This window comes from Musa acuminata, chromosome BXJ2-9, assembly GCF_036884655.1.
Source record: "Musa acuminata AAA Group cultivar baxijiao chromosome BXJ2-9, Cavendish_Baxijiao_AAA, whole genome shotgun sequence".
Lineage (NCBI taxonomy): Eukaryota > Viridiplantae > Streptophyta > Magnoliopsida > Zingiberales > Musaceae > Musa > Musa acuminata.
In genome coordinates, this window is record NC_088346.1 from 21,768,529 (window position 1) to 21,840,617 (window position 72,089).

Sequence of the window (72,089 nt, forward strand, 5' to 3'; positions counted from 1 at the left end):
ACAATTTATTATATGTATTATTTCTTAGTGACATGATAGAATAATTTAGGTTGATTTATTAACTTTTTGGTTCAATTACTAATTTTTTTCTTTTCTTTTCTTCAGTTTAACATAAGATTGCATTTTAAGTATTGGTATGCTTTTGCTAACAGATATAGTTTGGATGTCGTAAGACTTAGACAAACTAGTTAATTTCGCAATAAATTATATGAGAATGGGTCAAAATCAAATCAAGTCCGGTCAAAATTGATTGGAAAATCCTGGTTGCATTCGCGACAAACTTGTGTTCGCAATTCCAAACTCGGATCAGATCCAGATATATTATAACGATATAGGCAGTTGACTCGATTGACTCGATCTAAATTGGGGAATGGGAACGAACGCCCGCCACCATCCGCCGCCGCCTCCTCCGACGCGGTGCGGCCGGCGAGTGCGCCGCCGGAGCCTGCGCGCTCTGCGTCTGCTGCTCCCTGATGCTGCTCTGGCACTGCGTCAAGCTCCCACTCGCCGCAGCCTGGCGGGAGACGCGTCCTCCTCGACGCCTTCTCATCCTTCATTGACATGGAACTCGACGCCGCCGGCGATCTCCTGTGGCTGCCGCCCTCCAAGCGGAGTCTTCTTCGGAGATGAGGATAGAGAGGAGGGACGAAGCTTCCATCGTTGGCCTTCCTCTGCTTCTGTTCCGTTCTAATTCTTCCTTTCTTGTATTATTGATGTACACCCTCATCCTTGTATTCTTGCTCATTGTAACCACAGCAGATTCAGCTGAATGATCGTTTCTTTGTATATTTAGCTGATGCATGAGATCTGTCTGATTTACATCAGAGTTCCTTCCATGGTGCACCTACATTGGCTAGCTTGCTTGCTTGATGGGTACTGCCTACAGAATCTCTTATTGACAACGGGAAGAGTCCATCGATGGGGGGCCCAAATGATGCCAACCGGTTTCACCCCCTCCACTGCAACTCTCCGAACCCTGGACTGTACTGCGCTGTCCTCTGCTCCACGGCATGGGCTCCCCCATCGGTGCAATGATACGTCACATGCATAGCACAGGACACAGGAGGAAGCGTTTAGGTTATCATGTCACATCATTTCTACCGACGTCCTCTCAAATTGTGTCCTGCAACTCGCATCCAAAGCACTCAGCACATCCGATATAAACCGACTACAGCGCCGTTTCACTGCGACGGCAACGTGGAGATAGTGTGTTTAAGCAATGTCCTGATCTTATGGTCTTCTGCAAATAGTAGATGCACACCGTAATCACGGCTGCTGGATCTAATGCAGATACGGAAATACGCAGAAGCTGTAAAGCATGGCGAAGAGTTTCTAGGGTGCACAGGGCCATGATTGAGTCCCCCATGCTGGTGTACCTTTTCACGCAGTATGACATCTTTTCATCTATGCAACAAAAGTCGTCTAAAAGACTAAATTCAAGAGCTTCACTGTTCTTGTGCAGACTCCACAGGACTATGACAATGACCCATGTGAGAGGGCCATATCATTCCTCTAGATTGCCCTAATCATTCCACTATGTGTTCTTTCCGAGTGCTGCCACCTTTGTTACCCTCCTCCACATGCCATTGTTGCCTATAAATAGTGTCCTTCTCCCTTCCCCCTTTGCCTCCAATCCTCCATCAGCCAAATACTTGCCTGCAAGTTCTCCAGTGTCATCATGAAGGCCTCAATCTTCGTCCCCTTCATCACTGCGCTTCTACTCTGCCGAGCTCCGACGGCATTGTCGGTGACATGCAACCCAGTGGAGCTGAGCTCATGCGCCGGCGCCATACTGACCGCGGCGCCACCCACTGCTGGTTGCTGCGCGAAGCTGAAGGAGCAGCGGCCCTGCTTTTGCCAGTACAAGCAGAACCCCAACTTGAAAGGCTACATCAACTCGGATAACAGCAAGAAGGTGGCCAAATCTTGCGGCGTTCCGATCCCCACCTGCTGAAAAGTGTTAACGTGGCCTCTTGTCTTCATGAATTCAAGTTTGCCATCCCCCGGTTTGGAGGAGAAGCTGAGCTCCTTCTAGTATGCAGTCTTGTACGTACAAGGTATTGTTTGTAGCGTGCTGCGGGCTTCTAATCGCTTGCCTGGTGTTTCTCTTTTGTCCTTGATCTCAAGTGTCGAAGATGACCTTGTACGGGTCTTCAATAATGTAATTCCAGTGTTCAAGAGTCTCTCTCAGTCACTATGTGCTAGGAAGGAAAGGCCATACCATCAGAAGACTTCAACGTCGTAGATATACTACTATGAGCTTGAATGTCATTCTTGATCCAAACACTATGACTGAACATAGATCGACCGTGAGCTGAAGATTCAGGTTATGAAGAGAAATCGAAATTAATGATAATAATAATAATCTGCCAGAAGTTTTGGATGAACACTAACTGCTGTATGAAGAGAAAGGATGTTCTTCAAAAGGGGAAAGAAAAAGACCGCTGACATCAAAGGACAGCTAGATGATGTCAAAATAATTAATCCTAAGCACAGAAAACATGCATTCTGGGGCATCCAAACCAATAAATCTACTGCAAGTGTTACAGCAGTACGTAGTGACCTATTTCTTGATCTCAAGAAAATAACCAAACCATTAACCCTAGAGAATAAATCTATTGCAAGCATTACGGCAGTTGCAGTGACCTGTTTCTTGCTTTTAATAAAATAGCCAAACTATTAACTCTAGAGTTTTTCTTTTCCTATTCTGAAGGAAAATATACAATGATGTACTAGAAAATCAAAAGAAATCAACAAAAATCTTCTTAAGCCTGATGCTAAATTACATTACTACACATAATTGTTATCCTCACCAAAAAGAAATACACCGCCTACCTTTGCGTGAGCAAAAATGTATGCAAGCACATGTAGATTTTCAAAAAAACAGAAATTGTAGATTATTAATGAGAAAAAGCAGATAATATTTTTTTAAAGCAGATAATGCATTAAACTTCTTTCGGCATTCCTCGGTTTCCCTTCTTACTTTTACCCTCGATGAGACTTCGAACCTGATGAAATTATTAGTGTTGATGAGGTAAATCCGTGTGGTCAGCATAATATAGCAACCAAGAAAAAGAGATGCAACAATCAATGATAACAAGTTGATTTCCAGAAGAATTTAATGCTTATTAAGCTTGACATGTACGAGATTGGAAGGAGGGCATGCAAATGTCAGAGCTTCTCAAGGAAGAAAGCAAAACATTTAATGTATGTAGAAGCTATTCAACATCTTCTGCTAAAGTATTATCGTTCTACCGCTGGGCTTGGCTTTCTTCATGCCTGGCCGTGAGCTAAGTCGCCGGCGCAATCGAGACGCCGAGCAGAATACGTGGAGGAATGCGCTTATTACCATATTGTTGGCCTACCCAATTTCCATGTTGTTGAGAAGAATATGCGGGGCCTCGCAACTGGGAGGTCTGAATTCTCCGGTCACAAAACGGGTATGAAGAGTGGTGAACAGAGTTATCTTTGATTTAGATAAGCAAAACGCCCATGGTAGCGTTCCCCGCATGGCATCACACGTGGCCGATAATGGGTAGTTTGGGAAGAGTCAAGGATCTTCTCCAATCACAACTAAAGTTGAAAGCTCTTACTTCAGATCATGACCGTCGAAACACCCAACCGGATCCACGTTCTTTACATATGAACAGTCAGATCAGGACGAGACTTACAAATAAATTGCACAGGATCCGACAATTCGACAAGCCTCTGCTAAACTCCGCCGCTGTCCTCGCCACCGCCTGTCTAGTCTGCCCTCTCGCGCCGCTGGATCGATTGCTCATCGACCCTACGACTGCCTTCTTACCCTCCACGCCACCCGCTGCCTTCTTTTGGTATGTGAGAGAAAGCTTCGAAGATTTCAGCGGTCAATCGTGATCGGAAGAAGACTTGTTCCAAAGTGACGGGATCGAGCGTAGAAGGTGAGGACTTTGCATTCAGTCCATTCCATTTCGATCACCGCAATATGTTGAGTACTGGACTTCTTTGCTTCTAAAGCGCTTTCTTGGCAAACAAATCGGCATCTTTTTCTCAAATTTTGGTTCTTGTGGGAGAGGGTTTGATCCGAGCGAATCCGGTCCTGCTTGAACCCGTTAATTGCTTATGGTTTTCTCGAATTAGCATCTTTTTCAGTGCATACTTTAAAATTCAGCCTCAAATCATGCATTGCATCACTACTATTCAAAAGACGCAGTTTGATATGAACTCAATCGTAAAAGACAGGACTTGTAGTTTTTTGTTTGTGCAATTCCAGTGATAACTGATTAGAATTCAGTTACTTGGATGAAATTGAAGTTATTTATTATAACTAACATGACTTTGGGTGGGACTTTTATGAAATTTGATTCCTTTTTACTTAACTTCAAAGCAACCCTGTGCCGCGATGAACAATCTTGCACTTCTTTCTTTTGACATATGTCGTAGTTTTTCTCTCTTATTTAACACCGAACTTGCACCCGACTCAAAGGGTATCCATGGGTAGGTTTAGGTATAGTATGTTTGTTGTCATATATGCAAGCCACATTAGCGAATTCATTGAGTTGGACGTGTTCAAGACAATCTAAACTATTTTTTTAATCTAATTAATTCTAAAATAAGGGTTCATTTTTGGGACTGATAAGTAAAGAATTGGCCAGTCCTATTGTGCCTAGTTGCATGAAGTACAAACTTATGGAAAGATTTTTCCTGGTAAAGTCATTGCATATTCAAATGTTTTAAGAAATTGAGCAACAAAATGCTTCATTTAATTGGTGGCTCTTCCTGAGGGTGGGACAATATCAAATTCCTACAATGAAGCAATGGAGGTTTCTTGGAGATTCAAGTGTCATTTACCTAACTATAGACGCATCATGCTTATTATACTGTATTCAGCAAGGAGTATGCCTACATTAAGATTCATTCTAGAATAATCCGTAAGATTGTTCTACTTGATCTTTGAACCTTTAAAACTTCTAAAATTTATCTTTGTGATGTTGGATGCCTATCCATAATATGATAATTCTGTACAACCCATGAGTATGATGTTGACAATCCAATCTGAAACCAACTCAATTGAAAGGACACTTTTGTGACAGAGATTTAATTTTATTACTCAGAGCTGGCCTCACAATAGCCACAAATTGTCCTATATGAGGATTCTTAGTGGATACAAATTCAGGCCCATAGGTATAGAGGAATTTTAGCTGGCCTCTGTTGTTTCACTTTTGATATATATCACGAGTGACATAATGTTGGTCCTATGAGCACATGAGTTTGGTGCTCCAATAGATAAAATCACAGAAGCAACGAGACAAGGGGTTTCATGTCATGGCTGTGGCATGTGATGCTATATACCCTGTTGTGGGCAAGTGACTTACTGCAGAAGAGCATCCATGCTCCTCCACTATTTCAAGCTCAAGCAAACATCTTTAGCTTAAAATGGACTTTAATATTCTAAAAGATTCTGTAACTCTCAAAACTTTCTTAGTTTATACTACTCAGGACTCGTAATTTTTATTAAACCAGCAGTTGCTACAATTACGGACCGACTATCCTGACAAACATTGAACTCTTCTAATATTTATAGAGGGAATCTAACCAGTTAAAGTCAACTTGCACTTTACCCTAAAAATTGCACAATTCCAAAAATAATCCATAGATGAGTTTATCACTAGATGATGAGCGCAGTTAAGGTTGAACTTTTAAGCCTTAAAAAGATGATACTTAGTTTTTGATTCTATGTGTGACTTCAAAGGCTCAGGGAGACCTGGCATCGAAGAGCACGAGTTTTGATATATATCATGAGTGACATAATGTTGGTCTGTGTATAAAAATAATGTTGGTATGTGTAAGAGAACTAAGATTCAATGTTTTAGTATGCCTTTCTGAAGAAATTTGGTCTGTGTATGAGATTTATTTGACCTCTGCAAAAAGGCATAGTAGCCATATTTTGTTTCCCCCATTTACCTTTATTGATGATCTTTCTTTTGAAGCTGATTATTTTTATACATGCATTCTCCCAGTCATTATCTTGATTCTGCTCTTAATCTTAAATTTAGATCAGAGTGATAAGGAGTTCTTATGGCTGGTTTAGAGGAGCTGAAAAAGAAGTTGGAGCCCTTATTTGATTCGGAAAATGACCCATCATTTGGAATGTCTATGGATCCTTGTGATTCATATATGGTAAGTGTAAATTTGATTGGTTATTTCTTGAGTCTCTTTGAGAAGCAAAATTTTATGATAGAATGTCAAGTTAACCAGAATTAACGATAATTTAACTTATTATTCTTTTTATTGGATTTCGATTGATGTCTCTCATCTTGACTTAGAGCATTTGAGTGGGTATACATTGAGTCTTACATTGATTAAATTTACAAATGTTCTTACATGAGTATGTAGTTCCATAGGTACATGTTCATACTCCTAATTGTAAGTATTTGAAAAGAAAACCTTAATGCCAATCTAATGAAATATGTTCCACGGGACACAGTTTATCAAGGCTTTTAAAAGACTATAGTCTTAAATCTCCAAGTAAAAGAAAGAATAAGGATGCTAGAAATTGAAATTTGACAGCAACGTGCAAAGTTAGATTGAAAAGCTTTTGTTATAAAATATTGGGTTGAACTGGGACGTCAGCAGTGCAACTGGAGGCTTTTTGTAAAGAATTAGGCTTATCATGTAAAGTTCAACGGCAGGAAAGAGATTTTTATAAACTCTATATCGAATGTTATAGTTAATTTGCTAAAATTTTGATAAGTAAAGGGGAATTGCACTTTCTCCACCTGTATTTTGTCTGCCTGCTTTTTTGTTTGCATATCATAATAAGGAAAAAAAATGTTGGCAAATGATGGAATCTGTTTATTATTAGAATTCACCTCTTCCCAAGGATGCTTCCATCTTTTTCAAATGTGAAGTGCTAACAGAAAGGTAAAACCAGGGAACTGAATAAATCCAAATGTAGGTGAGGAATGTGCAAATATCCTTGAACAGAGGTGGGCAAAATGCAACTTATAAGTTTTAAGTGATTGGAAAGACTAAAGATATAGGGACTAGACATGCTCTAAATTGATAAATTTCATGCATCTAAGAAAATACTGAATGGCCTCAAACCTTATGGAAATAAGAAAACCCTCCTTCAATACTTCTTGTAAATATTAGTCAAAGTCTATATTACATCTGAAGGGACAACTTTTTCTGTAGTCTACAGGATCTTAATATCATTGAAAGTTCCAAAAAATAAAAAAGAATTCTTAAGCCCTTCAGAAATATGCAAGGAGATATATGTGCCCTCTAAGACTTGATTCTTAAGTACTTGGGAACTTTTCCAACCAAAACTATTCCAGAATGAGGACTTCAAAATAAGTCTACAACTTTTACGTGGAACTAAATGCTCTGTGAAGCAATAAATATAATAAGGATGAAACTTTGATAAAAAGATAAAATAAGAATCATGACTTTAACTCAACCTAAAAAGCTTTGATCAACCTAGGCCCAAAGGACAGCTTTAATTTGCATTTAATATGATACATTCCTGAGGTGGTTAGTGCTGAAAGTTCATATTGCAATGCATCATGACGGGCTACTGTAGTTACAAGGAGATTTCAATAGATCTTCAAAAACAACATGTTACTTGTATTAGATGACAAGGACAACTTGGTGAGGTTCTTTTGAATTGTTGTCTCTCCTTGTCAACAACAAAAATAAATAATTTTCAGGACCTAGAAATAACGTTCCCAAGGTAGGGTGATCTTTAAGATTAAAAAGCATGGAAAGCAGTTCTTGATCCCTTAGCCAAAGTTCTTGATTCTCAGCCACATGCTACATTATATTTCTAGTATGAATTGAAGCGTTAATGGTTTTGGGTTCCTAGTTGTAGCTATAACCTTTGTGGATTTTTTTTCTCATTGACTTTTTTAATGGTAGCTTTCGATGCTTTCTCGTATGTGTTTAAATAACTTGCTTCTGTTTTATGGAAAAAAGCACACAATAAGCTTATCCTTTATACGTAGTCCATCAACCACATAGATAAGTCTCTTTATATTCTTGGAATTGCAAAATTTTACTAGTTAGTTTTCCATAGGAAAGTTCTTCTTACTTAGAACCAAGGTTTGTCATACCATGACGTATCGTCCGATATGGGTGGTACATATTGATCCGATGGAGGACCGGTACATACATACCGGTTTGTTGTTATGTCTCATCATACCATGTGTTAGTACGTCGCTATGGTATGGTATGTACCATACCAATGATTGATTGGTACACCGGTGTGGATCAGTAAGGCAAATCATGCTTAGAACACCAATTTTGTCTTACTTTTTTGTGATCTATATCTACTGGTCTTCATAGTCTGTTTGTGTTGACATGGAATGATATAAGGTATTACTGAGCTCTTGTAAAAAAAAAATTTAGGAGCTATAGAGTTCTGAGACTTAGACAGCAGATGAACTTATACCATGACTTAATGCCTACAGATAGCTACTTATCTATGGAGTTATTCATCACCATTTACTCTTGTGTCCCCCACGTTCTATAGGTTGCTTCATTATCGAATTCTTTTCTAGATCTTGATCTTTGTTGAGGTTTTCAGTTGTTAATGTATTGGGAGTTCATCTGAGTGTTGCTTTAGAAGTTCAAGCTGGTAACCTACAGATGACTTCCATTCATGTATGTATTATGTCTTTTATGTGGTGATGGACTTGTTGGGATTGTCAGTTTTTCCTTCGTCAAGTTTGTTAGCTATTACATTTCATTTATGAAGCTTCTTACGCATGATTAAAATGAAGGATTGTTCATTGTTATATCGTGTCATGATGTTATGTGGATATCTTCCTAGAATGCTACCAATCAATGTTGGGCCAGTCAACACTCCCATGTGGAGGTCAGCATAGGCTAAAATATGCCTAGCCATATCTACCTATGACAAAGTTGAAATTGTATGTTTTGACCCATGAAGACATGTACGATTAGAGCAAAAATCCTTGTATGAAATTACATATTCAGGTTTTGTATGGCTTACTTTTATGTTTGCATTGAAGACTATATTGACTTTCAGTTTTTTGAAGGTTTCAGATGGTGGAACTGTTAACTTATTGAGCAGATCTTATGGAGTGTACAATATTAATGAGCTTGGATTGCAAAAACATCCAGCTGTGATAGGAGATGAAGCTGAAATTGGTGAAAAGACATACTGTTGTGCTTCACATGAAATGCATGTTTTTGGAACCATAGGTTGCGGAGCAAGCAGTGTGGTCCAAAGAGCTGTTAAAATACCAATTCATCGGATTATGGCGTTGAAGAAGATAAATGTATTTGAAAAGGTTTACCTCCATGCTTATTTTGCTTCCTAATGCTTGATGGTGATACAAATCATACGACAACATTATTTTTTGCATTTGATAAATGTGTAGATTGCAAAATCCTAGCCCTGAACAATTGTTTAGGGGCTATGTCTCTATTGCTAATCAACAGGGAACCCCTTGCTTGTTTTGTTTTAAGTGGAATTGCTTTTTCATTATCCAATATAAACTATTTACTTCCAGTTCCATTTTTCATTGAACAAATTTTTCATGATACATGAGGTACCAATTTGATTTTGTGGGTACTGGTACAAACTACAAAGTTTTACCACATATATTTAGTTTAAATAAATTTCTTTTTTCTTGTTGAGGTGTACTCATGATTGTTCAGACAAGTATATACCATCTGATCCTTAGGTTTTTGTTCTCTCCTGATGTTATTTAATAGGTCCAATGGATTATTTTCTTCTCCTAGGCATAAATGTATTTATTCATCCATCCTATCACAATAACGGAAAGTTTAAATCAGTGTAACATGATATTGGAACCTTTGTGGGTAATAGTGATTAATCTTTTACCCTTCTTCAGTTTAAATGCTATGATGTAGGATAAGAGCTAGAGGGGACTCTTAGAGCTAAAACAATTTTTTTTTTAATTTGATAAGGGTGTAAGAGTAAAAAGGGAGAGAGAAGATATTGCTCAAACTGTACTTTGACTCCTAGGCCTTCACGCCATATGATCCATGCATGGACAATGGAATCACATTCTAGGAAAAGAACGTGATCTCACACCACTCACTCATGAAGAAGAAAATAGGGAAATATAAATAAAAAGGTTCTAAATTTTTTAATCAGGATTATTTAGATCAATCATCTCATGTTATTTTTGGAGTCTTTCACTTTTATTTTTGCCTATTATTTACAAGTTCTTTTTCTGAGATTAGTTTTCTTAATCATCTTCAATCAAACACATTTGCCGAATCCATCCTTTTTTAGCTTCATTCCCTTTTCTTCTCTTTAGACAATCATGGTGGATGATGTGGAATTGTATATGATATTGGCATGTGATAAGGTATATATTTCCAAAAAGAAACTTAAACAAACAAATTATTACAAAGCCTAAAATAGGACAGAATGACTTCTGCTTCATTTTGCATTATGTTGTCACACTGTTCTTGCTGCAATAGGTTCATCTGTGCTCTCTTTACACATAAATATCTAATCTAAAGTAATCCAACAGATGATTTATATGAGAAAGTGATGTTGCAGTTTGTTGAATGGACTCCACTAGGTAGTTGTGAAGACCTAAGGATCAAGTGAAGCTTTGGTTAGTTTCTAACTTGTTAGATTAGATTTCAATTTCTGATGCAGATTTAGGATCAAGGCTTACTGTTCTATTTGTAATTCTATAGACATGAACTTCTTATTGATAATACTAGAAATATCGACCAGATGGTCTGCTTCTTTTCCTGGTAAAATCCTTCCAAAGTCGATGCCCTAAAATGGATTTTTGGCAGAGGAATAAGTGTGCTGTGGCCAGTTTATCTTACTGTTCTAAGTGTAGGAATTATAGTATTATTCAGTTACAATCTAGCCATTGATTACTTGTTGGTCTAAAAATAGAAAAAAAACAGAGATTATTGTACATGATTACCTGAGGACTTCAACTTATCCCTGTTGCTCGCTGTATGTCTCAATTTTCTACCATCCAATCATTCTAGCAACAGATAATTTTCTCACTGTAGTCTTAAGTCAATACTGTATTATTAAAGATGTGGCCAACTTATTTGTCTCCTCAGAAAAACGTCAGAGCAAACTCTCAAAGTTAAAGCATTCATGCAGTCATACTATCACTCGTTAGTTAGATTGAGGTTATCTGGGACTTGTACAAGAACAATTCTCTTATGATGGGTATGTAACTTCCTATATATATGTTGTGATAAACCATCATGATCAGTTCTCTATGGTGTGAAAAAACTGGACTTTGGATGTTCACTGTCATTTTGTACAATGATCAGAAACTCAACCTTCTTTCTTTCTCATTTGCCGGGGACAACTTAATGCTATTCACTTTGGCAAAGGAAGATACTTTGTATGCTTTCCAGGTAAATCCTTAAAAGTCATTGCCCTTGTTTGGTTTATGAATGTACAATCACAATATATGTTCCAAAACTACTGTCCAATGGAATTGTGCTCAATCAGTGGGTTAGCGTGACATGTTCCGAAGGTCGTTACTTGACGAGCCCATTGTTTGATGGTGTAACCCCTCACCACCATTGAAGGTCTTAACTGGTCAGAAGTGCATTCATATGAACAAGTTTGTCCCTTCTCTTTCATCTCTGTTATTCTATGGCTATATTTGGTAATTAGAGTCTATTGTGCAGTTTGCAACATAATATAAATGTCCAATCAGCTACTCTACCTAAATACATTTTCGAGAACTAACAAGGGTAAGGTCATATCAAAGAATTTGCTATCTGAAACAATATCTCAGACCACATGAGAACTGCCCCTTAATTTGGAATTTACCATATTGAGTTTCCTATTTTTCTTTCTACCCACTGAAGAAAGATCCGAAGGTTGTAGAGCTTTCATGTCCTCACAGGGCAAGGAGTTTGATTGTTTTCTTATTATATTATAGGAAATCATCTTTTCAGGAATTTCCATGAGAGCTCATTCATTCCTTTGATAATATGTACAATTTCAATTTACTTATCATATTTTTCTCTTATGAACATTCTGGAAGTTGATAGGCACATCACACTTATTATTTTTACATGTTTTCTTTCACTTTGAAGGAAAAAAGGCAACAGCTTCTTAACGAGATAAGAACCCTATGTGAGGCATCATGTTATCCTGGCTTAGTTGAATTTCATGGTGCATTCTATACCCCCGAATCTGGACAAATCAGCATTGCCCTGGAGTATGTGGATGGGGGTTCACTTGCAGATATACTGAGGCTTCAGAAACTTATACCGGAGGCTGTCCTTTCATGTATGGTTCAGAAACTGTTGCATGTAAGGATCTGTTGCTTCAATTGTTGATCTGATTATCTTAACCATTTGATAGTGTAGTACTTCTTGTTCCTGATGGATGATCTCCTAGATATTTCCAATTTAAAGGGTCTAAGCTACTTGCATGGAGTAAGACGTCTGGTGCATAGAGATCTAAAGCCAGCCAATTTGCTTATAAATCTCAAAGGAGAGACAAAGATTACTGACTTTGGTGTCAGTGCTGGTTTAGATAATTCAGTGGCTATGGTACGTGATCCGTAATTCATTGTTGGTGATCATGACGTTATTACTTTGATTGGTACCTACTTTTTTTTTGAACTTTTGCTAACAATTTTCTTGTTTCTACATAACATCTTTGGAATGGAACTTGAGAAGAGTACATAATGTAAAGTCTGTTTCTTTGTCAGTGTGCCACATTTGTTGGCACAGTCACATATATGTCACCTGAGAGAATTCGAAATGAGAGCTATTCCTATGCTGCTGACATTTGGAGTCTTGGATTAACCATACTAGAATGTGGTACTGGAAAGTTTCCATACATGGCAAATGAGGGGCCTGCAAACCTAATGTTGCAGGTGAGATGATTTTTTTTTTCCCATTTGTCTGCTACATTAATGCTCATGAGTTATGATCATCATTAATTAAAATTTTTTTAACACCAAGTGACTAATTGCTTATCTGAAATATCGACAAGTGTAACATTTTGCAAAGGTGTTTGTCAAATGCAAAAGTTGGGAGAGTTTAAACTAGTATTATATTGATAGTTGAAGCCTTAAACCCACTGGCTGAATATCATGGTGCTTTAGAATGAAGATACTTGGTCTGTAATATTTACAGTCAAGAAGATATGGATCACCCCTTCTTGCACCAAATATCTTACCATTTCTATAGGGATTGGAGCTATATTTCTTTCAACAATTTCTATGTGTTTCTACATCCTTTATCTGAGACGTTAAAAAATAAAATGGACAATTTTTTTTAAGGAACACACACAAACAATAGGATAATGGTGAACCGATCATTAATTATTTCTTTTTCATTTTTGAATTTCATATTTATAGAAATAGTAATTTTGTAAAATAGTAATACGCAAGGATTGAAATATCGTACCGTACCGGAGTTTCGATCTTCTCTCGGTACGATATGGTACTGTATATTGAGCGGTATATATATATATATATATATATATATATATATAAGTAAAAAAAAGAAAATTCGGCAACGTCGCATATATATATATATATATATATTTATTTATATATTTATATATAAAATTTTAAAAAGCTATATGCGATGTCGCCTCTCTTCTCCCAAAGCGGGGCGACGTCACATTAAAACGAGGCAACGTCGCCTATATATATATATATAATCTTTTATTTATATATCTATTTGTTTATATATTTATATATATATTATATATAAAAAAATTTAAAAAAATGTGCGACGTCTTCTCTTTTCTCCCTAGGCGGGGCGATGTCGCCGAGGCAATGTTGTAGAAAAATGAGGTGACGTCGCCTATATATATATATATATATATATATATATATATATATATATATATATATATAATTTATAAAATAAAAAATATCGTTCGGTAGCAAGCGGTCTGCGTACCAGTATACTGTCGGACCGGTTCATACCTCCCGTATCAGACGGTATCATTCGAAACTGTATACCTTGGTAATACGTATCCTACTAAGACAGAATATATAACTTAGTATCCTCTTTCCTCAGGCAAAGGTTTACCTTTATTGAATGATTGATTCACATTTTGCTTATTTATTTGATGAAGAAACAAACAAAAGATGCATGTTGCTGAAGCTCTTTCGAATTAAGTATGAGTTAGTCTTAATTGTTCTAATATATATTGTTTTGATAGTTGAGTATCAAAGTTGATCCGTTATGACTTGGTCTAGGCCTAGAATAACTCAGCTGAATTTTGTTACAAATTATTAAGTTACTCAATTAGAGATATTAAACTAATTTCAACAATAGATATTATTTGCTTTATTAATCCTGATGGATTTGATTTATGAAAAATTGAACCAAACTGTAGATGGTATGAAACCATTTTGCTGAATCAAATTTGGGCAGAAACTAGTTTAAAGCATTGGGGAAACCTGATTTGTGTGTGTGGTTAGATAAATTGGCAACTTAGATTTAGGAACTATTTTGATATTTACTTTTGGAATTCGCTAGTTGCGCATCAGGTTAATGTTTACATGATTGACCCAAAAATGTTCATTGTGCATAGTTTTCTCACCTATGCGATATATATATATATATATATATATATATCCAAGGATTTTCTGAAAATTGAATTGCATTGTGTATAAACCTGTCAACAGACAACTTTATGGAACATGCAAATGTGGAACTTTGATGTGCATGGATTACCTTTAATTTGGTTCCCGAAGGTTTCTCTCTAATGTAACAATTGTCGAAATTTTATTTTTTCTTTCAAAATTTGTGTTAATCTAATCATTGCATGGTTAATCAAAATGTGTCATTCTTCAATGTGATAAAATGCCACTGAAACCTTACAATTGCTAACTAGCATGAGGCATGTCTCAGTAGTTGTATCAGATATATAATGGAGAAAATTATACTGTTTTAGTACAGCACTTGCCTGAGATACTTATTTTATAAATTGTACCTAGGAAGTGTTGAATTATATCAGGTGAAGTCGCCTTGCAGTTATCTGGCTTTTGCTTTGTTTTTGAATGAAAGGAGTGATGATCAGAAAGTAGTGTTTATATCTGTCTTCTCGTTCATCTATTAGAAAGCAGTAGAAACAGTAGCAAGGATATGGATACAACCTGAGCAAGAAAAAACATGGACCGATTAGCTCAATCTCATTGGAATTTATTGATTGTTTACTGCAACATTTAACTCCTTGCCTGTATAATGAGTTTGCAGATCTTGTATGATACATCACCAACGCCTCCAAAAGATTCATTTTCGCTGGAGTTCTGCTCATTTATTGATGCCTGTCTTCAGAAGGAGTCTGATGCAAGGCCTACAGCTGAACAGGTAAGAAAATCTTATTATCCTTTGTGTGTGTGTATGTGTTTTTGTCTGAATAAATTTTAGGAACTGAACTTAAACCTGACCTCTTCATATTGACATGTAATTCCTTTTATGTTAATAATATATCTTAATGTTATTCCTATCATGTGTTTAGCAGAAGCTGCTAGGAAGTAGCATAGTTTTCCAGTAAACATTTATTGTAGTTGTGAAATGATTAGCACGATCAGGATTCAGGATTTGCCAGTCTTTATTGATAAATGTTATATAGTACTGTTGTCAATCTTTTGTTTACTTTTTCTTTTTTAGCAAGTTTTTGTATTTTAGTTTGCCAGCTGACAAGCATGAGTATGTTATCTACCGATCAAGGATTCTGGTTCTTTGGTATGGGGGCCTGTTGTACTTTTCTAACATGACATAACTCCATATCATTCTGGCTAGCATGTCCATTTGTAGGCCAAATATGTCAATAATTAGCCTAGCCATGAATTAGCACTTTTAGAAGGAAGCGGCAAAATGTGTTGATACTTCTGGCATAATATCTAGTAATGTGTTGATGAAAATTTGTTAATTGACCTTTAGTGATTGATAATTTAGTTGAGAGGTTATCAGAAAAACTGCATTAATTAAATACAAAATAGAAACAAGTTGTTGGTCCCAATAATTTTTGGGTCTTGCCACATGTATCTTTTTCGCCACTGAGCTCCATAAGTAGTAATTATACATCAGCAAGTTATGGAACAAATGGGCAGCATAGTACTAATATTCTTTCTTTTCTTTTGAGGCAGAGGTAGCAGGAATAACAACCTATTTCATTAAGATTATGAAATGAGTACAGGAAAAGGGGGAAATGAAGAGAAAAGAGAGCAAAAAAGAACTAAAAAGTAACAAGAACTGGGAGAAACGAAAGCTACAAGTATAGTCTCAACTCTCAAGCGTTCAACCCCAAAATCATTGAAGGCATGATCTAGGATATGGTTTTGATGCCAGTGGACCTCTGAAAATTCTGTTGTAACAAATCAGAGTGGGTAGTGTGTCAAGGAACTGTGGTTCACACCTCTCATGTCACTTTATTACCAACCTTTATCTAGTGAACCATGATATATTGGTTCTGGTGTGTGATCATGCCAAGATAGCAAGTAAAATGGAATGAAATATTCCTAGTGCTATATGCTTCTCTTATGTTTTTTACTTCTTTTCTTTCAAAGTTGCAAATTTCTTTTGCTAACTTCTTCCATTATCTTTAATCTCTTGTTTATTCTAACTTATTGAACTGATTCAGTTCTTATTCTATATGTTAGAATTTTTTTTCTTTTGATTTGTTTCTTTCATACTTTTTGGTTCTGCTTGACTTTCATATTTTATTTTAAGGCATAAAGTTCCAAAATGCTTCCGAATAATTTTGCAGTTCTGTGAGATATACCAGTTTTGAATTAGAAATATAATAAACACAACTAACTTCTTTTTAGATGATCATAGATGGATTATTCAACAAAGTTATCTCATGTGATTTGTGCTCCTCGGCTCCAGATTGTGCAAAAATAATTGAAGAAGTATCCATGTGACATTTTTGCTCCCTGAATGTGCATCTTTTGCTTCAGTGGTATTCTATTCTGCTAATAATTCTCATTTTGCAGCTTTTATCCCATCCATTTATCAAGAAGTATGAGAATTCTGGTGTGGATTTAAGAGAATATGTTAGAAGTGTTTTTGATCCAACTCAGAAGTTGAAAGAAATAGCAGATGTGAGCTCATTGATCTGTTTCACGATCATGTTTCTTGTATTCTTGATTGTAGTCTTTATGCTGGATGTGAAACATGTGGATAATGGCATAGTGTTGAGTGCTTCTACAAGTGCTTGATTGCCATCTCATGATGCACGGGCTTGCTATATGCCAGAATTGTGTTTGGGCTTCTAAGAGAACATATAGACATATATACATGCTTACACAGAGATACATTCATGCGTATGGTTTTTTTTTTCCAAAGAAGTTAAACTTGATCAACTATTTCAAAGGAAACATTCATGCATATGTTAATATTAGGCAATGTAGGTAACTTCTCATTTTTCTTAACTATTGAACCATGTTCTATTGAAGTCCCAAGTATCGATGTCCTATCTTATGTCTTTTAATGATGATTGATTTGTATGATTGCAGATGCTTGCTATTCACTATTACATGCTTTTTGACGGATCTGATGAGCTTTGGCATCACATGAAAACATTCTATACTGAACGCTCAACCTTCAGGTATCCTGTTGAGTTAGATGAAGAATGTAATCTTTGCAGTGTTATTATGCATAAATATCGCTACTCATGTCATATATTGGCATCGAGCATTTGTAGTGGAGTATGCATAAAGTTCATATGAAATGCTGTGCTTGCTGTATGGTTGTCTTTATGAGTAGGGCTCGTAATAGGCTAGCCAATTATCCTCTTTTCTTTAAGCTGTGCATCGAACTTTATTTTCCAGATGCCTGTTGAGATTATAGGGTTGCTTCAGGCCCATGCTGACCATTTCATTTCTACCTAACAACATAGATTATAGTTTCTAAAGGGTGTGATCATATAATTCATATGTAGATAAAGCATTAGCTATAATGTAATACTGGACATTTTAGAAATATCCATCAAGGTTCTCAATTTCGATTTGTACCGGTGTACCGAGCCTTGCTTGGTACGATATGTCGGGGCATCCCGATGGTACATTGAAAAAGAGCTGAAAAACCTTCAAAAATACCTGAAGGTAACGATCTAAAAATATCGAGGCGTATCAAACGGTACGCCTCAGTAACGATTGAGATACATGGTGTACCAATTGATACACCTCGGGAAATCCAGGGCGTACTGATCGGTATGCCTCGGTAACGGTCGGATTTCGACTGTTACCGCCCGGTATAAACCTCGTATTGCCCATTACGGGGTCAAAACACTGGTACCGCTTGGTAGAGGGCGGTTTGCGTACTGGTTTCCTCTTAGATTGATATGCATTGTTAGTATCGACCAGTACACACATCGAAACTGAGAACCTTTTAAATATTGAATATTAGGTTCCGCGATTGTTTGGACCACTAGGTATAGGTATGTTGTACAGTATACTGTTCTGTGTCACTGAAAAAAATAATGAAAAATTAATTATCAATTGATGTTGACTTATGTGGTTTGATACCATGCCTTTGTCAATGTTTGAAATATTAGTCATTATGTACCAATCTGATTCGTATTTGAAACTGATATCAATATCTATATTTGTGTTATTAGAGTGAATTGACAGGACCCATGTGAGGTAAAAACTTTCTTATTTGACTGTATTAATACACCCTTAGGAAGATAGATTTGGTTATGACATGATATGGCTTATCTATAAAGATAGTAATGGTTTTATAAACTAATGGTTTCAGACAAGGATTGCAATTTCGTGTCGACTGGCCATACTAGTCTTTGGCCGATCCGGTATGTCTCGGTGTACAATACATGGTGTGTTAGAACATGTCGACAATTCCAAAAAATGCTCAGAAAATCTCCAAAAATTCATGAAAATTAGGAAAACGCTTAAATTAGGGTATTTTAGTTAGAAGTTAGAACTAAATGCAAATTTAGTTTTATTTCACTAAAAAAAATCCAAATAAGGAAGGGATAACAGATTTATCTTTTTTGGATGTTGACGAGTTTGCAGCATGTTCTAAATGGTTCTTCTGTTAATATTGAACACGAGTGAGAATTTGTGAGAATGAGAGTGTGATTGAGTGAGAAAGAGTGTTTGAAAATGTGAGATTGAAATAGGATAAACGATAGGGGAGGAATGGGGTTTAATAGGCATTCATATGGGTCTATTGCTCAAATTAGTTGTCGAAACCAATACAATCTAGGCCTTGATTGATGTCGATCGAAATCCTACAATTACAGATCAGTAGTGGTCATATTTTAACCATTTCGCTTGGTAAAGGGTGTATCGCCTAATACATCCCACCCAACTACTATATTGCCCGGTACAAGGCAATCCACGTTCCGATCAGCTGTCAGACCGATATGTACCGCCTGTACCATACAATTTCAGTAGTACGTCAAACTATGGTTTTAGATTAAGTAGGATTAAATTGAATATAGATACACTTTTGTTAATATTAGGAATAGACAGGAGGATATAGTTAAGTTGGATGGGCAAAGTAAGTAAAAATTTTAGTATCTTGGATCTTAGCTCAATTAAAAAGATGAAGAGATTAATGAAGATGTTATTCATAGAGTAAAAACTAGATGGTTAAGATAGAGAGGAGCATCAGAGTGTTATGTAATCAGGTATCTTTGAGAAAAAAAAAAATATATATAAGATAGTTGTTAGACTAGTAATGTTTTATAGATCCGAGTGTTGAGCAATTAAAGGAACAACATATATAAAAAACTTGTGTTGCTGAGATAAGAATGTTGAGTTAGATGTATGAAATTACCTAAAATGATGGGAAAAAAGTTTATATTTGTGAATAATTAGGTATTGGTAACTTCACGGTTGGTCACCCGATAGAGAGAGGGAAGAATGACTCAACTCAATTCGGACCCGACGAAGGGTGGCATGCATTGTGTTGAAAAATCGAGGATAAAATGAACCATTCCAAAATCAACACATGGACACCTCCACCTTAGCAATGAAGACTGCCACCTCATCAGGACAATTGTGACATGGAACCACATAAGAGGTAGTTGAGCCACTCGGCAATTGGTTGAGCCACCTAGACCGATAGTTGAACCACCTTGGTAATAGGTTACACTAGCAGATGGTTGTGCCACCCCCACAACTACCTAAACCGCTCAACCGCCAATAGTCACAAGACCTTGGGTATAAATAATCACTCTCATTTATTTACCTCTGTTTTGCACCCTATTTCCTTTGCACCTTGGGCATTGTTGACTTAAACATCGGAGAGATCGAGGGCGGGTGAAGCCCGTCTTGGTCTTCTACAGGGTCTTGGGCTCCATATTCAGAGATCGGGCAACATCTAGACTCCATCGATCGATTCCCCTTTGACCATCCATGACTTCTCGGGACGACACATGCCACCTTTCACCAGGTCTGAAATGGTTTGAGTTGTTTTTCCCTCTCTTCATCAACCAACTTTGAAGTTAACAAATTTGGCCCTTGCAGTTCAAGGACTTGTGTTATGAGCATGTGCTCAAGAGATCTGCCAGAAGAAATCATTACTAGTATGAAGAGGTTGAGGAAGACTTAAAAACACTTTAATAGAAACTATAATAAAGGTTTAAATACTCTTAAAACATATATTTTTTATCGATCTCACTGATAGCAAAATATTGCTGATACCAAATAGTTGGGACTTTAGGGCTTTGTTGTTGTTGTTGTTGTTTGTATGATTGTCATATATGTAGCTAATGAGGAGCATAAGTATGGTCTTGTATAAGTCTTTCCACAGAAGTACATTACACCCTGACACAAACCTTAAAGAGATTATAATCCAAAGTCCAGATTACATACTGCTGGAAGTTGATGCTTTTACAAGCCTTACGCAGATGCTATACTTGTTCTGCATGTATAGGGTGCATTAAGGAAACTGTAGATACTAGTATTATGAAGTGATCATAAATTATATTTGAAGTATCTAAAATGTACTAGTATCATGTTTTCGAATGTGCGTGACATGAATATTGCATCATTTGAAATGTCCATCCTCGTGTAGCAGCCCGATAGGTTCAAGCTAAATCCAACTCAAGTCACCTTTTTGTTAATTCACTAAATCATTAAATAACTCCAAAAGTGGCATAATCTAAGAACAAACTTTTATTTGTTGGATCATTAGTGTCTCAAAAAGTTCCGTTGGAACACCCAAAAAGAAAATCAATTAGGTGCAGATATGTGTGTGTATAGAAGCCTGCTCCTTGGTTTATCTGTTTTTTCCATCCCTACTCGGGAGTCATGATTTCAGATTTTTCAAATTCATAGGCCCAATCTATCACTGGTAAGGAAGACAACCACATCATAGTTACACAGATCAGTTTTATGTAATATGCTTTTATGAACCTGTAGCTTGTGATATGGAACTAGCAAGTAATGTTAAAAAGAATTTTTATATTCATTCTAGTAACCTGACTCAATTAAGTATGTGAAACCCAATAAGTTGTATTTTTATATATATCTTTGTTGGATATACATACACTTGTTGTACATCTACATGATCTAGGCAAACAAAAGATAAGATTCCTAATTGATGAGAGATTAACCATAAGAGTTAAAAGTAGTGCTCTTATTGGATTAATTTAAGCATTTTCTGATTGATGTTTGTATCATTGTGGATATTTTGTCATAATACTTCTTCTGCTCCTTGTATCCTGATATCATAAGTGCACTTTGGTGTTCTAAAGTTGCAAATATCACAGATGCCTCTTCAAAGCTATAATTCATAATTACCCATCAGAATGTCATGGATATCCTCTAAAATTGAGAAATTTCTTGAATGCTGCAACTTGAATTGTTTCATGGTATATGTGAAAGAATTGAGTGTAATATATGAAGGTATGTTGACTAAAGGTGGCTACACATGGTATTTGTAACTTTAAAATGGAGCACTGAAAAATTTACCTATGCCAGAGGGTACATATGAAATTGGCCCCTTGAATATATTTTGAGAATGAACTTCCTTGTAGATGTGCTAATATCCATTCTTTTTCTGATCAGCTTCTCAGGAAAGACATACACTGGGCAGAATGATATATTTTCAACTCTATCAGATATACGGAGAAAATTGGCAGGTTGTCGGCCTCAAGAGAAAATTGTTCATGTTGTGCAAAAACTTCAATGCCGTCCCCATGAGCATGATGGAGTTGCAATTCGTGCATCTGGATCATTTATTCTAGGCAGCCACTTTCTCATATGTGGAAATGGTGTTCAAGCAGAGGGAATGCCCAACATTGAAGAACTATCACTTGATGTCGACAGTAAGCGTGTGGGAACCTTCTACGAGCAGTTTATTATGGAGTCGGGGAATTCCATTGGTAGTTTCTTGATAAGCAAGCAAGAACTGTACATATTGCAGGCGTAGGCACATTTCGAAAGGCTGATCTTTCAAGGTAAATGAATCCAAACCCTTCTGCTATTTACTAATGAATTGTACGTTCTAGTTCTAGTCTTTTTAACAGCAAACTGCAACATGTTCTCTTAACTCAAGACCTTGGACCAGTGCTATTGGCATCTTTTCCTTAAACTATCTTTGTTCGAATAGATGGTAGTGGTTCATTAAGAATTTATCATCCAAGGGTGATTGGTCTTCACCGCTAAAGGATACAACCCTACTTAGATAATTGTTGCATTTGCATTTAGGTTACATTCGCAGCAAAATGTTTCGTTTTCTGCTTTATTTTTGACATTCCCAAGTCCAAATGTCAGTTGTGATTGTACTTACTATTAGGATCGAGTCGACACTAAGAGAGGGGGTGAATTAGTGCAGCAGATAAAAACGTTGAGTCTGAAAATCATTTTGTTCGATGAAAACTGATATCGGAAATGCGTAAGTTGAAAGCATGCGGAAGCATAGTGAAAGTAAGAATTCAGTTTGCAATAAAGGTAAATAGCAAGAAGTAAATGCAAACTAGATTTTTATAGTGGTTCGGTCGTTGTGACCTATATCCACTTCGTCGATTCCTTTTCCGTCGTGGCTACTGGTATCCACTAACAATCTTCCTTCAATGGCCGAAGATCAACTATCCTTTTACACCTCTCTTCTCCTTTTCATAGATTTAGGAGACAATATTTTACAATCCTATTTTATAAGGTATCTTTCACACACCTCCCTTAGAACTCTCTCTAAGCTTTAGGAGGAGGGCACTCAACTTTCTAATAGGGTTTACAACTTTAGAATTACAGAGTTTCGCTCAACTTTCTTGCTAGTCCATGCAGGAATAGCTGGGGTATTTATAGACCCCAAATGACTTTAAGATTTGGAGCCAAAATTCAAATCCCCGAGATTGTGGTAGCGCCTAGTGGCAGGGTGCCCAATCTGGCGGTACCACCACCTGACAATCTCTCGGAGACTGTGTTTGGGCGGTACCACCGCCTGGTATAGTCTCAAAGATTGTGCCACGACGATTTTACCTGTTGGGTCACTGTTTGGGCCTTTTCACTTGGCCCAACATAACCCAAACTTGGGCCCAATTGACCTCTAATTGAGTTGACTTAATTACATTCTAAACCGACTCAAGTAGACTCTAAACTAACTCGATCTAGACGTAATCGATTATAAGCGAATCCTATGTTGTCCGACATGTCATTGGTTCTTCTGGCATTTCGTCTGATCCTTCGGCGCATCATCCTCTCCTTCGGCATATTGCCTAATAAGAATGTTGTCTTCTCGTAACAGTTGATCTCCTTGGCATAATGTCCGATCTTCTTGGCCCGACGCCCGAATTCATGGACCGAAGCCTTCTGCCGACACGTCGACCGATCCTCTGGCCCGACGTCTAATCTTCTGACATGTGTGCTCTGGCCCAGTGTTTGATTCTTCCTACTTTAATTGATTTGTCTTTTCTGATCGAAGCTAGTCCTGCATTACTTAAACTCACATTAAATCATAAACACTATCAATTGGTTTCATCATCAAAATCCGAGATTCAACAATCTCATTCTTTTTTATGATGACAACCAATTGATGATAGAGTTGACCTTAACTCCCCCTATCAATATGCCATATTGTTAAAACCTTGAATTCAAATTGAATTCAAATCAAAGCAATCATGATTCACATCATTCTATACATGATCATCATCATAACTTCTCCCTCTTTATCATCAACAAAAAGGAGAAGTGCAATTATCAAGTTTTAGATATACAAGTTTTATAACATACAAGCTAGCAACAATTTTGAGTTGTGCAAATTTTGCTTCTTGAGATAGGCACGATAGAACTTTTGCTTCTCTTGAGATTGCAAGCTAGCAATTCTTGGTGATGTTCAAGATAGTAAGTTCTTTATTCTCTTTTGAGAAGTGCAAGATAGCTTGTTTTTGCATTTTCTTGAAGTGTGCAAGCTAGCAAGTTTTTCTTCCTTTTGCAATGTGTAAACTAGCAAATTTAGCAAGTGTTACATTATATTAGAACATGCAAGCTAGCAAATTTATCTCCTCCTTTGTCATTGTCAAATAGAAGGGAAGAATATAATTTTCTATTTTTTTTCCTTTACATCAATTTTCACATCATGACAAAGATAAATTTAAATCAAATGTGATGAGGTATACAATTTATGAATATAAGAGAGTATCATAAATAAACCATCTCAATTTATGAAAGATATAATATCAAAGATTATTTGAATACCAAAAGATATGATTCATATAGAAAATATTTTCTAAATCAAAATGCAAGAATCATACAAGAATAAAGAGCAAGAAATCTTGATTCATAAAAGAAAATCTCAAGTTAAGAAATCAAGAGAAGGTTCATGATTCAATTGGAAAAAAAATCTCATTTAGATTCAAATCATCAAATCATCAAAATTATTTTCAGAAGATTCAAAATGACATAAATTGATTTATCAAGAGATTCTAGTGATTTTCTCTCTCTCCTTTTTCATTCTAAACAAGAAAGAAGAAGAGGGGAACTTTTTAATGGTGCAATTCATTTTCTTTTTACATCAATGCTCTAAGCATCACATAAATACAAAGGTAATCATATGAAAATCATAACATGAAAGATGAAAGATAAAAAAGGATCAATTCGTAAATGATTCAACTTGACAAATCTCTTTTTTAAATAATTAAAATAAAATCTTAGGAGATCAAATAGTAAAAGATCTTCGGTAGAAATTTTTAGTCATGAATTCCGAAAAGGATATTCTCTTTAGTAAATAACAAAAGAATTGTAGGAGAACAAATAATCAATGATCTCGATTCATGCATAAGAAATCTCATGATTTATATCGAAAAGCTTCTCTTAAATATATAGCAAGTAGAATCATAGGAGAATAATGAAAAGTCTTAATTCATATAAAGAAAATCTCAACTTATTACGATTTGATAAATATTCTCTTAAAAGAGTGAATCATACGTGCATTAAGAAAGATGTTTCATGTTGAATATATCACAAGTCATAAATGCGATAAATGATTTAGTTGAATATATCATCTCATTAGTAAAACAAGTCATATGAAAATAGATCCAAAATCATCATCAAAATTACTTTTTGAAAAATTCAATAAAGGCAACGTAGATAGATTCCTATAAAAAATAGCTCAAGTTCTTTTAGTTCCAAATTTTATGATTGATTTTATGTAAGCATGCTTTTATCTTTTTATACCAAATCAAACCATGCATCATCATTTAATATCGAAAAATAAATTTTATCATCAAAATCATCGTGACCAAAAATATAACACATTAAACATAAGGCTTCTTTAAACAAGAGATTTGATTTATCATTTTAATTCCAATGATAATACATTTTTCTTTTTATGTGTTTCATATGTAATTAATTTTATATAAGTATATTCAAATTTTTTTCCTATTAAAACCATCTATCATGTTTAAAACCGAAAAGCAATACAAAATCATCAAGATACACATAATTGTTTCTTATAATATATAAGGAATTAATCTTATTTGATGTGCAAGTATTATTACAAAACATACAATTGTCATGATTATATATATATATATATATATATATATAACACTAATCATGAAAAGCACTAAGTAATTTCATGTTAAGGAAAAAGAGATTCGATTGAGTCGCTTACCTTGTTGACATAAAGTCGTCAAAGCACAGTTTGCCACCTTGCCCTTGTTCTTTGGATGAGCTCGTTTTCTCAATAGTCACCTTAAGTGTCTTTTTCTTTTTTCGCAACCTCTTCTTTTTAAGTTTATTTTTATTCTTCGATTCTTGTTTTAAAATTTTCTTAAGCTTTATTGTTAAGAATTCAAAGTCATCATCACTTGAGCTTTCGCTCAAGCAGTCTTTATTTGTTCTAAGTGCTAAATCCTTTCTGTTCTTTGGAAGGTTCTTCTCAAGTTCATCACGTTCCACATAAGTCATTTCGTAGGTTATCAAAGACTCGATAAGTTCTTCAATTGGAAAATGGTTCAAGTTCTTACATTCTTAAATAGTCATTACTTTAGGATCCCAACTCTTTGGAAAAGATCTTAATATCTTGTTAACAAGTTTAAAATTTAAAAAACTTTTATCAAATGCTTTTAAACTATTGACGATATCCGTAAAATAGGTGTATATGTCTAACAATAATTTCGCTTTGTTTCATATGAAACAACTCGAAATCACTCTATTAGTGCCTTCGTGTGTGATTTCAAGTGTGTGTCAAATCTCATAAGCCGTTCGCAAATAGAAACACGATTAAATTCATTTTTGTCTAAGGCGCAAAACAAAGCATTCATAGCTTTGGCATTCAAAGAGAATGTCTTCTTCTCCGAATCATTCCAATCGTTCATTGGAAGAGAAGACTTTTGAAATCTGTTTTTGACAATATTTTATAAATTCAAATCCATATAAAGCAAGAAAACTCTCATCCGAGTTTTCTAATAAGTGTAGTCCATCCCATTGAACATGGGAGGACGAACGATAGAAAAGCCCTATTGAAAGTCGAAAAGAGTCATTTCTCTTGGCTCTAATACCAACTGTTAGGATCGAGTCGGCACTAAGAGGGGGGGGGGGGTGAATTAGTGCAGCGGATAAAAACGTTGAGTTTGAAAATCTTTTCGTTCGATAAAAACCGATATCAGAAATGCTTAACTTGAAAGCATGCGGAAGCGTAGTGAAAGTAAGAATTCAGTTTACAGTAAAGGTAAATAGCAAGAAGTAAATACAAACCATATTTTTATAGTGGTTCGATCGTCGTGACCTACATCCAATCCGCTGATTCCTCTTCCGTCGAGGCCACCGGCATCCACTAACGATCTTCCTTCAATGGGCGAAGATCAACTACCTTTTTACACCCTATTCTCATTTTCATAGGTTTAGGAGATAACATTTTACAACTCTCTTTTACAAGGTATCCCTCACACACCTTCCTTAGAACTCTCTATAAGCTTTAGGAGGAGGGAACTCAACTTTCTAATGGGATTTACAACTTTAGAATCACAGAATTTTGCTCAACTTTCTTGCTATTTCATGCAGGAATAGCTGGGGTATTTATAAACCCCAAACGACTTCAAAACTTGGAGCCAAAATTCAAATCCTCGAGATTTCGGGGTACAGGCGGTACCATCGCCTGCAGCCTGACATTGGGCGGTACCACTGCCTGGCACCCTACCATTGGGCGGTACCATCGCCTGACACAGTCTCGGAGACTGTGCCACTATGATTTCACTTGTTGGGTCACTGTTTGGGCCTTTTCACTTAGCCCAACATAGTACAAACTTGGGCCCAGTTGACCCCTAATTGAGTTGGCCTAATTACATTCTAAATCGACTCAATTAGACTCTAAACTAACTCGATCCAGACATAATCGATTATAAGCGAATCCTATATTGTCCGGCATGTCATTGGTTCTTCCGGCGCTTCGTCCGATCCTTCGACGCGTCGTCCTCTCCTTCGACGTATTATCCAATCAGCATATTGTCTTCTTGTAACATCTGATCTCCTTGGCGCAATGTATGATCTTCTTGGCCCGATGCTCGAATTCACGGATCTAAGCCTTCTGCTAGAATTATAAGGTATACTTAAATCCCCATGAAATGTTAGGAGCGGAATCTTTAGGGTTTGGACTAAGGTTTAAAAGTTTAGTAGAAATTATATATAAGGATGTAAGCACTCTTGGTTTAATTAAAGATCTTTCCCATAAAAAAAAGATTTATGTAGTTGATTCTAAATAGATAGGATAAGGGTAATGAGATGTTTATGAAAGTTTGATGATATGTCTAAAGATGCCTACTGAAATCCCTGTGCCTAATAGGGGATGTTGTACAGGATCCCTTAGTGTAACTTTACTTTGGTCCACAAAGGGACGGTTGGAAACCTAGTAACCTAAATCCTTCTACGTGTATAAACTCAATCACCAGTATAAATAATATTATAATAATTATAATATTATGACTGTTTTGACTATTGAGATATACAACCAAAAAAAAAACAAACAAACTGTATTTATATTTTAATTAAAAATATTTTAAATTTTTATTTATAGTTTTTAGTAAAACATTTTTAGGTCTTATCAGCTTCCAAGAATAGCAGGGTGGATCTATAGGTCGGTCGATCAATCTAAATTATCTTCTTTCTTTACCTCTTTTATGAGTGTCCAAAAATAGCATGGGTTGATCTATAGGTGAATTTAACAGAGGTTCTTTACACAAGATAAAGAAGATAATGAGAATTTTCTACTTTGAAGAGTATATAATTTGCCGAGTTAAACTCACGTCACACCCAACCAGCCACATAAAAATTTGTCCTTTCCTATCGATTGTAAGATCATTCTCAGAAACACATTCTACATGTGGCAAGCAAAACACACACGGGAAACATCAAATCCATGGTCTGCTTCGGTTGCTTGTAGCTGTTTCCATATTGGCTTCTGAAGAGGTTTCTCCGGTCTTTTGCATATTTCCCATTTTTCTCTGCTTGCTCTGACAAAACCCGAGAATTCAGAGGTCCCAACTTGAACAAATAAAATATTGCATTGGTCAAAATAGCAATTGAATTGTTTTCACTATTTATATGGGATTCATAAAAAAAAATCTGCAAATAGATCCAAATTAAGAGAGTGATCTGATTGTTTTTTCAGAAATCCTCAACTTTCAGGTACTTTAATAAGTTGTTCCTTCCACAATAAGGATTTAAACTAATCAGTTTTAACTTGGATACTTGTCGGAGTGGCATTGAATATTTAGTAGCCATAAAATACAATAAAATATTCTCTTTTCCTTCAATTTCTTTATATATATATATATATATATATATATATATATATATATATATATATATATATAAAATTCTTTCTCCTTTCTTTTTATTTTTTTCTTCTCTATAGATACAAAAGTGATACAAATGGTGTGATGCAGCTCAAGTATTCAGACTATAGGGTCTCCGTGTAGATCAGGTTATCCTATTTTCTTCACAGGTTCATGATGTGATTTGCTACAATATTTTATATAACTGGGCTAATTTAGTTGGTAAACTCTGAAAGTTGAGAAATTAAATTTGATCAGAGTCTTAATTAGAAGATTTTTAGTTGCTTTCTCCAGGATAAACATATTTTTTCACGGGTTATTTGCTCCAATATGTCCATGTCTGATATAACTGGGTTTAATTAGTGAGCAACCGCTGAAAGGCCAGGAATTAAATTGATTCGGGGCTTAATTAGAATATTTTTAGTTGCTTTATCCAAGATAAAAATATGGTTAAATGATGATACCTTCTTTTCTTTTTTGTTTGCTTAGAGCTTAATGTTTGTGTAGGCACTCACTCACTCGTAGGAGGTGGTTTTAGAATGAACAAGGGTCTAACCACTGGTGCCACAAAAAAAATTTACGAGACAAATAAATAATATAATGTATACCTTGCTACATATGGTTACTAAGTTGATTTATAACTAATCAGCGTCAATTATTTCCATTATCTTTTTTAGTTTCAAATATAATGATCATACAACAATAAACTAATTGTACGACGACTCTTGACTCCGGTTCAAACTTAAAAGTATCATTATGAGACAAATAAATAAGTTGAATCATATCTCGGAGGCAAACCCATATGGACACTCTAAATAATCGAGTTGATTATTGTAAGATATAGTTTATTATAAAGTTTAAAGAAATCATATGAAACAATCACAATTAAAAAAAAGTACATATCAATGAAATCGTTAAATGCTCGCCTATAGGTATCTAAGCGAACCGAGGCATGGCCCGAGCACCCGCTTATTGGGTTGAGCGGTCGAGTTCTCCTATCGTCGAAGCTCCTCCTTTCCCCAACACTAACCTCCCCTGCACATTCGATTCTCCTCCCTCCTCCCTCTCCCCCTCTTCATTACAACCCTCTCTACTCTAGCTCTTCCCTCTTCCCTCTCCCCTCTCCCCTCTCCCCTCTACTATCGCACCTCCTCCCCTCCACAGCAAATTCCATTCTCCTTCTCGCGGACCACAATCCCTTATCCTCCCTCTTTCCCAGTCACCTAACAAAACAACCATCCAACCAAACTTCTCCACAGAGCATCCTCTTCTTTTCATGTTAATATTTTTATTAATATAACATGTAAATTTTGTATATGTTAGTCTTTGTAATTGGATTATTGCTACTTTTTAGTATTTTGGATTGTTGCTACAGTTTTAGAATCATGAATCATTGCTACACTAGTGGTATTTCAGATGAATCGTAAGTGAGAAACTCAAAAAAGGATCTTGCATTGAAGGACACCTATCTCAAGGATCCTAATGTCAAGTCATCAAGACATACAAAATGTATGTCTTGCAATAATACACAACGAGAGGTGGTATAGTTTGCACAAAACAATATCAAGTCATAAATTTTAAAAATGCATCTACATGCAAAAATATCTTGAAGAGATTAAACTTGAGTTAGAAGCATACTTGAATGAGAAAAAGATCCAAAAGATTGAATCATATGGCTATTTACCTAAGGATAACAAAGTTCTAGAATATAACGAGGTGGAAGAGATAAATGTAAGTGGTAAGAGAGCATGAGATAGAAGTGCAAAAAGAAATTATTGTTGTTAAGAATTCAAAAGTTTCACAAAGGAAAGGACCAATACATTTATATATATATTTCAAAAATCAAATAAATTAGTACAAAGTCAACCAAGAGCTAACAAACAAATATACATAATGCTTATAATAACAAAGCAAGAGCTTCTTTATCAAATAGGTATTACATTCATTATAACCAGTTTAGATAGTTTTAAGTGTATGATTGAAGTAATTGGAAAGCATGGTTCTAAATTAATACCTCTAAGTTATCATAAGCTAAGAGTTTCATATTTAAAAAATGAGTTGGATAACATAAATAGTTTGATGAATGGATAAAATGCTGGCAAAATATGGTTGTTTAATTACATCAAATACATTCACCGACAAAAGATTAAAAAAAGGATAATTATTGTAATTGGATTATTGCTACTTTGTAGTATATTGGATTGTTGTTGTAGTTTTAGAATCATGAATCATTGCTACACTAGTGGTACTTCATATGAATCCATTGCTACACTAGTGGTATTTCAGATGAATCGTAAGTGAGAAACTAAAAAAAGGATCATGTATGGAAGGACACTTATCTCAAGGATCCAAAGGATCCTAATGTCAAGTCATCAAGACATACAAAATGTATGTCTTGCAATAATACAACGAGAGGTGGTATAGTTTGTGTTGAATCTTAGGTTTTGATGATAAAACCAATTGATAGTATTTATGATTTAATCTTCATTTTGAGTGACGTTGGAAGCTTCGATCTGGGAAAGACAATTAAAGCAGAAAGAATCATGTCAGACCGGAGAAAAACACGTCAGAAGATTGGACGTCGTGTTGGAGGATCGATCGACGTATCGATAGAAGGCTTCGGGCCATGGTTTCAAGCATCGGGCCAAAAAGAGTAGATATTGCGCTAAGGATATCGGAGTTTCGGAGGTCAACTGGCCGATTGGGCAATAGGCCGCAAGAGAGGACGATGCGCCGAAGAATCGGACGAAGCGTCGATGGACCAATGACATGTCGGACAACATGATTCATGCTTAGTAATAATTGTCTAGATCGAAGTATGTTTTATGTGTGCATGATTAACTACGATAACAATGCATAAAGCTAAATGAAGTCCCGGAGTCAAGAACACGATTTCGTTGGGAGTTCGAGAGTTCGTCGGAAGTCCGGACATTCGTCGGAAGTTTTGCCAAAATTGACCGAGAAGTCCAGGAGCTTGCCAAAGAAGCTCATCGGAACTCTCTAAGAAGATCGTCGTGAAGTCCAGGAGCTTGTCGGGAGCCCGCTGGAATATTGCCGAGAGATCGTCGGAAGTTCGTCGAAAAAAACCTAGACTTACGGACTTTGTTTAGCTTAGTAAATGTCTTAAAATTCATAGTCAGCACATAATTGGGATTAGAATTGGTCCAACCCAATTAGGAGATAGTTGGGCTGTGTTGGGTCAAGAGAAAGGCCCAAACAGTGACCAAATAGGTGAAACCGTCGTGGCACTGTCTCCGAGACTGTGTCAGGCGGTGGTACCGCTCGTGCCCTGAAATTTCAGGGGATTTGAATTTTGGCTCCATTTTTGAAGCCATTTGGGGTCTATAAATATCCTAGCTATTCCTACATGGAGTAGCAAGAAAAGTGAACAAAAACTCTATGTTTGTAGAGTTGAAAACCCTTGTAAAGTATATAGTCCCTCCTCCTAAAGTTTAGAGACCATTTTAAGGGAGAGTGTGAGGGAAGCTTTGTAAAAAAGGGGTGTAAAGATTCTCTCCTGAGCCTACAAAAGGAGAATAGAGTTGTAAGAAGGAGGTTTATCTTTGCCTATTAAATGAAGATCGCTAGTGGATACCGGTGGCCTTGACAGAAGGGGAATCGGCGGAGTGGATGTAGGTCACGGTGACCAAGCCACTATAAAAACTTGGTTTGCATTTCTATTCTTGCTATTTACCTTCACTGCAAACTACTTACTTGCTTTACTTCCATTATGCTTATGAATACGAACGAATATTTTTCAAAGTCAATATCTCTTTGAAACGGTTTTCGTCGAAATCAGTTTTAATCGAACGAATATTTTTTAAACCGATGTAATCTTTCTGCTACACTAATTCACCCACCCCCCCTCTCTTAGTGCCGACTCTTTTCTAACAGTTGGTATCAGAGCCTCGTAATTTCTCATTTGGTTTAACACCCAAGAGATATAACTCTTTTCGGCTTTCAAGAGGGTTATTATCTCATTCGTCCTCCCTTGTTCAATGGGATGGACTACACATATTAGACAACTCGAATGGGAGTTTTCTTGCTTTCTTTGGATTTAAATTTATGAAGTATTGTTGAAAATGACTTTAAAAAATCTTCTAAACCAATGAACGAATGAAATAATTTGGAGAAGAAGAATTTTTCTTTAAATGCAGAAAGTATGAATGCTTTGTTTTACGCTTTGGATAAAACTGAGTTTAATTGGATTTCTACTTACGAAACGACTTTCGATATATGGCACACTCTCGAAATCACACATGAAGGCACAAATAGAGTAAAAGATTCGAAGATCAATCTTTTAATGCATGACTTTGAATTTTTTTATATAAAACCAAGAGAAACCATTGGAGACATGTATACCCGTTTTACGGATTTCGTCGATAGTTTAAAAGCACTTGGTAAAAGTTTTTCAGATTTTGAACTTGTAAACAAAATTTTACATTCTCTTAATAAGAGTTGGGATCCTGTTAGGACTCTAGCTTGGAGAGTCCTAATTGAGAGGGACATTCATGTAAAACTGTTAGGACTCTAGCTAGGAGAGTCCTAATTGAGAGGGACATTCTGTTAGAACTATAGCTAGGAGAGTCCTAATTGAGAGGGGCATTCATGTAGGAGGTATTTTCTTAGAGAAGAATTAGGAGTTGTAAGGGAATAGGAGTCTTGACTAAGAGTCATATTAGGAGTTGGTTAGAAGTAAGAGTCTTAAGTAGGAGTCCTATTAGGAGTTAGGGTTTAGAAGCCCTATAAATAGCCATGTATTCCTTCTCTTTTCATAAGCAATAGATGAATCTTTTCTATAGCCTTTGAGTAGCAACTTGGAGGGAGGAACCCCTATAGAGTTCCAAGGAGGCCGATCCCCTAAAGAGATCAACCCCAAGTTTAGAATCTGCAAGGGTTCTAACACCTGGTATCAGAGCAACGTTCTTGGCATCTCGCTGCCCTTCCACAGCCATCCATCAACCCTCTACAACCATCCAAAGCAATTCCCACAATTGCTTAAAAGATCGTCACCGAATTCCGTCATCATCTCCACCACCACGGATCATCCTTTGATCTCCCCGTGAATTGCAACAGGTTCTGGTTTCCTACCTTACTGCTGCTGCAATTTAGTTATCCTTATTTGAAAATCCAAAAAAAAAAAAATAATTGTTCCTATATTGCTGCATAAACTTTTCGTCACAAAGTTTTCATCTCTACGACGAAAGATACATTGCAGAATTCCAACCGCATAGCACCATCTGTTTGATCTTGCTACTGTGCTTTTTCTATCCAAATTTCTACGAAATTTTTATGACATCTTTGACACTTCTTAACAGTGGATTTCCTTTTGGTTTCATCAAAAAATTCTCAATATAAACTACTGATCTTTTATGTCCAATCTGCTGCACTTGAATTGCAGAATTCAAGCCGAATAGCACCATTTGTTTGATCTTGCTACTGTGCTTTTTCTATCCAAATTTCTACAAAATTTTTATGACATCTTTGACACTACCTAACAGTAGATTTCCCTTTGGCTTCATCGAAAAATTCTCAATATAAACTACTGATCTTTTATGTCCAATCTGCTGCACTTGAAAATCTATGCTGCAGAAAATTTCAGCTGCATATCATTGCCTTAACCCATCTATTTGCAATCTTTTTGAATGAAATTTCTTATACACTTCATAGATCATCTTGGCTTCCATCTAAGATTGATCTATTAAGAAATTCATCTCTAAAAACGATTTTATGTTGCTGCAAATTTTCATCGTAACCCGCTGAAATTTTTCGACGATAATTCTGCAATTGCAACTTGCACCAATTTCCTTGCTGTTATACTGCCGAAATTTTCTTGATTAAATTAGATATCCTTGCTGTCATATAAACTGTGATTTTGCTATCAATTCCCTCCTCAATTCTCCCAAGATTTTGGTGGAAATTACGTCGAGAAACCGTTGTTTCTTCGACGACAATTCTACTCTTACAAGACAGCACATACTTGCTGCAACTTCCACGGATTTCTGTCAAACCTTTGCTACCATCTACCACAGATCCAAAACTTTCATCCACAGCCCTAAAACTCTACTAAACCACACCCTCAAACTGCACCCAAAACAGCCACAAAACAAGCCTAAACCGCAGCCTACATCCACCAATCCACCAACACTTTCGACCATCACTTCTCTCAACCTATACATGCCTTTAACCCAACAGCAAAAGAGAGATCTTAACATCATTGATTTGGGGCCATATACTATGGCATCTAAGGAGGCAATCAATGCTAAATTCGAAGCCTTGGAGGCGCGAATGGAGGATAAGATTCGGACGCTCTTTACCGAACTCAGATTGGGCCGACCACTAAGCCCGAAAAAGTCATATCAAGGAGAGAGCTTTGCCCAATCACACCAAGCCCGAAGAGATGACTTCCAAGGGAGGAGAGGCTCTATGACCGACCCCAACTATCCATGCATGAGAGTGGACTTCCCTAGATGGGAAGAAGGAGACCCGATTGGTTGGATCTCACGCGCGGAGCGATATTTTCGGTACCACAAAATCGCAGATGCATCTATGGTGAAAATTGCAGCTATACATCTTGAAGGGGATGCTATACAATGGTTTAAACAGTTTGAACATACTTATGGAGTCCTTTCATGGCAACAATTCAAAGAAGGACTGCTGATCCGCTTCAGACCAACCGATTACGAGAATATTGACGAACAACTAGCAAAGATCCGACAAACCTCCACCATTCAGGAGTACCAAACCAGGTTTGAAAGGTTATCTAATCAAAATCATGATTGGTCTCAAAAACAGCTATTGAGGACCTTCATTGAGGGCTTGAAGCCGGAGATCCGAGGAGAAGTTAAAGCGCGACAACCGTACACGCTTATGGCAGCCATCTCTTTCGCACGACATCAAGAGGAGCAATTGAACCATGAAGCTCGGAGGACTAGGGTCGCTCCTCAACTAGTAATATTGAAGCCCTCAGCCCCCCCTACTGTCGACCAAGTCCCTGCACCAAAGAGGTTAACAGGAGAAGAGCTTCGGGAGCGATATGCGAAGGGGTTATGTTGGCATTGTGACGAGCCGTGGAGCCGTGAGCATCGCTGTAGTAAAGGAGGACTTCTTATGATTGAACCGATAGAAGAAGAGGTCATTGAATATCCAAAAGAGAGCATTGAACATGAAGAAGAAGATACAGAAGAAGAGCCACAACCGACCGAAGTTACGGTACATACACTAGCTAGCTACTCAAACCCGCAAACGATGAAAATTGGAGGCCTTCTCAAACAACAACCAATCACTGTTCTCATCGACACGGGCAGTACTACTAACTTCCTAAATAGTAAGCTTGCTGTTCGGATATCATTACCTATCAAGAATCACTGCAGGTTTGATGTTAAGGTCACCGACGGACGGATTTTGAATTGTGATCATAGGCGCTTGCAGGAGAAACTATTGCTGCAGGACCAAGAGATAATTGCAGATTTCTTCCTTCTCCCTCTTAACAATCATGAGGCCATGCTCAGAATTAAATGGTTGACGACATTAGGTGATATTTCTTGGAATTTTATGAAACTAATTATGAAATTTTACAGTAAAAAGAAACAGGTGACATTGCACGGGAAATGTGGGGGCGACATAACAACGATTTGCACACAACAAATGGAGAATGTTTTGCATAAAGCATGTAGCGGCTTTTTGGTACAACTTGAGCAGCAAACTAAGGGAGAGCCAATAGAATTTGAAGATCCAAATCTACTTCCTTTGCTTGCTGAATTTTCAAATATATTTGACAAACCGCGCAACCTACCTCTTACCTGTCGGCATGATCATTGTATAATGATTCTTCCAGGCAAATCTTCAGCAAATGCTCAGCCATATCAGTATCCACATCTCCAGAAGGATGAAATAGAAAGGATTATAAAAGAGATGCTCGAAACAGGAGTTATTCGGCCAAGTTGCAACCTCTACTCTTCGTCGGTGCTACTTGTACGCAAGAAGGACGGAACAAGGAGAATATGTGTTGATTACCGAGCTCTCAATGGCATAATCATCAAGGACAAATACTTTATTCCAATAGTAGATGAATTGCTAGATGAAAGGGAGCACAAATCTTTACAAAGCTGGACCTTTGATCCGGGTATCATCAAATACGAGCATGTGAAGAAGACATACGGAAAATCACCTTTTGAACACACAACAACCACGAATTTTTGCTTTCTTCAATAAAAGGTGGAATATCTTGGGTATATCATATCAGAGGAAGGTGTGGCAGTGGACCCCTTCAAAATTGGAGCAATGCAAAACTGGCCGACCTCGAGAAACATAAAATTGCTACATGGCTTTCTGGGTTTAACAGGCTACTACCGCAAGTTCGTGAAAAACTATGGAAAGATCAGTGCACCACTTACTTCCTTACTAGAAAAAGATGTCTTCCAATGGTTGGACAGAGTCTCCGCTGCCTTCGACAAACTTAAGGAAGCCATGACGACGACGCCGTTGCTAACACTACCAGATTTCAACCGACCCTTCATTATTGAGGCCGACGCATCTGGAGTCGGAATTGGAGCCATTCTCATGCAAGATGGTCAACCACTCACATACACTAGCAAAGCATTATCTCCCTCCCATCAAAATAAGTCAACATATGATAAGGAGATGCTTGCCATTATGCGCGCAGCAACGAGGTGGAGACCCTACTTGATTGGTCGACGATTTCAAATTAAAACCGACCATAAAAGCCTAAAGTACTTTTTGGAGCGAAAGATATCATCCCCTGAGCAACAAAAATGGGTAATAAAACTTCTTAGATTTGATTATGAAATAACTTACAAAAAGGGGAAAGAGAATGTTCTTGCAAATGCGCTTTCGCAGCTACCCGAGCAAGCTGAAGTTTCGGTCATTTCACTTCCGACCAGCAACTTTCTTAAGGATATTAAGATGGAATGGCAGGAAGATTCAGAGACTAGTAAGATTATAAAAAAAATTGGAGGAAGCACCAAGCTCCGTGGCTCATTACAATTGGGACTCAAAAGAATTACACTATAAGGGACGCATTGTGCTTATGATAAATTCTACTTGCATCTTCACGAGTAGATTTTGGACCAAGTTATTCTATATGCAGGGTACTAAATTGAAAAGGAGTATGGCATATCACCCACAAATCGACGGTGAGATAGTTGTAAATAGGTGCTTGGAGACAGTCCAAGGCCACCCACCAAATATGACTACCCAAAGAGAACTCCAGACCCAGCGAAGTGCCATTATTGATCGACGGATCGTGACTCGACGACGACGACCCACTAATGAAGTTCTAATACTGTAACACCCTTGATTAGTCCCACATTGAAAGTGGGCAGGATTAAGATTGACTTATAAGGGTCTGATGAGTGTACTACTATCACCTCCCGCTTAAGCATTTTGGTCCGTGGTTGCAAGGACCAAAATGGAGTTATTAGCTAGTTGGCTCATCAGACTCGGGTCATGACATTTGGTATCAGAGCCGACCTAGCATTTGGGCATGGTGAGGGGGCTCGAGTAGGAAAGGGCTACTCGTAGACGGAGTCAGAGGACTCGTCACGACGTGGAGCCACCACTGGGCTACGCCTCACATGCACTATGCTAGGGTTTGATCTGGGTTATGTTGGGGCTTGACGAGGACGTCAAGCCTTTGAGTGGGGGTGATTGTAACACCCTTGATTAGTCCCACATTGAAAGTGGGCAGGATTAATATTGACTTATAAGGGTCTGATGAGTGTACTACTATCACCTCCCGCTTAAGCATTTTGGTCCGTGGTTGCAAGGACCAAAATGGAGTTATTAGCTAGTTGGCTCATTAGACTCGGGTCATGACATTAAATGTAATCAAATCAAATATTTGAGATTGAGATTTAAATTTTGTTTTCCTTACTTGCCATCATAATTTAGGAAATCTTAATCTACTTCCTTGTTTGTTGATATGAATTAAGGAAATAACTATTAAGTATTCCAAATATGATGATATCATATTTGTTAGTATATTAAATGGAAATAATTTATATTAAATAAATACGAAAATTAAATTTTATTTCCCTTAATAGAGGCTCACCACCTCCTATTTAAAGGGGAGGGATTTCTCTCTTTCGTTCCTTACTTAGTCGAGCCTAACAACGGGAGGAACGAGGAGTTACACCCTGTTGACAAGAGAACGAGGAGTTACACCCTATTGACAAGAGGTAGGTTTTCCCTACCTTTCTTAAAAGTTTTAGCTTTTATTTTGATTCTTTAAATGTTGAAAGTTTTATAGTTTGAAAAATGTGTATCAATTCTTTAAATGTCAAATTTTTTTGTATTAAAGTAATCAGTTAAAGTTTTCAAAATATTCTCTGACCCATGATTAAGGTTTTTATTGAAGAATTAAATATGTTAAAAAGGTATATGTTTTATATGATATATTTTCTGTATTACAGTTTATCTTTAATCTTATCTGGATTAAAATCTTGTTAGACTAGAATATGTTATCTAAAATCCCTTTTTGATATTCTTTGATCTGAATTTTAAAATATATTATTCTGAATGATTTAAAATATGACTAGAATATGTTGAAATTTTATGTGTTGAAAACATGGTTTTTATTTGAATTTAGAAAGCTATTTCCTTGTGTTAAAAACTTATCTTCTAGTCCCTCTTTTAATGTCTTATGATTTCTAGTCAAATTGAGAATGTTATTTCTTTGTATTAAAACTTTTCTCTTCATCTATCTTTTAATGCATTATTATGTTTTCATATATGTTGTTAATGGGTATATGCTATGACTAGTCCATGGGCTAAGGCTTGATCAGTTTTATGTAATGCATGCTCAATCATGTATAATGCACATGACCAATAGATGGACTGGCTCAATCTAGCCCAATATTATTGTTGAACTTGAGCCCAAATATTGATTGAATTAAACTATACTTGATTAGTCTAGATCAATTCAGGGTGATTCCGAATTGATTGACTTATTCAAGTTAGTTTAACCTAAATTGAACTTAATCTAGTCTAAATTATACTAGTCTAGGGTGGTTCCAGACCAGTTAAATAAGGATTAGAGATCAGTTCAGTTAGGCTCTAGTAAATCGAGTTCAATTGAATCGATTAAACTAGAGTTCAAGTCAATTGAGGGTTAATTTATATTATTTGATATTGATGATTTTTGAAAGAGATGTTTTAAATATGTTATTTCATCCCGAAATGGATATGACCAGTGTGAGATTATATTCCTGCCGAGAGCAGGTAGGGCGATTCCCTTCGGGGATTAGCGGGCCGTCAAACGTGGCGGCTGGACGGTTCCTCCATCCGCTGTTGGGAGGAACGTGTCCCCACTTTGGCGGGTGTGGGACACCACTCCATCCGCTGTTGGGAGTGTGATATGAGTTTGCCTCCATCCGCTGTTGGGAGAACACAAACTCATCCCGTAGGATAAAGCCTCTCCATCCGCTGTTGGGGGAGTGCTCCTTCGGGTACTTGATATACGCCAATGGGATGATTGATTGAATTTTGATCATGTATTTATCTTGATTTGACTTTTGGGGTTCCTACTCAGCGTTGCTGAATTTTCTTTGTTTTTGATTTTCAGAGCAGCCTCCCTCTAGTACTAAATCGGATTCCAGTGGAGAGCGAACATTCCTCTATCGCTAGGTAGAGCCACTTGGATGACTCTTGAAGTTAACTTTTCTATTTGTAATTTGATGAATAAATGAATTGTAATAAATGGTTATAGATGATGAATAAAGTGATGTTTATTTATTTGGCCTGTGTGAAAATATATGAAAAAAAAAAAAATTCAGGATGTGACAATTTTTATGGTATCAGAGCATGGTCTAGGGCCTGTAGGTGTATTAGGTCCCTTGATTGACTCTAACCGATGATTGTCTTTAACATATTATAGGAGTAATGGAGCCAATTCCAGAGATTAGTGGTCCTATCACTCGGGGTGCTCATGGTCGTAATGCTACTAGTGTACGCACTCGGAGAGGTGTTCATACAAATAATAAGTTGGAAACTCTTTGACAGTTGATCAGATATATAGAAACTGTGTTATTACTATTAAAGGTCATGATTTGCTAGTAGATCTTATTATACTAGAATTTCAAGATTTCGATGTTATCTTGGGTATGGACTGACTTTCAACATACCATACAAGTGTCGATTGTTTCCGGAAGACTATTACTTTTTCACCCTTAGATCAACCATCTTTCAAGTTCATTGGGATTCAGGAAAAGTTCCCTTATATTATTTCAGCTTTGAGTGCTACCCAATTATTACTCAAAGGATGTCAGGGATACTTGACCTTTATTTTTGAAGAAGAATCTAAGAAGCCAGTATTAAAAGACATCCCCATTGTACGGGATTTTCCAGATGTTTTTCCCGAAAATCTACTTGCACTACTACAAAATAGATAGATTGAATTTACAATTGATCTTACTTGGCACTGCACCTATTTCTAAACCTCCGTATATAATGACACCAATTGAGTTGGAGGAGTTAAAGAAACAGATCCAAGAGCATTTGGATAAGGGTTTTATTCGATCCAGTGTATCACCTTGGGGTGCCCCTATCCTATTTGTGAAGAAGAAAGATGGATCTATGCGACTATACATCGATTATAGACAACTCAAGTGACCATAAAGAATAAATATCCCCTTCCCTGAATTGATGACCTATTTGATCAACTTCAAGGTACTCAGGTATACTCGAAAATTGATTTAAGATTTGGGTATCATCAACTGAAGATAAGGGAAGGAGACGTACCAAAAAAAAAAAAAAACTGCTTTTAGAACAAGATATGGTCATTACGAATTCTTAGTAATGCCTTTTGGACTCACAAATGCACCGACTGCCTTCATGGATCTTATGAATAGGGTGTTCCACCCTTATCTTGATAAATTTGTAATTGTGTTCATTGATGATATCTTGATCTACTATAAAAGCATAGCAGAGCATGAACACCATCTTAAGATAGTTTTGGAAGTCCTAAGGCAAGAGAGACTATATGCCAAACTAAGCAAGAGCAACTTCTGGCTCAATGAAATTATGTTTCTCGGTCATGTAATTTCAAGTGCTGGTATATCTGTTGACCCTCACAAGATTGAAGCTATGATAAAATGGAAGCAGCCTTCTAATGTTTCAGAGATTAGAAGCTTCTTGGGTTTGGCTGGATACTATAGAAGATTCGTAGAAGGCTTTTCAAAAATAGCAGCACCATTGACCAAGTTGACACAAAAGAACATAAAATTCATATGGGATGATAAATGTCAACAAAGTTTTCAAGAATTGAAGAAGAAATTAACCAGTGCTCCTATCTTGGTGATTCCTTCAGGGGGAGAAGGTTTTGTAGTGTATAGTGATGCCTCACTACAAGGGCTTGGTTGCATTCTAATGCAAAACGAGAGGGTAGTTGCTTATGCATCGAGGCAATTAAAGCCTCATGAAAAGAACTATCCTACTCATGACTTAGAGCTAGCAGCTATCATTTTTGCACTGAAAATTTGGAGGCATTATCTATATGGACAGACTTTCGAAATCTTCACAGATCATAAGAGTCTCAAATATATTTTCACACAGAAAGATTTAAATATGAGACAAAGAAGGTGGTTGGACTTTCTAAAGGATTATGATTTTAATATCAACTACCATCCTGGGAAAGCTAATGTAGTTGCTGATACCTTAAGCAGAAATACCTACAGTCTTGTAGCCCATATGAATATTCAAAGGAATTCTATGATGACGGAGTTGGCAGACTTAAAACTTAAACTTTTATCGGAGACAAATAAAGGTTTTCTTGCGTGTCTGATGGCACAATCATATTTGGTGGAAAAGGTTAAAGAAAATCAGAAGGAAGATACATATCTTCAAATGATAGTTAAGGACATAGCTCAAGGATCTAGATCTGAATTCCTCCAAGCCGAAGATGGTTCTATTACATTCCACAATCGACTTTGTGTTCCCGAAAGCCATCCAGTAAAGATGCAATTATTAGAGGAGGCACATAGATCAAAATTTAATATCCATCCCGGGACTACTAAGATGTATCGAGATTTACGCCAAAACTATTGGTGGCGTGGTATGAAGAGAGATATAGCAGAGTTTGTTTCTAAATGTCTGATATGTCAACAGGTGAAGATAGAACATCGAATACCTGCGGGAAAGTTGCAAAGGATTTCGATTCCTGAATGGAAGTGGGAGCAAGTCACTATGGATTTTGTGACAGGATTACCCAAGACTGTGAAAGGATATGATGGAATTTGGGTAATAGTAGACAGACTTACTAAATCTGCTCACTTCCTTCCTATTAACAAGAAGTATTCATTGGATAAACTAGCAAGCTTATATATTAAGGAAATCATTCGATATCATGGGGTGCCAGTTAGCATTATCTCAGATAGAGATCCAAGATTCACCTCTAAATTTTGGGGAAGTCTACAAAAATCTTTGGGCACGCAGTTAAAATTTAGTACAGCTTTTCACCCCCAAACTGATGGCCAATCTGAAAGGACAATACAAACTCTTGAAGATCTCTTAAGAGCATGTGCTTTAGACCTTGGTGGGAGTTGGGATATGCACTTGCATCTAATTGAGTTTTCTTATAATAATAGTTACCACTCTAGCATACAGATGGCTCCATTTGAAGCTCTTTATGGAAGAAAGTGCAGATCACCTGTATATTGGGATGAGGTGGGAGAACGGAAGCTTTTGGGGCCTCAATTAATTCAAAAAGATGCTGATAATATTCGAATTATACGCCAAAGATTATTAACAGCTCAAAGTCGTCAGAAAAGTTATGCAGATCGAAGGCGAAGAGATCTAGAGTTCAAAATTGGTGAGCACGTCTTCTTAAAGGTGTCGCCAACCAAGGGAGTTATGAGGTTTGGTCAAAGGGGAAAGTTAGCCCCAAGATTTATTGGCCCATTTGAGATCTTACAAAAGGTTGGGCCTGTAGCATACAGATTGGCATTGCCCCCGGCTTTGGCTAGCATCCATGATGTATTCCACGTGTCAATGCTTCGAAGATATATCAGGGATCCATCACATGTCATTTCTTACGAACCTCTACAACTACAAGATGATGCCACTTTTAGAGAACAACCAACCCAGATCTTGGAAAGGAAAGAACATGTTCTAAGGAACAAAATTATACCTTTGGTAAAGATTTGTTCGCAACACCATTCAGACCGAGAGGCAACATGGGAAAGAGAAGAAGATATGCGAGAGCAGTATCCTCATCTATTCTACTAAGGTAAGCTAAATTTGGGGACCAAATTTCCTATAGGAGGGGAGAAATGTAATCAAATCAAATATTTGAGATTGAGATTTAAATTTTGTTTTCCTTACTTGCCATCATAATTTAGGAAATCTTAATCTACTTCCTTGTTTGTTGATATGAATTAAGGAAATAACTATTAAGTATTCCAAATATGATGATATCATATTTGTTAGTATATTAAATGGAAATAATTTATATTAAATAAATACGAAAATTAAATTTTATTTCCCTTAATAGAGGCTCACCACCTCCTATTTAAAGGGGAGGGATTTCTCTCTTTCGTTCCTTACCTAGTCGAGCCTGACAACGGGAGGAACGAGGAGTTACACCCTGTTGACAAGAGAACGAGGAGTTACACCCTATTGACAAGAGGTAGGTTTTCCCTACCTTTCTTAAAAGTTTTAGCTTTTATTTTGATTCTTTAAATGTTGAAAGTTTTATAGTTTGAAAAATGTGTATCAATTCTTTAAATGTCAAATTTTTTTGTATTAAAGTAATCAGTTAAAGTTTTCAAAATATTCTCTGACCCATGATTAAGGTTTTTATTGAAGAATTAAATATGTTAAAAAGGTATATGTTTTATATGATATATTTTCTGTATTACAGTTTATCTTTAATCTTATCTGGATTAAAATCTTGTTAGACTAGAATATGTTATCTAAAATCCCTTTTTGATATTCTTTGATCTGAATTTTAAAATATATTATTCTGAATGATTTAAAATATGACTAGAATATGTTGAAATTTTATGTGTTGAAAACATGGTTTTTATTTGAATTTAGAAAGCTATTTCCTTGTGTTAAAAACTTATCTTCTAGTCCCTCTTTTAATGTCTTATGATTTCTAGTCAAATTGAGAATGTTATTTCTTTGTATTAAAACTTTTCTCTTCATCTATCTTTTAATGCATTATTATGTTTTCATATATGTTGTTAATGGGTATATGCTATGACTAGTCCATGGGCTAAGGCTTGATCAGTTTTATGTAATGCATGCTCAATCATGTATAATGCACATGACCAATAGATGGACTGGCTCAATCTAGCCCAATATTATTGTTGAACTTGAGCCCAAATATTGATTGAATTAAACTATACTTGATTAGTCTAGATCAATTCAGGGTGATTCCGAATTGATTGACTTATTCAAGTTAGTTTAACCTAAATTGAACTTAATCTAGTCTAAATTATACTAGTCTAGGGTGGTTCCAGACCAGTTAAATAAGGATTAGAGATCAGTTCAGTTAGGCTCTAGTAAATCGAGTTCAATTGAATCGATTAAACTAGAGTTCAAGTCAATTGAGGGTTAATTTATATTATTTGATATTGATGATTTTTGAAAGAGATGTTTTAAATATGTTATTTCATCCCGAAATGGATATGATCAGTGTGAGATTATATTCCTGCCGAGAGCAGGTAGGGCGATTCCCTTCGGGGATTAGCGGGCCGTCAGACGTGGCGGCTGGACGGTTCCTCCATCCGCTGTTGGGAGGAACGTGTCCCCACTTTGGCGGGTGTGGGACACCACTCCATCCGCTGTTGGGAGTGTGATATGAGTTTGCCTCCATCCGCTGTTGGGAGAACACAAACTCATCCCGTAGGATAAAGCCTCTCCATCCGCTGTTGGGGGAGTGCTCCTTCGGGTACTTGATATACGCCAATGGGATGATTGATTGAATTTTGATCATGTATTTATCTTGATTTGACTTTTGGGGTTCCTACTCAGCGTTGCTGAATTTTCTTTGTTTTTGATTTTCAGAGCAACCTCCCTCTAGTACTAAATCGGATTCCAGTGGAGAGCGAACATTCCTCTATCGCTAGGTAGAGCCACTTGGATGACTCTTGAAGTTAACTTTTCTATTTGTAATTTGATGAATAAATGAATTGTAATAAATGGTTATAGATGATGAATAAAGTGATGTTTATTTATTTGGCCTATGTGAAAATATATGAAAAAAAAAAAAAAAATTCAGGATGTGACAAATACAATGGGCGAACCTACCAATAGAAGATGCCACTTGGGAGAACTATGACGACTTGAAAATCAAATTCCCAGAATTCATGAATCATCAGCCTCGAGGATAAGGCTGATTTGAAGAGGGCGGGTCTGTTAGGACTCTAGCTTGGAGAGTCCTAATTGAGAGGGACATTCATGTAAAACTGTTAGGACTCTAGCTAGGAGAGTCCGAATTGAGAGGGACATTCTGTTAGAACTATAGCTAGGAGAGTCCTAATTGAGAGGGGCATTCATGTAGGAGGTGTTTTCTTAGAGAAGAATTAGGAGTTGTAAGGGAATAAGAGTCTTGACTAGGAGTCATATTAGGAGTTGGTTAGAAGTAAGAGTCTTAAGTAGGAGTCCTATTAGGAGTTAGGGTTTAGAAGCCCTATAAATAGCCATGTATTCCTTCTCTTTTCATAAGCAATAGATGAATCTTTTCTGCAGCCTTTGAGCAGCAACTTGGAGGTAGGAACCCCTATAGAGTTCTAAGGAGGCCGATCCCCTAAAGAGATCAACCCCAAGTTTAGAATCTGCAAGGATTCTAATAGATCCGAAAGTAACCGCAATACAAGAGGCAAAAGATTTTAATAATTTTTTACTTGAAGAACTAATTGGGTCTTTAATAACCTACGAAATGACCAAAGCGGCACAAAACGAACTTGAGAACAACCTTCCAAAGAACAGGAAGGATTTTTGACTTAGAACAATCGAAAACCACTCGAGCATAAGCTCAAGTGATGGTGAACTTGAACTCCTTAGTATAAAATTTAAAAAGTTCATGAAACAAAAATTAAAGAACAAAAAGAACGTAATTACTTGCTATGAGTGTAAGAAGAGGGAACCACTTTGGGATGAATCGAGCTAATCCAAAGACGATGAGAAAATCCACAAAGGCGAGGTGGCAAACTACGCCTTAATGACTTTTGACGATGAGGTAATCAAAATCCCCTTAGTTTATTTTGAAATTACATGATACTTTTCATGAGTTATTTTTAATTTAGTTTAATTATTTTTCTTGAAAATTACATGTTTAATAATGTAATGGAAATGCTAAAAAATTGGGATCATACTAGTAATTTTGAAAATGATAATGAAAATTACATGTTTTATGATAAAGAAATAAAATGTTAGATTTAAATCTAATGATAATCCTATGTATGTTTTTAAGAAGCATTAATGTGTATCATGTTGATTTCCGTATTGTTTCTCAATTTTCTTAAAGATGCTCTATGATTAATGATATTATGCCCAAAGTAATGATGCATAATGATCATGCTTAATAAGTTTATATTTCGAAATTATGCATGATGATTTTTGTGATTTATGGCTTATCGGTTTGTACCGTAATGAAAGTTACTTTTTCAATTTTAAAAATGATATATTTTTTGATTTGACATAAAAGAAAAAGGTATACTTATTTGAAATAATGTAAGTATCTTGACGATTTTATATTTAAATTATGCATGATGATTTGAAGTAATGATAATTTTTGGGTAAATTATGGTTTATTGATCTTGATGATTTCAATGATGAGATTTACTCTTTCGATTTTAAACCATGATGTATGGTTTTCATACGAAAAACTTGCGCATGCTTATATGAAATCCATCACTTAAATTGAAATAACTAAAACGAGAAAAATATTTTTTTTTAATTTTTTTTTTCTCTATCTTATTGATTTTGATCAATCTATTTGTATCATTTTTATGAATCTCTTAAAAGTGACTTTGTTGATTTAACAAGTTGAATGATTTGAAGATAAATGATAATTTTTCTCTTGATTATAACTTGTGATTTTTTTATATGAATCATCATCTTGATTTCTCTATATTTGATACATGAGATTTCTCTTTGAATCAAGATCTTATTTTTGAACTCCTATGTTTCTTCTTATCAATTTTCTAAAAAGGAGAAATTAATGAATCTATCTATGTCCTTTTTATGAATCTCTTAAAAATGATTTTGATTTGATGATTTGAATTTGAATGAGTTTTATCTTGATTTTTCGAGATTTATAACTACAGATTGTTTATACATCAATCAAGATATTATATCATTTTTTCTCCTATGTTTCAGTTTGACAATTGCTAAAGAGAAAATAAATGATCAAAATGTTGATTTAATGATGAATGTTTGGTACCAACAATCATGAAGTGATAAATGCTTAAAAATATTGATTTAATATTTATTATCATGAATGCTTTATTATCATGCATGGGAGTAATGTTGAAGGTTTTGAACACCAATGTTAGTATCATGTATGATATGATAATTGATTTATTTTTAGTATCATGCATAGAGTAAGGATGATATGCAAAGTTTTAAAATTGTGCATGTTGTAAATTAAAACCATAATGATACACAAACATATTGAAATAAGATTGATACTTTATCTTTATCATGCTTTGAAAATTATTGTAAAGGGAAAAGAACTACAACATTATATTCTTCCCTTGTTTTTGACAATGACAAAGGGGGAGATAAAGTTTGCTAGTTTGCATACTTCAAAGGAGAAGCAAAGATTGCTAACTTGCATATTTCAAGAAGCGAAAGTTGCTTTCTTGAACATCTCAAATATTGCTAGCTTACATTTTTTTAAGTGTTGTAAAAATTTGCTAGCTTGCATGATGTAGAACTTACTATCTTGAACATCTCCAAGACTTGCTAGCTTGCAATCTCAAGAGAAGCAATAGTGCTATGTTGCCTATCTCAAGAAGCAAAATATGCTAAACTTGTACATATAGCAAAATTAAATTTTTGCTAGCTTGCATGATGATAAAACTGAAGATTATATTTATAATGCAATGATTTGAACTATAATATGTCCTAAACACTTGATAGTTGAACTTCTCCTTTTTGTTGATGACAAAGGGGGAGAAGTATGATGTTATGCATAAGTTTATGATAACATGTTGCATGGATTTTTGAATCCAAGAGTTCTATCAATATGGCATATTGATAGAGAGAGTTAAGGTTAACTTCGTCATCAATTAATTGTCATCATCAAATAGGGGGAGATTGTTGAATTTCAAATTTTGAGGATGAAGCCAATTGATAGTATTTATAATTTAATTTACGTTTTGAGTGACGTAGGAAGCTTCGATCAGGGAGAGACAATTAATATAGAAAGAATCATATTAGGCCAGAGAAAAACACGTTAGAAGATTGGACGTTGCGCCGAAGGATCGATTGACGTATCGACAGAAGGCTTCGGACCATGGTTTTGGGCATCAGGCCAAGAAGAGCAGTTATTGCGCCAAGGATATCGGAGTTGCGGAGGTCAATTGGCCGATTGGGCAATAGGCCGCAAGAGAGTACGATGCGCTGAAGAATCGGACGAAGCGTCGATGAACCAATGACGTGCCAGACAACATGATTCATGCTTAGTAATAATTGTCTAGATCGAAGTGTCTTTTGTGTGTGCAGGATTAACTACGATAGCAAGGCATAAAACAAAATCAAGTCCCGGAGTCAAGAACGCGATTTCGTTGGGAGTTCCGAGAGTTTGTCGGAAGTTCTACCGGAATTGATCGAGAAGTCTATGAGCTTGCCAAAGAAGCTCATCGGAACTCTATAAGAAGATCATCATAAAGTCCAGGAGCTTGCTTGGAGTCCGCTGGAACATTGCCGAGAGATCGTCGGAAGTTCGCCGGAAGATCGCTAAAAGCTCGTCGGAAGAAACCTAGACTTACGGACTTTATTTAGCTTAGTAAATATCTTAAAATTCATAATTAGCACATAATTGAGATTATAATTGGGCCAACCCAATTAGGGGATAGTTGGGCCCAAGTTTGGGCTGTGTTGAGCCAAGAGAAAGGCCTAAATAGTGACCAAACAGGTGAAACCGTCATGGCACAGGCTTCAAGATTATGTCAGGCGGTGGTACCATCAGTCTAGGTGGTGGTATCGCCCAGACACAGTCTTCTAGGTGGTAGTACCACCCGGTGTCAGGCTGCAGGCGGTGGTATTGCCCAGTGCAGGCGGTGGTACCGCCCATACCATGAAATTTTAGGGGATTTGAATTTTGGCTTCCTTTTTGAAGCCATTTGGGGTCTATAAATACCCTAGCTATTCCTGCATGGAGTAGCAAGAAAAGTGAACAAAAACTCTATGTTTCTAGAGTTGAACACCCTTGTAAAGTATATAGTCCCTCATCCTAAAGTTTAGATACCATTATAAGGGAGAGTGTGAGGAAAGCTTTATAAAAAAGGGGTGTAAAGATTCTCTCCTGAGCCTGCAAAAAGCGAATAGAGTTGTAAAAAGGAGGTTGATCTTCGTCTATTAAAGGAAGATCGTTAGTGGATGCTAGTGGCCTCGACGGAAGGGGAATCGATAAAGTGGATGTAGGTCACGACGACCGAACCACTATAAAAACTTGGTTTGTATTTCTATTCTTGCTATTTACCTTCACTGCAAACTACTTACTTGCTTTACTTCCATTACGCTTACGAATACGATTTCAAAGTTAACATCTCTCCAAAACGATTTTCGTCGAAATCGATTTTAATCAAACGAATATTTTTTAAACCGACATAATTTTTCCGCTGCATTAATTCACCAACCCCCCTCCCTCTTAATGCCGGCTTATTCCTAATAGTTTGCACAAAATAATATTAAGTCATAAATTTTAAAAATACGTATACATACAAAAATATCCTGAAGAGATCTAACTTGAGTTAGAAGTATATGAGAAAAAGATCCAAAAGATTGAATCATATGGCTATTTACCTAAGGATAACAAAGTTCTAGAATATAATGAGGTAGAAGAGATAAATGTAAGTGGTAAGAGAGCATGAGATAGAAGTGGAAAAAAAAATTATTGTTGTTAAGAATTCAAAAGTTTCACAAAGGAAAGGACCAATAGATTTACATATATATTTCAAAAATCAAATAAATTAGTACAAAGTCAACTAAGAGCTCACAAACAAATATACATAATGCTTATAATAACAAAGCAAGAGCTCCTTTATCAAATAGGTATTACAGTCAATGTAACCTATTTAGATAGTTTTAAGTGTATGATTGAAGTAATTGGAAGGCTTGGTTCTAAATTAATACCTCTAAGTTATCATAAGCTAAGAGTTTCATATTTAAAAAATGAGTTGGATTACATAAATAGTTTAATGAATGGATAAAATGCTGACAAAATATGGTTGTTCAATTATATCAAATACATGCACCGATAAAAGACAAAAAAAGTATAATTAATTCTTTAGCTAATTGCTCATTAGGAATAATATTTATTAAGGTATATTATCATACTTGGGCTTTGAACACAATGAAAGAATTCACAAGCAATAATGAATTGATAAAGTATGGTGTTACACAATTTGTCACTTTAATCCTGATATTACACAGAGTATTCATAAGCGAAAAAACAATCTTAGATATATATTTATATTGAAGAAATGGGTTATAAGTAAATAGACAAAAGAGGTAAAAAGCAAGCGAGCAATTGATACCATTTTGATGTCATTATTTTGAAATTATATAGTTTATATACGAAAAATGATAGACCCTCGTGTTCGAACGAAAGCTCGTAAACAATAAGCAAAGCCTAATAAAGGAATGTATTTTTGAGACTATGGATAAAGCTAAAAAAAAATAATACAAGTTTTTTTTGGTCGAAGTGAAGAAAAATATAAAGATATCTTTATAATCATTTATAGAATATAAAAATATCAGCTTTGTCATCCACTATATGCAGTTAGACACTATTTAGACTCATAATTTTTTTTATAAAAGAACTTCTATTAAGTTTGATACATAAGTTATATCTGAGTTATCTGATACATAAGTTATATCTGATACATAAATGTTTTTTATAAAAGCACTTCTATATGCAGTTACACTTTTACAAGACTGGTTTTCAACATTCAAATTCAATCACAAATGAATTTTCTTTATATAAGAAGGTTAATGGTATGTTTGAAATCCTAATGATAATTTGATCAAGGGCTACTATGTCCCCAAGTTTTTATAATTTCATATTATTAACATTATATAAATTTTTAAGGTACAGTTGAATTTAAATTGACAACTGAATAATGATGCTTATTTCGTAGTACTACACCAAACTTATAGCAATTAAGTATAAAAAATTTGAGCTTGACTTGTAGCACTATAGTTTATGAGCAAAATTAGAGTATTTTCAAGAATATAAATATATAGAATATTTTAATTCTAACTAAATTATTATTTTTAGATTTTAATGTAACTAAATATATAGATCTTTAATTTGTATGATATAATATTATAAATATCAAGTATAATCAAGCGTTAAAAGCTCAATGTAATTTGTCAAACAAGATTGATTTGATTTTATTGGATGATATAGATGATTTAAATGAATAGTTGGTGGGATAAATAGATGTAAATTTGAAAAATACTAAAAATTATCCTTTCTTGTACTATGATAATTTGATATGAGGAGATATAGTAAAAGCTTGAGGCATTAGAGAAATAAAGACATATACAGAAAAAAAAAAAAAAAATGAATGCAAAGGATTTAGGCTTAGGCGATTATGGAAGACGAGGAAACGATAAAAATAAAGAAGGAAGAAGAGGAAGACGGTGACAAGATTGAAGACGATGAATTGGATGTTAATGATCTTTGATATTAATCTTATTTTATTTTATTATTTTTAAAGTTAGATATATAAGTAATATAGTTTGGTAGGATACAACTTTCATGTGTTATTTTAGTTTTAGTTTATATTTATTTATTAATCATGATATATAATTTAAAAATTATAATATTTGGAAACTGTCTTGTTTCGTTTGGGCAATTGCTATCTAACGCTTTTGACAACAACAGTGATGAAGATGGAATCAAGTCGAAGAAAGAAAAAGAAAGTAAAAGTTTATATTGTCTATTCTAAAAGCTTCAGTGTTTTTTGGGGGCCTGATGTCCTAATATCGCTGTCGCCCTCAGCCTCATATCTCTCTCTCTCTGTTGGTCTCGCTTTCCCATTCCCCCTAATTTTTTTACATAGCTACTTGGCTGCAATCATGGGGGCACCAACACAATCCGAGGTCTTTTCGGTGAGATTTTAATCTGGTGGTGACCAATAATAACATCAAGAATTTTTGATAGTTTACAAGAGGCAATGGGTTGACAACCTTTGAGACCAAATATATTAATGTGTAACAATATGGAAAAACACAATTTGGCAAATATTTTTGGATTCCACAACAGTATCCTATGAACTTAACTTTTGTAGGATTTTTTTTTCCATATTTTAGAATAAGTAAATTGTGGTAATAAGTCTATGAAATTGAAAACCATAATTACAGTATTAATATATTTAATAATAGATAAAATTATAATTCAATAATATTAACATTTCTTAAGATCCTAGTTCATTAGATTGACTAATTCTTAAAAAAGCTAAATATTTGTTTCTTAAACAAATATTTTTAATTATTGAAGGTCAGATTGGGATTTTTAATTATTTGTTTCTTAAACAAATATGTTTCTTAAGCTAGTTTATTAAAGTGCAGCTTGGGATGCACAAATGTCAGATTTTTAATTAGAAACTCATGTTAGTAAGATATAGTACAGAAATTTCATGTGGTGTTCAAGAATATGATGACAATGAAGCTACTAAAAATACTATTAAGAATATGACTACTAAAAATACTAGTAAAATAGTCAAACATCCTAACCAACTAGACTAAGATAAAAAGAGGACTTTGGACTTTGGATCCAATAATTGGAGTTCAAAATTTTTTAAACTTATTAAAGATCGTGGATTCAAGATATCTTTTTAATATTTTAAATATGAATATGATACTACTGTATCAAACCAATTTACTAAAGATTTAAGATTTAAGATTTAAGATTTAAGATTTAAGACAACTTATGTATATTTAAATATTAATGATGTACATGTTTTGTCCCCTAAATTTAATTCTCATCCGGTGTAAACCTAACTCAAAATTGATAATATTATAATTCAACGAACAATTCAGGATCCAATCACATATTTGAGGAAAACACTCAAGGTAAAATTCACTTATATAATCCACAATTCATAAAATCTGTACAATTTATAATCATACCATCGTATCACTTAATGATTCACAAAATCCAAAGTCAACTTAACTAAACCATAACCACATCATAAATCCGTAAGCGTGGCAATCTATACAATCATAGAACCAACATATACCACAAGTTTATATCATTACACAGCTTAAACTTAACATTCTCAAAATCGAGAGGTACTTTCCAAATATTTACAAGATACATCAATCTAGATTTGTCATTGATATTTCATTACACACAAAAGGAACTTATACAACATCAACCTATCAAGTACAAAATATTTGCCCCAAAATCTTCTAGCTCTCTACTACCTCAATCCAATTTACATATTTTAGCGAGCGATAAGCTATCCTGAAAATTTTATATAGCAACGGGGTGAGCATATAAAGCTCAGCAAGTGGCTAACATATCTATAGCAAAGAGGACAGTTTTCAAACAAATAATGTATAAAAAATACAATGTAGAGATACAAGATGAAAACAGAGGCATGTTTTGTTTGAATGCAGAATTATGATGTCATTTTGTTCAAAGCATGTTTTGTTCATATAATCGAGGAAAGGTAACCGGAGCATATCATTGGCATAAGGAGCATATCCATGGCATATGGTATATTTCAAGGCATAACAAAGACATATAAACATTTTGGAAACATATCAAAGAACAAAACATGAATAGAAGCTCAAATGTCATGTGACGTTACATTCATTTCATTCTTATCCAAAGCATGCATAGAAACACAGCCAAAGCCTTATATATCATGTCAAACACATAGAAGGTGAAGTGGGATCATAACATAATATGGTCCATCCATTTCTGAATGACCACCAAATATAAGTCTCCCACGTTTGAGTGAAGTCATAAGGGGCCGGCAGAGTCTCGCAGGCTCTAAGCATAACTCTCTTTACCATTTCTAGCAAAGGTTCACATTTATCGCACAAACACCGGAGTACAAAAGAATAGTGAACAATAAAATTGGGACATATCGAAAACACATGCGGAAATAACGTAATGCATGTACCTATACGAAACATTACGATACAAAATTGAACTTTACATAATAAATGCAAGTATACAAATAATTGAAGGACAAAAGTATACAAGAATTCAAGACAATAATCTAAAGGTTAACTTAAGTTAGGGTTTTTGCTGAAATCAATTTCCAAAAAGAAGAAACAAGAGGAGGCAAAATCGACCAAAGCTCGATTTTGGCAGAATTTAAGAGGTAGACTGCATAAATTATTTAGATAACCAATTATGCTCCAATTTATATAAAATATATGTCATTCGTAAGATGTGTTAATCTATTTTCAGATAAATCAAGTTTTGCTAAAATTGAAGTTTACAATAGGGAGTTACAAATAATTTCGTAGTGAAAGGTTTGAAAACATCAGCTCTGTTTTATTGAATCGACAAGGTTGATAAAAATAGATGTTTTTAGTTTGCATTTATATTCCAAAAATTTCAAATCAGACAAGCATAGAAATATGTTTGAGTCTAGTTTTCAATAAATCATATTTTGCATGAATTTGAGTTCCCAAAGTTATAAGCAGTTAAGCAATAAAAGGTCAGAAATTACAATCCATATTTTACAAAATCTGTAGGGTTAATTGAAACAGAAGTCTGAGTAGGCATTTAAACTCTAAATCATTCAATCTCGGTATCAAAATAAAGATCTTTAAGTCTACTTTCAAATGAATTAGACTTTGCCTAAATCAGAGTTTAGTGCTAAAAGTTAGGTTTAAAACAGTACATAGAGGTCAGATTACCAAAAAATTATAGATTAATGACTTTGTATCAAAATGAAAGAAAGGTTTGGTTCTAAGCTGAAATCTTTCGAATTATATATAATTAAAATGAAAACAGATATTAGGATTTTTGTGGGATGAGGTTAGAACACTTGCCTTAGAATAGTTTGATTCCCAAACATGGGAAAATTGATGCAAAACCTCGAGCTCTTCTTATTTTTCTTCTTCTATTCTTCCCTTCTCTTCTCTTCTCTTCTCAAATACACGCTAGTTGCATAAACTTAAGTTTTGTTTTCTTTATTCTTTCATCAAATTATTTGGGTTTGGCTAATACAAGGGTTGCAAGGTGTCAAGCATGCATGAAAGGGCTTATGTGTCATCCATAGAACCAACATGGGTGGCATACTTAGGTTACCTAGTGACTCATATCTTCTATTTTTTTTTTTAACTTAAATCTGAATCTTTCATAAATCATATCAAACTTCTAATATTTACTCTTAGGTCCATAGCCATAAACTTCTAATATAATATTATTTAATATAAAAAATATTAAATAATCCTCATATTTACAAACAAGAATTCACTATTTTTTTTTAAAAATGGAAGATGTTACGGTACCAAACTAATTTATCAAAGATTAAGGCATCTTACAACAAATTCCATATATATATAAGGAGGAGGATAGTTGTATTCATTGGTTTCTCTGTGGTAGTCACATTGCAAAAGACTCTCAGTACGATATGTAATTTATGATTCATGAGCTACCTCAAATGGCACCGGCCTTGGTTGATGTCATTGTTTGATGAGGTTGGAAGATGTATATACTAAAATATCAACTCTAGCTCAGATTTATAGGGATGGATGATGGATTATCAGGATGATTTCCTTTGACTATAATATTAAAACTGATACCCTGATTGGTGTTTTTTCATAACAATATTTGTGTATTTCTTTACAGTTAGTATAAGTACATAACTGAAACATGCAATGTAAAGACCATAATCTTCATGCAGCAATAAGAAATAATAAAATAAATAAATGTACCATCATCATCTTCATCTACCCATTTATCCCAATCAAAAATAAATTAATGGGCAGAAAAAGTATGATATATCAATTTATAACTGTAAAAGAAAATCTCACCTCTTAATTTACTTTATCATAAAGATCAATTTTTAGCTCACAACTCTTGTTTCCAGCAACAGAAACTGTAGAATTTTTTTTTTTTTTTAAATGCCATTAGGTTCAACATTAACTTTCACATCTCTAGTGTCAAGCAATCGTTTACATTGTAGTTAATTACATTAAAAAAAAAGATCCAAGCATAAGATTGAGCTAATTACATTGTAGTTTGTCATCTTTACTATCTCGGTCTCTATACTTTAAAAAAGTTACGTTATCAATTCATCTTTTTTTTTTCTTCATAATTATAGGAAGATCAATGTAATTTTCTAAAAGTACAAGACCTAGAGATCGAGATACTAAATGTGACTAACTACATTAGCCCACAAAACTTGAAAGTAAGATAAGGATAATCGATCACGTGATTATTAGAATAAATAATTTTTCTTTGATGACCGGAGCAAAGACTCAACAAGAGAAAAATCCTAAAGAAGCAATGGAAAATTCAGATTGTGAAAGGAAAGCACACACCTCATGTTCTCGAAACCCTTTCAGTGATGAAGCATGTGAATGATTGGCGATGTCTAAATCTCTCGTCGCATGCCTATGACATTTAAGTGTGTCCCTTGAGACAGTGCTTTTAAATCTTAGAGGCTCATACGATTATGTTGACTTTCAACAGAGCCTTAAAATGAAATATACACATATGTGAATTGTATGTTAAGTTATTAGAATGAGATATCTTTATCATTGCTAAACATATGGACGGTTTGAGATTTAGTTTGAAGATAGGAGGACCCTTTGGAAAGAAAGCGATTTTAGTTATTGTGAGTATCGATATCTACTCCATAGCTTTCATGATTAAGTTTTTTTTTTTTTTTTTTTTTTTTATAATAATTTTAAATATAGGATATTCAGTTATCTTAAGCAGAAGAAAAACAGCTCGATCTTAAATAATTCGAGCAAAAAAAAAAAAAAAGGATGCAGCTCATGGTTATCCCACTTGTTTCATTGATGATCAAGAGTTAGACAATGTATGAGTTATCCCACTTGTTTCAAACAGATTAGTGGCAATTGATTCATAAAATTATTAGAGTTATTATTAAGAAGATGACAAGTTCATTTTGAGAACTTAAAAAACAAATTTGGGACTAAATTTTAATTCTCGATATAATGCTTTCCAACAATGGAAAAAAGAAAAAGGTAAATTAGAGAAGAAATATTAGATAGGAAGCACGATAATAAATGGAGTCACAAAGGGGCATCCAACCAAAGGAGGAGGAAAAGGAGCAACACCAAATGCTTTCCTGATACTAACTAGCAATCATTCTAGTTGGCTTAGACTCTCAGTCCATCAAATCTAAACGAAAAAATTGAAAAAGATAAACAATTATTAAATCTCTATATTCGTACTTTTTTTGGGATTGAAAGTTTAAAAACCAACCTCAAGTCAATATTTCCTACTTATATATCTGTTGAAAGCCATAAGCACCGATCGCAGCATTCAAAAAAATTCAAATGATAGAAGAGGTTTTTTGTAATAAATGCTCCTTCAGCTGCACAGTTTATGTACACAGATAGATACATACATGAATGATCTCTCGTCTTCAGAGTTCACTTCCATTGGATTACCATGTTTCCTAAGTGAAATAAATAATTTGTGTGTGTCAGGAACCTCATTTCTGAAGAGTTCAGTCCATCATCAGCAGGACGACATTGTCATCCATGCCTCCTCTCTAGCCGTTATGTGATGACTCTCCAATCACAGCCCTAGCAAGTTTGATATGGGCTGCCATCCAAGAAGCCATGGCTTCTTGCTTGCTGGCAGTGCAAAGTTTAGCTCGAACATCTCCTTGGCCATATTATTTCCTCCCTCACAGAAACCGACCAGCTTGGCCACTATGTCAGCACTTTCTTCGATGTGTGCTGCATCATTTGGATCTGTCCACAGCTTGCTCACCAACTGAAGCTTTCTCTGCTTCCCTTCAAGGGGCACTTGCCACTTGATGTATAGCCGCTCTCGCTCATCCTCTGTCAATCTCGATTGCAGCCTCTTGGCAAGGAATTCTCTTTCATGTCTCAATGCTTTGATACTGCAACGAAACGAAAATCCAGCAATTAGACCAGGATGATCACAAGTTCCATGTCCAGTGTCGATGAATGTTTGGAAAAATTGCAAAGAGGAAAACAATATTGTGTTGTAATAACAATGCGTGCTCAAATTGTCTGCACCTTGATGACAGAGAAATTGGATCATCCCCCGTTGGAGCAGGACTCGCATTTCCTACTTCATCAAAGTGCTCTTGGAGCCATGTCAATCTCCTGACCTCTACTTCAATGTATATCTGATCCGCTGGATCACCTCTGAATAGCAAATAAAACTGAGTGCGATGTATTATTGATACGTGGCAAACATCCCATAGATGTATAATCTGCTGCATTTGTTCCTCGAATCTGGACTTCCATGCAGCAGGGGATTTTTCTAGATCTGAAATATTCTCTTCACATTCTTCACCATCATCATACCCTGAAGCCTCGTTAGCTTCTAATTCCAACACCTGAGACCATTAAAATGAGATCAACATGAAAACTAACAGACTGTCTATAAAGATACAGAACCTAATAACGAACAGTTGAGATGGAAGTTAGCTTCAGACCTGGCAAACTAACAGCTGCTTTTGATACTGAAGCTTAGCAACACGTTCTTTCAATTCTATGACATATGCTCTTATGCTCCTCACATTTTCCTCCGCAGCATTCTGGAACATCTTTTGCATCTTTTTCATGTTTACCGAACTGGAACGCTGATAGCGTGGTGTTTCATCCCTTGATGAGACGTCTCCACCATCCTCGCTCTTGGATGGTGTGACTTTCTTTGAACCTGAAATGTTCTCATGGGATTCCGTATCATTTTCTGGAACTTTGTTCTCCACCTCAGAATCCAACACCTGCCGGGAAGATGAGAGAGGAGAGCATGGTGCTCTTATGATGTGTGGTCGGTTTGCATTGCTGCTCATGGTCAAAGGAAGCATCTTCTTCTTCTTGAATTGCAACTTTGAAGACTTTGTATTCGTCTCAACAGAACAATTGCTGTTTGGAAGAGACATCACTAGCTTGTCTAAAGATTTTTGGACATTTTCCAGCTTTTCCTCGAGATTGGCAATGGAATTGCCCTGTGTATGGAGTCTTGTAATCTCGTCTTTCAGGTTTGCTCCAGCATTCTGGCTCATATCCTCATTGCAAAGGCCAACCTCTTTACTCAGACATCTAAAAGCACGCATCTCCCTTATTTCTGCTTGAAGTTTGGCAATGGTTTCAGCGGCATCTTGGTTACCAAGTCTGTGGCAAGCCACCTCTTTCTGCAAAACTTCAAGTGCTTGGTTTGCTTCCTCTCCAAGCTGCTCCTGTAATTGTTCGAGCTTGCGAATTTCATGCACGAGCATGGATGGAATAGTCGATGATTGCCTCGTTGGATTTCTCACACGTTCAACTTTCCCATGACCCTTTTCACCGGTATATGGTGATGGTGATGTCCCAGAAAAGGTGAGAGATTTTACAACTCGCCGAGGTGATGATTCACATGGATTTAAACCCTGAAGAGAAGTATTGCCGAACAAAATTTATACATGATGAAGATTGCAACGGGAATATAGTAGTTGATACTAATCGCATGAAAGACTTTTACCGATATATGACCATCACTAACTTTCCGTTGTAATTCATCCAACTGTAATTGGGCAAGATCTCTTTCTCGCTTTAGTTCTTCCATTTCCATTTCCATCTAATTATGTGACAACAAGATCATGCTCTTAAACTCTATTTTGTCATGATATGTTCATAAACATTTGGCTTATAATATAGACGAGAAAAAATGATGTCATAATTAGAAGCATTAAAATTACCCGCTTAATTTTCAACTCTTTCTCCATCAGAAGGGCCTCAGGGCATGCAGAGGTTTCTGGAGTGCGCAATTCTGCTTCGAGTCTTGCAACTTCCTTTTGCAGCTGTTTAACCATCTGTTTGTCTGATACAACCTGATTGACAAAAAAACATTTTATTGCAAGACTTACAAGGACTAGTACTTGTGTGCAATTGAACAAATGCGAACATCTCTAGTTTCAGTATTTTACATACCACATTAACTTGTGCCGAGTTGGTAACTTCCTTAGCACAAGTCGCAAAGAATAATGTATTTCGAGATTGTTCTACATGGCTTATTGCTGGACTCAGAGTACAGATAATGGCAGTCCTCGCATTCCCTCCTAAAGAGCTCTGTAATATACGTGTTATTTTTGAATTTCTGTACGGAATATGGACACCTCGCTTCCCTTGACTGCAAACAGAAAATAGATAACATGAAACCTCAATTTTCAGATCTGATATTGCATTTCAATCAATTGTAGTCTCCCTGAACCAACATGTAAGAAAATTTATTTTTTTCTCAGAAGTCATAACATTATTTAATTGCTGCATCATGCAGAACCAAAATTACACATATTGCAAGTGTTGAAAGAACTCGAACGAAGCATAAACAAAAGGCATGCTGCTTGTATAAGTGCAGAACAATAACCGAACATATCCAGGTTAAAGATTTTCATGCCTTCCTGGTTCCTATAAATTGCCTCCAATAACAGGAATATAACAAAGGGCCACCATGTGCAAATCTAAAATTTTATATTATGCTATTCAATTGTCTCATCCAATTCATCAAGAGCCTAAAAACATTTTTTTTGGAGAAAAGAAGGGTTCAGACGACCTTCCACTTATCTACAGTCACCTGCTTGATTTATTCAAAAGAATCGATTTAGTGGTTAATTTCTTAACCATAGGAATAAGCAAAGATTTGTAATTATATTATCATCTCTTTCCAAAGATGAATTTTGCGAGGCATTATTTTCACCGAATAGTGATTCCATGTATCCTTTAATCCAGAACAAGAGAGGGTTTCAACTAACCTTTTGTTATTACATTGATTTGCAATGCAACTATCTCAAAGAGGTCCAGTACTAAATATATATTACAAATTACAGGTTAACTATTTTAAAAGGTTTATATTAAAAGTTTAAAGGAGTTCCCAAATGCAGTTGACTTACCCCTCTCTAACTGCATAAAGGTGAATGTTATCTCAATTCCAAGTATATATTTCTTCTAATACAACATGGACTCGGTGATCCAGTTTCTCACTTCAGTTAACCTTTCTAATGCCACTCAAGGCACTGTTACATTTTTAATTAAAATATGTTTCATCTTATATAACATGCCTGTATCCTAGTTTTGCACTTGATTTACCCTTTCTAAAGCCAAGTATTTTTTTTTATAATCACCAATTATCAATGACAAATTTTCCTGTACTTTCTGTAATATGCTTATTATTTGTTCCTCGACACTTTTGCCCAGGATTAAATGATTCTTGGTGGTGTTCAGTAAATCTAATGTTTCACGAATCATGTTTATCAACCACAATTTGTGGTATAGTTCTTATTCTACCCAAAGTTGTGTTCATCCTCATACACTTTTCAGTGATTTGGCAATATTTCCAGTTCACATCAAGAATTAATACTTCCCAGTACATTGAAGAAATGATTTACAACTATGTAGATATGGATTCTGTATCTTGTAACCTCCGCTCTCATGGTGAACTATGTCTAATTCAAATAGAATGCTGTCTAAGTTGTTGGAAGTTAATTTGAAAGCAATGATGAACATCTTCTTTTGCATAATTAAGTTATTTAATACAAGTCTACACATAATTTGAAGTAATAAAATGCCCTTTGATAAGCTAATATGTTCGGTTACATCTTCTTTTATTGCTTTCCAAGATTAGAGATACTTTTTATTTTAATTTATAAAAATATTATGAGTAGAGTTATCTGAGCAACTATAATGACAGTTTGCTACAAGATTTGTCATCATAATTTCACTTTTCTAAACTTTACCATTGTCACGAAAGACTTCAGAAAATACTCCATGGATGGATGATAATAAATCACAAGCAATCAAAATAGCTATTTAATAGCCATCAGCTTGTAGGAAAGTCTCTGATGTGTCTAAATTTCCTTGTTCACAAATTTGATAGTCTAAATTTACTTTCTAGAAATCATTACCTCAATGTTCTAATTACTGTTGTAAGATTCAACAAGCTTCGATTTATATGGCAGCCTTCTTTAAGCCTAGCACCACTTGCATGAGTTTGTCCAGCTCTTTCACTTCCCGCAAGGTCCACAAAGTTCTGCAGAAAACAATTATAAGCCCAAATGCCACAGTGAACAAAGAAATTAGTATTGTTGAACCAATAAGAATAGTTCACCAGGCTAGCGACAAAAGATTTCACACAGTCTGAATTCTCACGTAGGGTACTTTCCACTGTCTGTGAAATAAAAATATAAAATAGTATGTTATTATTTATAAGCTTTCCATATCCAGTATAAACATCATATAGTAAAGTAAAAGAAAAATCAAGTAGCAGTACCAGCCTTATTATTTGGTGTGATCTGGAGCTGTTATCGTTCAAAGCAGTTTCACCAACTTGCCGTTGTGCTGTCAAACATCAAATACTGATTATAAATTTAGTCACCTTTAGTACAACTTTTAAATGGAGATGATACAAGAAAATGTCAGTTAACCTTCACAAGTTCCAATTAGATATCTCAGATGCTGACTATCTTTTGCCATTGTTTCTTCCAATTTATCAACAATAGTTCCTCTCTGTGCAGATAAAAGGAATAAAACATGGTTAACCTCATAAGGACAGTAGCAAATCGTACTAATAAATATGATGAAACTGTGAAGTACCTCAGGATCATCTAGCAAGCGAAGGGCGCCAGAATCTGGTTTAAGCAGATCCCTTACTATCTCGTTGTATATCTCCATAGCAGAAATTTTTATGGTAAAGTCTCTCTCTGGAGTCTGGATTCCATAAAATAAAGAAAAACAAGAAAGAAAAAGGAAGATGAACTGAAAATGTGTTTTGCATAAAAACATATGACAATAGGATATATAAATGTTTCAGAAATCTTACATTATTTATGTGCTTGTAAATATCATTCACCGCATTCTCAGTTATTCCCCTCATGGTAAATGTTTTTCCACTGCTAGTCTGCCCATAAGCAAAGATGGTAGCTGCAGACATAATAGTACGGTTGTCACAAGAATCTTTAAGAAGTAATACGGATAAAATATAATTTTAGATAGGATTAGTCTCCCACTGATGCATACCATTGATTCCTGTCAGTGCTGATAATGCAACATTCTTGGCTCCTTCTTCATAGACTCTCTCAGTCAAACAAGTTGGTCCAAATACTTTGTCTGGCACAATAAGACCAAGGCACAGAGTATATTCCCATTAGGAATAATGTTTAGTCTATATATCCTGGATCCAAGATAAATGAAGTGGAGCTAGAACTAATTTCCAAATGTACCAAAAGTGTAGGAAGATGGTGAATTGGAGCGGTCCTGAGATGACATCTTGAACACAATTTTGTTGTCATCGATACATTCCCATGCTTCTTGGTCCTTCAGTGACAGTTCCTTTCTACTCAGAGGTCTCACACGTACAGTGACAAAAATCTTCTCCTCCTTGACTCTGGAGCCTCCAGGGGTACATACTGACATCTTTTCGACCTTCGAGACCGGGGTACCAGGTGGCTTAGCTGCTGTCATTTTTGTGAATAACCTAGCTGGAATCGTCACAATTATTTTAATTCTATGGGGAAGCTAGTAAAATATGATACACAAACCTCCCTTGTTTCACTGACGTAAACAATTGCAGACTAGTGTTAGATCATATATAATGATGAAGTGAAAAAGAAAAAAGCGACAAATTCAGTAGTTAAACCGCCACTAAACTGCAGCTCCAAGAACTAAAAGTTGCTTTTAATTTAAATTCTGAACAGGCATGACGTCAGTGCCTGTTTCTTGCATATCAAAGTTTCAGAGGAAAACCAATATATAACATAAGCAAGCAGAGATTGCAGGAGGATCAGTTTGGAAAATGGCATGCTCGAACATGGACAAGTGTCAGCAATGAGCATTTACAGGATGCAATAAACAGTTTTCGCTCACTTCGAATCAACCAAGCGACAGATAAAGCAGATCAAAGTTCAAAGCTTGGAAGTTAGCTTTTTCTTAGCCTTCATGCTTCTAAATATCTCAAACATTTAGAATTACACCTTTTCTTCCAGATATCTCCAGCCTCATTCTTTTCCGTCACCTTTTCTTTTATCCTCTAAAAGGCTCATTTTGTTTTAGAAGGTCCATGAAGCTCCATTTTCCGCTTCTGATCTATTATCTTGTGCTCATCATCAGAACATTCATATCAAGACAAGCAAAACTTAGACGAGTTCCGTGTCCTCTCTCTGAGTTCATTGAGCGAGACGACAAGAGCAGCTAAGCAAACAAATTTGCAATAAACAAGCAGTAAAAGCAACAAACACCCCAGAATAACCCCTAAAGGAGAAACCGAGAAAACAGAGCAAGAATATAAAATCGTCACAATCCGTCAATAAGAGAAGATCGAGAACAATTGGAAAGAAATGTACCGAGATCGAAGGCAAGAGGCCCAGTCGGGGGTCAAATTGCGGGATGCCGCGCCGCTCGAACCCCTGATTCGTGCGCGGCGCGGTGACAAGCCGATCAGAATAAGCAAAGGAAGGAAGCGATCCGCAGTCGGGCACGGAGAAGAAATTGGGAGGAACCAGTGCGAAATGGGGCCTTTTGTGATCGACCAAGGTTACAGCAAAGAGACAATGCGTTACGAACTTGAGAGTGTGAGCTTAAAGATTTGGGAAACGGAGAACGAATGGGGTTTTGTTTGAGAGAGGGTAACAATAATAATAGGAGAGAGAGGCGGTCGTTTGAAATGCGGAACGCCAACGGCTAGTTCTGGGTATACGTGCGCGTCGATTTAATGGGGCCGAGTGGGCGAGTTAGTCGCCATCGCCGAGCGCGTATTATTATTACTGTCGCTCGTGGATTCTGCCTACCTACATGAACGCTGAACCCGCTTGCGTCTTACGCGGATGAGTTACGCGCAAAATTCGTTCTCACCGGACGTCTCACCGGACGTCTCACGCGGATGAGTCAAGCGCGTGCGTGTTATGTTTAGTGCGATAATAAGTGAAAAGAACTTACCCGGGAACCTACGTGTAACTTTGTGTCTCTCCATGGGATAGAGGATCCAGTACATCATCGTTAGTTGAGTCTTTTAAGATCATGATGATTTAGAGATCAGGATGAGAATCATAAAGAAATACGATCGATAAGAAATGTCTATCTCTTAAGTTTAGTGTGATTAGTCAAATCCCTCGAGGTTATACTAAGATGTCAATTGTATCCTGAACCCACTAGAAATCCGTCAAAGATTTTTGATTCACATACTAAAGGGTGTCATGTGTTTCATGAGAAAATAGAGGGAGTAGATTAAGATAAAATTTTTAAATAAATCATGATTTTTCAGAATTATAATTTTTTTTTATGATTCATAATAAATTAAGATATATTATATATAAATTGAGATCATTTGTGTTCTCATAACTCTTTTTGCTATAGGAATGTCTTTATCTACATCATGATCTTGAATTCTCGATATTTAATACTTGAGACTTTTTTTTATGAATCAAGATCTTTGATCTCCTAAGGTTTCTTTTTGTTATTTACTGAAAGGGAGATTTGTTAAAATAAATCATGTCTTTTAGTATTCATGACTTAATCCTTCATGATCTTTGATATTATATCTTTCATGACATGATTTCTTTATATTTATGACTTGTATGACTTGTAATGATTGAAATATTTTATACTATTGTAATATTCCCTTCTTTTTGACAATGACAAAGGGGGAAAAAGATTTGCTAACATGCACAATTCAAGAAGAAGCTAAAACTTATAAACTTGTAAAAATTCCTAGCTTGCAAAGAAAGGCAAAACTTGATAATTTGCTCATCTCAAAAGAGAAGTAAGAATTACTTGCTTGCAATCTCAAGAGAAGCAAAAGTTCTATCTTGCTCATCTCAAGAAGCAAAGAATTGCTAAACTTACACATCTCTAAAACTTGCTAGCTTGCATGTTCTAAATGATGTAAAACTTGCTATTTACTATCTTGCATTCTTTTTCAAAAAACTTCCTAACTTAAACATCACAAAGAAAAGAAAACATGCTATCTTCCACATCTCAAAAGATGCAAAAATTTTGCTAACTTTCATTTCAAAAAAAAAAAAAACTTACTAGCTTGCATGATGATATATGCAATGATGTTTCCAAAACATGATATTATGCGATGATATATGATGTTTCAAAACTTGAAATTATGTAATAATATATGCAATGATTTGAAATTATGTGTCAAAAACATGTTAATTGCACTTTTCTCCTTTTTGTTCATGATAAAGGGGGAGAAGTTATGATGATATAAAATGATGCATGAAATACTCATGGTATTATGATGATGTATACAATTAGAAGTTATGATGATCATATGGTAGGATGTAATATACTTTGATATTTTGATACCATAATGATTTGAAATATTTATGATGATACATATAATACTTATGATAATGATACATACAATGCAATGATATGCATATAATGTGTTGCATATGATCATGAGTATAACTGCTTTGACTTGAATTCAATGTTCTAAATATGACATATTGAAAGGGGGAGTTTAGTTTAAATTCCGCCATTAATTGGTTGTCATAAAAAAAAAAAGGGGGAGATCGTTGAATCTCAGATTGTGATGATGAAATCAATTGGTGAGTTTATGATCTAATCTGTGTTTTGAGTGACGTAGGATTAACATCGATCAGAAAAGGCAAACCAATTAAAGTAGGAGGAATCAGACGTTGGGTCGGAGTGAAACATGTTTAAAGATTGGATGTTGGATCGGTCGACGTATTAGCAGAAGGTTTTGTGCCATGAGTTCGGGCATCAGGCCAAGGGATCAGATATGGTGCTAAGGAGATTGGAAGTTGCGAGAGTCAATATGCTGATTGGGCAATATACCGAAGGAGAGGACAATGCGCCAAAGGATCGGACGAAGCACCAGATGAACCATTAACATGCCGGACAATATAGGATTTATTTTTGTAATTATGTGTCTAGATCGAGTTAGTTTAGATCTAATTGAGTCGGTATTGGGGTGAAACAATACCAACTTAATTAGGAGCTAATTGGGCCTAAATCAAGGTTGAACTGGGTATGTTATTTGGCCCATTCAGTGTCCTATAGTAAGGTCTGGCGATGGTACTGCCAGACTGGGCAGTGGTACCACCCAATGTCAGTGCTGTAGGCATACCACCCAGTATAGGCGGTGGTACCACCAAGACCTGAAAAATCCGGGATAAGACCTTTTTTGGCTCTAATTTTGAAGTCATTTGGGGTCTATAAATACCCTGGCTATTCTTGTATAGAGATGTAAGAAATTAAGTTAAAAAAGGAGGAAGAATACTTGAGAAAATTTGAAAACTCTCTTAAGATTTAGAGTCTCTTCCTCTTAGAGTTAGAAGTTTTCTAAGGGAGAAGTGAGGTCTAAAAGAGAGGTTGTAAATATTCTCTCCTGAGCCTATCAAAAGGAGAAAGAGTGTATAAGGGTAGTTGATCTTCGTCCATTGAAAGAATATGAGTAGTGGAAGTTGATAGCCTCAAGTGAAGAGGAATCGTGAGTGGATATAGGTCACAATGATTGAACCACTATAAAACTCAATTTGTATTTACTTTAAGCTCTTTAGTTTCATTACAAACTGTTTTACTTACTTATTCACTATGCTTATGAATGCTTTCAAGTTAAACTCTTTTTGGATATCAATTTTTATTAAACGAAGTTTCAAACCAACATAATTTTTAGTAAGCACTAATTTACCTCCCTGCCCCCCCCCCCCCCCCCCCCCCCACCTCCCCCCTCTTAGTGTCGACTCGATCATAACAAGTTTAAGATAGGGTCACACCTTTTGAATGTGATAATTCGGGGTGGGCATGACAGAGGTAGTATCATAGCATGATTTGAGGATCATTGAAATATTTGATATGGTGAGGTACAAAATATATTAAGGTATAGTAAACTATAGTGTTCGATACAAAATTTCTTTGATGTCTTTTAGGAATCTAGGAGAATGAGGACATTTGGTTCTCCTATTTCATCTGCTTTTGATTAATTAAGTGGGATAAAAGGGTTGATCGGGGATATCAAATCAAAGTGGCACAACGGAAGCATGGTGAATCTAATTCATTGGTGGCAGAATAGTGGCAGAATAATGGATGAGACAAATGGAGAAGATATTTGATGTATAAAATTGTTCTAATGATTAGAAGATTTCTTTTACCACCTTTATGTTGAAAGTAGAGGCTGAGCATTTGTTGGAACGATAAAAAGAATCTCTACAGATTAGGGCAAGAATAGCAAGGACAAGTTTATTAGTAAAAATATGATTAGAAATGAATCAGAAAGTGATAACAAGAGGGTCAAGACATCTGGATTTAAAAAGGAAAGTCACCACAAAAGACTCAATCATGTATAAAATATGAGTTAAATTATGAAACGAATCTGTATTCTCGGGTGACTGGAGTTTGTTTAACTTATGTGAAGTTGGATCATAAATTAAAAGACTGCCCTTTAAATAAGAAGAAAGAGCTACTGCCTTCTAAATCATCAGCTCATGTTAAAGTATATGCTATCATTGAATAAGATTCTAAAGCTTTTAAATCAGTGGTCGAAGGTATAATTCATATTTCTAATATAATGCAAAAATTTTGTTTGATCGTGATTCCAATCCATGTTTTGTTTCGTAATATTTTACTTATCACGTGGGCATTCAACCTAGACCATTGGATTATATGCTAGATGTAAATACGACTATTAAAGATTTTTTGACAATAAATATACAAAAAAAAAACCGATCACCTTTTGACATACTAAATCGGCCCATTTTTTACTTTGAGGGTATTATTTATGATTTACCTCTTTGTTTGATGTATCCTAGGATGACTTGCCCGGATTACCTCCAAACAGAGATGGTGAATTTACTTTTGATTTGGTCTTTGGAAAAACTGCTAGTTATAGGTGCCCTACAAGCCAATCACGTGAGTGATGACACGTGTGACATGATACATATTCTTTTTACTTATTATATTATTTGGTATTTTATCACTTTATATTGTTTGTTACGTATATATATATATATATATATATATATATATTGTGATGTCCATGGATCTGTGCAATGAGAATTAAATCGTGGATCTATGGAATGAGAATTAGATCATGATGATATCACGATAATGAAACTGGTTCACCTTTAAACACAAACCCTAAATAATTCTGATCATAGGTTACTCAAGAGAGACATCAAGATAATTGGATAGACTGGTGTGCTATATGCTCATCTATATAATGGAGGCAAGTAGTCTCATAGTTGCTCATGTGGGGACACTAGGGATACAATGCAAGTGCTCAGTGAAGAATGAGTTCACTGATTGATCCGCTCACGGAATGTTGAATGGTTGATGATGCATTATTGTCAAATAGCGATTCCATCGTACTAGTGGTCCTTAGAGTTGAGACACTAAGGATGCCTTGTATGAGTACTCCACTCTTTGATATTGGACTTATGGACCTGAAAGTTCTAGATCTAGTATAATCTGTTATCGGGAGTGGTAACCAACCTTATGAAGACTATTGAGCATCGATAGAGGATCATCCACTCTTGGTGTCATGAGAGGAATATGTTGGAACCCTTGCGGATTCTAAGTTTAGGGATGATCTCTTTAGGATATCGACCTCCTTGGAACTCTATAGGGGTTCTTTCCTCCAGGTTGCTGCTCAAAGGCTGCTAAAAAGATTCATCTATTCATTGAGAAAAGAGGATGAATACATGACTATTTATAGGGCTTCTAAACCCCAACTCTTAATAGGACTCCTACTCATGACTTTTACTTCTAACCAACTCCTAATGCTTATTTAAGAAGCAACCTCCCAACTAATCCTAACCTTAGCCGGCCTCTTCACCTTTTTAATAGAGGTCAACTAGGTAGGTTTTACATAAATGCCCTTTTTAATGAAACTCAATTAGGACTATCCTAACCTTAGCCGGCCTCTTCATCTTCAAATCAGCCTTGTCCTCGAGGCTAACGATCCATGAATTCTAGGAATTTAATCTTCAAGTCATCAAAGTTCTCTCAAGTAGTATCTTTTACTAGCAGTTCACCCACTGTATTAGCACTTTAGTAGTGGGTCATCATCGTCGAGTCACGATCTATCGATCAATAATGACACTCGGTTGGGTCTAGAGTTCTCCTTGGGTAGTCATATTTGGTAGATAGCTTTGGGCTGTCTCATTTTGTCCTAGCTTGATATTTAAACATGACACATGGAATACTGGATGAATTCGGGAGCTTGTCACAGACTTAGCTGGTTTTGTCTAAGTCGTGCGGCACCCTTGTGTGTCCGTCTACAAAGGTCAGCCTCCCCAAAGCCTCCCATGTCCCTTAGGACCCACAAAAGAGAGAACGGGTTAGAGAAAACGCCTCATTCCGGATCCACAAGCAAACATTTCCAAAATCACTTCATAGACAATATAAATTACAAACAGGCTTTATAAGCTCTGAACAGTTGCACAATAAAGGGTCAAAATGGTCCACTATAGACCGAAAATCTCTCACAAGTGTCCATATGACACAACCTTTATTTACAAGCCTAAAGCTGCCACCA

At 35.7% G+C, this 72,089-nt stretch overlaps 2 protein-coding genes across 9 annotated transcripts; one reads left to right on the forward strand and one right to left on the reverse strand.

The window, feature by feature from the left end:
* The first annotated feature begins 3,699 nt into the window (after positions 1–3,699).
* LOC103998348 (mitogen-activated protein kinase kinase 3) lies at positions 3,700–29,301 on the forward strand. 7 transcript variants are annotated; one of them, XM_018831097.2, is made up of 11 exons: positions 3,703–3,920; positions 6,036–6,159; positions 9,042–9,296; positions 12,073–12,291; positions 12,397–12,534; positions 12,696–12,863; positions 15,208–15,321; positions 16,953–17,060; positions 17,475–17,566; positions 21,999–22,390; positions 29,284–29,301. In XM_018831097.2, exons 2-10 carry the CDS (start codon positions 6,058–6,060, stop codon positions 22,360–22,362), a joined length of 1,560 nt encoding a protein of 519 aa, XP_018686642.2. In that variant the 5' UTR covers positions 3,703–3,920; positions 6,036–6,057; the 3' UTR covers positions 22,363–22,390; positions 29,284–29,301. The 7 variants fall into 7 exon arrangements, with proteins under 7 accessions (XP_064982179.1, XP_064982177.1, XP_064982175.1 ...); XM_065126101.1 differs by lacking the exon at positions 29,284–29,301 and having other exon boundaries at positions 21,999–22,541; XM_065126102.1 differs by lacking the exon at positions 29,284–29,301 and having other exon boundaries at positions 6,041–6,159; positions 21,999–22,541.
* A 29,545-nt stretch (positions 29,302–58,846) lies between these two features.
* On the reverse strand, positions 58,847–66,227 carry LOC135623501 (kinesin-like protein KIN-7A). Of its 2 annotated transcripts, XM_065126550.1 has the most exons (15): positions 65,926–66,227; positions 64,807–65,064; positions 64,604–64,693; positions 64,407–64,507; positions 64,181–64,294; positions 64,012–64,093; positions 63,858–63,925; positions 63,696–63,755; positions 63,493–63,617; positions 61,523–61,721; positions 61,291–61,422; positions 61,074–61,169; positions 60,046–60,981; positions 59,621–59,946; positions 58,849–59,481 (listed from the first exon to the last, which is right to left on the reverse strand). In XM_065126550.1, exons 2-15 carry the CDS (start codon positions 65,045–65,047, stop codon positions 59,151–59,153), a joined length of 2,901 nt encoding a protein of 966 aa, XP_064982622.1. In that variant the 5' UTR covers positions 65,048–65,064; positions 65,926–66,227; the 3' UTR covers positions 58,849–59,150. The 2 variants fall into 2 exon arrangements, with proteins under 2 accessions (XP_064982621.1, XP_064982622.1); XM_065126549.1 differs by having other exon boundaries at positions 58,847–59,481; positions 63,493–63,755.
* Between the last annotated feature and the right edge of the window lie 5,862 nt (positions 66,228–72,089).

What these genes read in the sequence shown, in the direction of transcription:
- LOC103998348 (XM_018831097.2), top strand. Translation starts at nt 6,058, where the DNA reads ATGGCTGGTTTAGAGGAGCTGAAAAAGAAGTTGGAGCCCTTATTTGAT. An exon ending in TGGTTCAGAAACTGTTGCAT is followed by an intron (nt 12,292 to 12,396) that starts GTAAGGATCTGT and finishes TCCAATTTAAAG; the next exon opens with GGTCTAAGCTACTTGCATGG. An exon ending in CTGCAAACCTAATGTTGCAG is followed by an intron (nt 12,864 to 15,207) that starts GTGAGATGATTT and finishes ATGAGTTTGCAG; the next exon opens with ATCTTGTATGATACATCACC.
- LOC135623501 (XM_065126549.1), bottom strand. Translation starts at nt 65,047, where the DNA reads ATGACAGCAGCTAAGCCACCTGGTACCCCGGTCTCGAAGGTCGAAAAG. An exon ending in CACACCAAATAATAAGGCTG is followed by an intron (nt 63,756 to 63,857) that starts GTACTGCTACTT and finishes TTTATTTCACAG; the next exon opens with ACAGTGGAAAGTACCCTACG. An exon ending in ACAGTAATTAGAACATTGAG is followed by an intron (nt 61,722 to 63,492) that starts GTAATGATTTCT and finishes TTCTGTTTGCAG; the next exon opens with TCAAGGGAAGCGAGGTGTCC.